General features: G+C 41.0%; 1 protein-coding gene across 1 annotated transcript; it reads left to right on the top strand.

Annotated features, from left to right (window-relative positions):
- The first annotated feature begins 1,553 nt into the window (after positions 1-1,553).
- On the top strand, positions 1,554-9,793 carry RWDD3 (RWD domain containing 3). Its single transcript, XM_074152305.1, has 4 exons — positions 1,554-1,664; positions 7,385-7,869; positions 8,578-8,693; positions 8,793-9,793. Exons 1-4 carry the CDS (start codon positions 1,580-1,582, stop codon positions 8,905-8,907), a joined length of 801 nt encoding a protein of 266 aa, XP_074008406.1. The 5' UTR covers positions 1,554-1,579; the 3' UTR covers positions 8,908-9,793.
- Positions 9,794-60,948: the final 51,155 nt, after the last annotated feature.

Raw genomic sequence — 60,948 nt, 5'->3', positions numbered from 1 at the left:
AAGCAAAGGATACTACTTTTGCAAATAACACTGGAAGATTAATCTTACCTACGTATGAAAGGTTGAGTTCTGTTTGCCTTGTCAGGCAAAGTGGAAAATACTGATATCATCAGCGGCATATCAATTTATGACAGGATGCTGGAGCTGAATTAATATAGGCTGACTCTAAAAAGCAAGTTTGTTTTTTTTTTTTAAATTTTTTAAACTTTATTTGCCACATGTTGATGAGAAAGCATCTATTTAAAGAAATGAATATGGCTAATGTTATTCTATCAAACACCGCAATATTTGAAGAAATAAAAAAAGAGGGAAAATAATATCTTGACTTCCAATTTAATAATAATGGAATATGAAGGCCAGATTGTAACTGTAGAAGTTCATTTCAAATTTAAATATTTAGCATTTTCACTAGTCTGTGAATACAAGAAAATTTATTACATTAAGATGGAATTTAGATCTTTGACACGAAGCTGATATTTTCATAGTGTGAAAAATATCAAGCTGACATTACACTGTCTCATTTGATGACTTCCAAATGTCAGAGTGCAGTAACTTATTCATAGGGACCTCAGTGTCTTGCGATAGTGTCAATTTAAAAGACATTTACATCGAGTTTTTTATTTAAACATGTAAAATGGAATATGCAAAGTGGATGAGGAGAAGGGGGAAAAACCAGGGGCAGGAAAGTTCTTAATAGTAGAATGAGGCACTTTTAAGGCTAATTCCCACCGAAGCCTTCTGGGCTGCACGGGCTGCTCCCTGGCAGGGCTTCCCACAGCCCCCCCTCTCCTGGCATCCCCTCATGTCCTTTGCCTCATTCCCAGCTCTGCACTTTCCCGTTTCTTGTTATTTCAACAGAATTTAGGGCATTAAAACTAGCATGGTATATACTTTCCTGAAAAAGATACTGAAGATGACTGTGCCATACCGTTGGCTGTAGAAGACCTCAGTCTCAGTCAGGCGGATTACAAAGCCACAACAGTTGAATAGAATCAAAGAATGGTTAGAGTTGGAAGACATCGAGTTCCAACCCCCCTGCTATGGGCAGGGACACCTCCACTAGAGTTGCTCAAAGCCCCATCCAGCCTGGCCTTAAGCACTTCCAGGGATGGGGCATCCACAACTTCCCTGGGCAACCTGTTCCAAAATACATGCAGCATAAATGCATATTCTACTAAAACTTTATGAGCCTGTGTAGCTGACTGTCAGCACCCCGAGGACGGTGAGGTTATTCCTGTCACACCTCGGAAGAGGGAGGCGGGCGGATCGGGTGGCGCCGGCCGCCGCGGGCGGCCATTTTGTTCGGCGCTGAGGGAAAACAGCCTCCCGCCTCCGGTGCTGCCCGTTGCCCCTCGCCGCCTCGGAGGCTGCCGGGCTACTCGTTTCCTGACGAGCCTGACTGAACCGAGGAGCAGCGCCGGGGGAGGTCGGGCTGGAAGGGCCCTGTCGCCGGCCGCACCCTCCCTGAGGGGCGGGTCGGGCTGGCGGCGGCGCCCCCTGCCGGCGGCGGGGCCGGCCCCGCCGCCGGCAGGGGGCGCCGCCGCCAGCCCGACCCCCGCCTTCAGCCGCCGCCGCCGCCATGTCGGAGCTGGCGCTGGAGGAGCTCTCGGCTCTCGCCGCCATCTACTGCGAGCCGGACGCCTGCGAGGTGCTGGGGGTCTCAGGTGAAGGCAGCCGGGATCCTCCGCCGAGAAGACCGCGGGTCGGCAGGGTCTCTCTTGGGCAGGGCGGCGAGATCCGGCGCGGCGGCGGCGCCTCGGCTGGGGATCCTCCCCTCATCAGCTCCGGCTGACGGGGGGGCTCTGCCCAGCGGGGCAGCACCGGCTTAATCTCTTTCTATTAGCGGTAGCGGCAAGGATGGGTGCGTTCTCGGCTGTCCCTGTCGTGCCGTGTATCTTTGCTGCTGGCCTGCTTGCAGGGGACAAAGCCTAGTGGGCCCTCATTTATATAAATAATTAGCGAGTTTCTTCATTCCTGCCGTTTGTTGTGCCTGTGGAAACTTGCAGTAGGTGAAGGGCAGCAGTGGGAATGGGCTGGCCGCTGTTCAGGTGAATAAGCATTTGCATCTCCCACCTGTAACAAGACCTGGCATTTATCCTGTAGTATTTAACAGGGGGCCAGCTGTTGCTGTGGATAAGAGGCCTTGGGTCATCTCTTTCTTTTTCTGGGCCTTAACGATGTGCCGTATGTTCTCTGGCTTCAGCAACAGGCATATGGCTGTAGGTTTTACAGGGTAGTAAGGATCATCTTTCATGTTTGCTGTAGGGAGGGTGAGAAGATTCGTAGTGCTTGCTCCCATCAGCTGCTGGATGCTGTAGGCTGGGAACATAGTAAGTGTAGACACCGTTACTCCATGTTTTCTGTGCCAGCCATGGTGGCTGTGGATCAGAGCATAATTTTAAGAGGCGACTTTTATCAGTCTTTGCCGTCATAGTGCTGTGAAGCTGCCCCTTCAGCAAGGCAGAATAAATCTCAGTGTAGAACAGCGGTTACTATCAGGCTTAAAGAAAGCGTCAGGTGGGATATGCAAGTGTTGTATGTCTGTTCGGATTCAGAGCCTAAGTACATTTTGCTTAGTGCTTACTACAGATACGACAACTCTCCTATGTATTTGTTGGGGATATATACACACACACACAGAGAATACACATATGTTCTGTGTCACTTACTGTCCCCTAGTGACCCGGGAGCTATTGCAGCATGCTACCCAGCTCCCCAGTGGAGTGATGGCCAGCAAGCAGATTCCTGCTGGTTGGACTGCGGTAGAGTCCTGGAGAATCCTGTTAAAAATGGATCCAGTGGCCTGCCGTCAGATTTTGTCAGTGTGTATTCAGGCCAAAAGAACTGGGATTGATAAGGAAACGCTCTTTCTACTGTGAGGGTGACCGAGCATTGGAACAGGTTGCCTAGAGAGGTTGTGGAGTCTCCATCCTTGGAGATACTCAGAAGCCATCTGGACGTTGCCCTGGGCAGCCTGCTCTACGTGGCCCTGCTTGAGCGGGGAAGTTGGACAAGATGACCTCCAGAGGTCCCCACCAACCTCAACCATTCTGTGATTCTGTGAAAATAACTTTGTGTTGCTTTGGTGTGAAATCATGTGTGGCTGCTCTTGAGGGACTCACTTTAACTAATAACTAACTAGGCAATTGAATAAACCTCAAACTTTTATTTAAAAGTAGTTGTTGAAATAGATTTGCACAGAACAGCAAGTGGTTATTTGAGAAGAGGACTTTGTGTGTAGACAGCCTCAGAGGGATGAAGACATTAGTGTCTGCATGGAGCACAACTAACTGGGGTAATCTAAAAGCAGATTTTTTTTTTTTCTAGATCTGCATGATGCACTTCTTGCTCTAGTGTGGGCAGGTAATTCTGCCATTTTATTTTTTTTGGTTGGTATTTAGAGTTGTATTTTTAAAATACGATTGATGAAATGTTTCAACTGAATTTTATATTCTTAAAGTAAAAAAGTTCAGGAATGTTATTTCAGGCATAGTTTGAAAATACAGTATCCAGGCTTAGCAGATGTTTATTTTAAAAAATGTGAACATATCTGAACATTGCATATGCACGTCTGTTCCTCCAAATCTGTTAGAGGAATATAAGCATATTCTTCTCTGTGCTTCATACACAGAAAAATGATTTTGTGTTTATAAGTTACCAGGATAAAAAAGGCTTAGAAATCTTCCTGGAATGTAAAGTGAAGTGCCACAAGTACACAACAGGAACAGGCTATTATATTTGTACTCATGTTTGTGACCTTGCAGGGCCTTTAGCCAGGCTGTGTACACAATATGCTAGGATCATGTGTATTGATTTCCATCGTTTTCTGCTGGAATGGAAAAGATTATGTACAATGATGATTATTGGTAGTTTTCTTAATTTGAGAATTTACTTTTATTTTGTGTTGGAGCTACCGGATCCTTTAGTTTGTATACAGAAGAGTTTTGCTGTATTCATTAGCTTACATTTGCTTTATCTCTTCAAACCATATAAATTATCATTGACAAATGGTCCACAGAAGTAACTTCCAGGAAAAATTTTATGTTATGCTATCTCTGATACATTAAGAGTAATTTGTGTGTAGATCCACAGGATCAAAAAGGAGGCCATTGGGGATTTATGGTTTTGAGAAATGTAAGAAAACGCTTTTGCAGGTCTCTTGGTATGCTAAAAACTTTGGCTTTCTGGAATTTAACAATGAAGTATTCAGAATTTAAAATACGTTTTTATCAAAACCGATGTGTTGATGAATTTAAATAAACTAATTACAATGTATCTTTTTTACCTTACATATCTATTTACAACAATTAGCGTTACAGATAGAAATCCATAATTTGCTTGTTAATCTGTTCTCTTCTGATTTGCTCACCAAGCTTGCTATAAAAATATATTTATATATTCTAAGCCTGTATGTTAGTAGGTGCCATTCTGAATTTAAAAATAGACTGCATGTGTTGCATAAAATGCCTTTGGGCAGGAGAGGAGGGGGATATCTGTCTGGTTGACATGGAACATAAGAAAAAATCTGAAGTATGCGAGAGCTAAATATACTGATAAGCATGCAGCTAGGGGGGAAAATGACTTAAAATGTATTGAGTTTAGTCTTATTAGCACATTAAATGCCAACAGAACGGTCAAACCCAACCTTTTATTTCAGAAATAATCACCATTTTGCTGTGAAGACAACTCAGAGCTTGTAGCGCGTGCAAACAAAGGAAATATTTCTTTAGAGGCTTGTTACGCAGGGCGACGGCGGTGCGCTCTTTGTTCTGCCAGCCGTCTGCAGCGCTGGTGCAGAAAATGGATGCTGGAATGTTTAAATAAACTTTAGACACTGTAGCCCCATAAGCGTTTTGAACCAATTCTCCTTTTTTAAAAGTAAGTCTGAAGCAGATGTAAATGAGCACGGCTGGGCTTTTCGCGATGGCTCAGGGTGATACACCTCGGGATGCGGGGCTGCGCTGCTTCCTTCGGATTAGTTCATCATCACAGGGAAAGGTGTGAGATTGTCGCAGGCTTAAGAATCTGATCACTGCAGCAGGAGGCCCTTGCTGAAGGGGCGAGGTTGGCCTGTCTGTTTATCCCTCAGTTACTTCTGAGTTGGTGAGATCTGGTATGACAAGCTAGTGAAAAAATCCTAGGAGGATTATCAGAAAGGTAACATGTTTTTCTGTCACTGTAATTAAGCTGGCAATAGAGTAGTATTCTTCAACTCATAGACTGTGCATTTTAAAATCTATTGGCAGCATAGTTTAAAATAAAGTGCTTCACAGGCAGGAATAGAATAACGTTAATACTGTTCAGCCAAATGCAGCTTGCTTTCAGCTGGCCATGTACCTGGTGTGGTTGCCCTGTGCAGGAGCTGGAAGGAGGTGGCTTGGCAGGCACTGTCTGTGTGAGGAGACCCTCCATGATGGCCACGAGAGTGCTGGGGGTACCAGGAGGTGCAGTGCAGGCTTTTCTTCTTGTGTGTGTGGTTATGTGTACTGAGCCTAGCCTAATGGCAGTTGCTGATGCCCAGTAAGAAATGTTTGTCAGGGCAGCAACAGACAGAGATTGGAGTGGGAAGGTCTTCATGCATAGCTACAGCCCGTGACGAGGGCTGCATGCTGCCCAATGGATGCTGTGGAGATCGGAGTCTCTTACAAGGCTTGTATGTTTCTGAGAAATAAACTTGTCTTAAAAATAGTCTGGAACCTTTCATGGGGTCTTAGAAGACTGGAGACCAACTCCCTTTGATAGGGAACGAGGCTTTGACATGTAGTGCCTGTAATTATGCACATGGTTGAGTGTAATTTCATGTAATTCACTGGATTTGTGTTCACTACTTTTGGTGCTGCATTTCATTCTGTTTAGGTAGCAATGGTTTGTAGATGTTTGGAGACTTTTTTACAGTAATGCTAGAGTTTGCAATTGTGTTTGGAGGGTTTGCTTATTTTATTTTGTGACTGCTCTGACCTACAGAGTTGTTCTTATGACCCAGGAATGAGGTTTGGAAACAAGCCCTTGGCTAAGCTCTCTAAAGTGCTTCTGTCTGTCCAAGCCACTTTTACGATCTTTCACTTATTTAGTAGGGTTCAAATATAAAATCATAGAGAGCACTGAGGTTGGTTAGCAGCATCAGCAATACTAATCAAACATAATTCAACTGACTGTCATGTAAAGGAAGGTAAGGTAAGGTAGGGGGAGAAGAAGGCAAGTCACTTCAAAAGAGCTCCTCTGAAACTCAGCTCTGCTCTCATCTGCCTTTCAAATCTGACTTCTCCTGCCCTCGTAGAATGAATCAACCTGACATTTTAGCAATTTTTTAAAGAAATGGGGTGAGGTGTTTAGAATGCATCAAAGGGGTGAAGCAGAGAACATCTGAAGAAGATCATCTTTTATCTGATACCCTCTTTCTTCATTGCAGAGGAGCAAAAGTAGGTTAGGTCTCTGTCCCTGCTTTTCACTTTATGAAGTTTTTTATTGTTTTTCTGTGAAATGTGTTTTAGTCAAGAAGGTTTAATTGCAGGAATTATTGTACATAACTTCCATATTCATTGTCTTTGATTATGTGATCTATCAGGAGGATGTGGTCTTTTGCCCTTCCTGCTATGTACTACGTGTTTTCTTTTCACTCTGAAAATAATTCTGTTCTGAAGTAGACCAACAAGAAGTTTTGACTAGATGATGTGGGTATATATATGCATATTTTTATTTAAGTGTGTGTATATATATATGTATGTGTGTGGTATCTAGGGTTACATGTACAACAGAGGTGTTTTAATTATGACAGTCCAACTGTTGTAGAGAAGTTGGCAGAGAAGAGTTAAGCATAGTTTCTCTGAAAGTTGTAGGGGACAAAGAATCTGACATTTTTCTTTCCAAATCTCTCTTTAGGGTAGAACTGCTTTTGAATGGTTTTCTTCAAAAATGCTTAGTACAAGTATATTTGCCTTGCGCTGATATTGATGGTAGATGTCCTACAGGTTTCTCTAGGAGCAGAGTTAGGGCAGTGTTGAGTCCATCCAGAAAAGTCTCTATTTTCAGTTGTCCTTGCTGCTGCTATTGAGCTGTAGAGGCTGACTTATGTGTTTCTGAGAGATAGTTCTTATTACTGACTTGTCTAGACTTTGAAAGAGCCAAAAGGTGTGAATGCTTTTTAGAATGTGTTAATAACTTTCCTTCTAGTATGGTATGGAAGTGTTTCATTTCAGGATCCCCTGCAAGTATAGCTTGAGCCATTGGTTACAACCCCCCACCTGCAAAAAAACCCACCCCCCTTATTTTATATGGAATGGCAGTCATTTGAGTTGAATTGTTAAAGAAAATACATATATATTATTAACTCATGTTATTTCAACTTCAAGCAAACTATTAATGTTTATTTTTTGATACTTTCCAGAGACGCATGGAATCACATTTAGAATTCAAATCAGTGTGAAAGAACTGCTGGATACTGATGTACTTTTAAAGCTGTTATTTCATTTACCGGTCAACTATCCATCAACTCTACCAGATATTTCTGTTAACTCAGACCAGCTTACAAGGGCCCAATGTATGGACGTGAAAGATAAATTACTTGAACAAGCAAAGAAGCATCTTTCTGAACCCATGGTACACGATCTGATTCTTTGGATACAGCAGCATCTTAAGTATGTCATTAAGAAATCAGCAACAGTTTGCAGTGAAAAACCTACTTTGTCAAAAGGAACAAGTACAGAGGATGGTATCTGGATGCTTCTTTTGCATTTAGATCACATGAGAGCAAAGGCAAAATACGTCAAAACTGTGGAAAAATGGACTTCAGATTTAAGGCTGACTGGAAGACTGATGTTCATGGGCAGGATAATATTGATTCTTCTTCAGGGTGACAGGAGCAGCATTAAGGTGCAGGAACAATGAATGTTGACTAGTTCTATCGATTTACCACTGAAACCTCTGTGTCTGAATATTTTCTGTGTGTTTTTCTAAGATTAACAATTTTGGAAACAGATTGATCATTAGGAGACCAGGAAGGCCCAACAACTTTATTCTGTATTAAAGAAAAAGAAGTTATTCTGTGACAAAGAAACCAGTGATACCTGTAAACCTGTGGCCTGTATTGCTTTGCTTCCCACTGTAATTATACCCCTGTATTCGCTGTATTTCCTGACTCATATGCCTTGGTTCAGGCTCCTGTATTTCCCAAACACCCCAGAAAACAGAAAATTTGTGATGAGAAATTAATAACACATATTTCTCACTCATTTCTGCCTCTTTCTTTGACTTAGGTCACATGGTGCTCCTACTGCACACCTGGGCTTTGAACTCCTTGTCTGTAGTTATGAACTCCCACTGCATTAGGCAGGTTTTTGTGGTAATATTGGAGAAGAATGTTTTGGGTTTTCAAACCCATGTTCTGTAGATCATTTAAAACTGTGCTTAACTTCAGGCTGATGAATAGAAACGGTCATACGCTTTTGGGGATTGGCACTTTCAAAGTTTGATTGCTATGTTCTGAAAAAAACCTGCATGTTGCGTTACAGATTTTTGTATTTTACTGGAATTCAAAGATACTAGCTGATATTTAATATTTTGTTCTCTTTTGTCATTTAGGAGTACTTGATTCTTCAGAAAACTTCTAAGGTAGATGTGGACTCAAGCGGAAAGAAATGCAAAGAGAAAATGAGTAGTGTACTGTGTGAGACAAAAGTACAGTCGCAGCATAAAAGGTATAATTTGGTACTGTTGTGGATAGAAAAGTAACAAGAGTTGATAATTACATTCTGACAAATCTAGGCATATTCATGAGTTTCCCTTTTACAATGTAGGTTTCAGACGTTTGAAGTCAAAGAATATTCAACGCTGGATGAGCTGCAAAAGGAATTTGAAACTGCAGGACTTACAGCTCTTTTCTCTGAGTTTGTGCCTCCTCTTTTAAAATGAAATTAAAAGAAAGCAGCAAACTCTTTGACCAAAGCAGCCGTTGACTGCAGATGCTGATGGAAGATCAAAGGATGAATTTGGCGAACAACGTTAAAGCTTTTCTGCAAAAGGTGCCAGAAATAGCCATCCTCTTGCAAGGCTGAGAAGGCAGTTCATACATTAAGAATTGGCAATGGTTTGACATTTATATATTGATAACTTTTTCCAAGGAATGTGGAGTTAATTGTGATGACTGCATGGCAAGCATGAGAGATTGGGAAGAAATCATGTTAAAATAATAGTCTTCTAGTTAGACTCTGTCTTGCAATCCCTGTTTTTCAATGTTTTGGTTTTTCTCTCTCATGGTAGTGTTTTTTTTATAATGGCCTGCTGGAAAGCAAGATTAATTTTTATTTGAAAGCTTATGTGAAGATATTTCTATAAAAAGCAAACACAGATTTGAATATGTGAGGACAGCATATACTTAATATCCCTTAGGCGTTCATCTGCTAACTTTCCCTTCTCCATTTATTTGACTGTAAATGCTAGACTGTTGATTTAAAGAAAAAGTTCATGTCACTTGGGGCCTGAAAAAACTTAGAAGTGTCTTTTGGAATGTTAGTTTTTATTCTAAAATGTATAAAAACACTCAAGTGGAGAATTTGAGTTGATTAAAAAGCTAAGGTAAAGCCAATTGTAGTATTTTCTTTGATAGTTTACAGATTCCATTTTGCACTTTATCTGGTTTTACTGTCTGTGCCTCTTTAAATACCTTGATTCAATTAAACTGTCAGAGCAATATATATACAGACTGCAGTCTTCTGTCACTCAAGACTTCTGTGAAGTCTTCTGTCATTTTAGAAGCTGGTAAGTTATAACTCCCTATTAAACTTTCCCTCCCTTTAGCATTTTTTTTTGATTGGTGAGTGTCCTTGACCAGCTTATACATTTTTTTTTTTGTCACGTCTGTCTTCAGTATAATGTTGCAAATTATGTACATAATTTTTACAAATGAAATTGTGCAAGTTCTGTTTGCCTAGGAAGAACTGGATACTTATTTCTTACAATTATTAATGTCCTTTGGTTTCTATTTTACCTGATACCATTCTCTAGCAAGACTAGGTAAGTTGTCCAGTAGTAAAAATTTTTAAGTCATGAGTTTCTCAGGAGCTAGTAACACCATTTAACTTGGTTTTAGCATGTAGCTAAACATGTGCTTTACTGCTCTCTAAAACTTACTCCCAGCAGCCAAATGTCTCAGGTATTCTTTGTTAACTGAATAGTTTTGATCAATTCAGTGTAAATTAAATTCTGTCCATTGTACTGGGGGAAGACTAGTACAATTTGGTTAGTTCCCACAGCGTGGTTTGGTGAATCATTATCTAAGATATGTTGATTTCCAGTTTCACACTCAGACCATGACCCCACACCTCTTTATGTATACTGGAAAAGCAACTAACGCAAACTATTAAGATCCTGGGGGTGTTGGTGGACAGCCGGCTTAACATGAGCCAGCAGTGTGCTCAGGTGGCCAAGAAGGCCAACGGCATCCTGGCCTGTATCAGGAACAGCATGGCCAGCAGGAGTAGGGAAGTGATGGTGCCTCTGTACTGGGCACTGGTGAGGCCTCACCTTGAGTACTGTGTTCAGTTCTGGGCCCTCACTACAAGAAGGACATTGAAGTGCTGGAGCGTGTCCAAAGGAGAGCCACCAAGCTGGTGAGGGGTCTAGAGAACAAGTCATAGGAGGAGAGGCTGAGTGAACTGGGCATGTTTAGTTTGGAGAAGAGGAGGCTGAGGGGGGACCTCATTGCCCTCTGCAACTACCTGAAAGGAGGTTGTAGAGAGGTGGGTGTTGGCCTCTTCTCCCAAAGGAATAATGACAGGACCAGAGGAAATGTTCTGAAGTTGCAGCAGGGGAGGTTTAGGTTAGATATTAGGAAGAATTACTTTACTGAGAGAGTGGTCAGGCACTGGAACAGCCTGCCCAGGGAGGTGGTGGAGTTGCCGTCCCTGGAGGTATTTAAGAAACGTGTAGACATGGCACTTCAGGGCATGCTCTAGTGCCCGAGATTGTTGGTTTGTGTCTGTTTGTGGTTGTTTGTGTTGGTGTTTTTGGTGTTGGTTTTTTTTTTTTTTTTTTTTTTTGTGATTGGACTTGATCTCAAAGGTCCCTTCCAACCATGAAGATTCTCTCATTCTTAGGTTTTACTATTTGAGATATCAAATGCATAAAGGGTATTAGACTATTTGAGAGTTTCTGAAGTTTTTAAGGAGTTAGGTAATTTTCCTAATATGGAGTGTCTCAAATATGTATGTTGGCCTGTTATTTTAAGCACTGAGGCTTATTTAATGAGACAGTAGCAGAAGCTCTTCTTAATGAGTCTTGTGTGTGTAGTACATATAGTACTTCAGGCACAGTAGAAAACAGACTGACTTAAACCGGTTTTACAAATCTGTTTTATATTATTTTGAAATTGCTTCCTGAGAGAAAGGAAGTCTAATTTTCTATTACTTTAAGCGTATGTGGTAAAGAATTTTTACTTTTATAAAAAAGAATAAAACACAAGTATCTTTAAAATGTTAAAACAACATGTATTTTAAATTGTAGTTTTCAGAATTGAGCTATTCCCAGTTAAAATATCTATGTTGAAAAATTGTGTTAGTGCAGTATAAAGTCTTGAAAAAATGCAGAGGTCCTTTCCTTATACTATGCAATAAATCTGACAAGTATGAAAAACAAGAAATGGCCTATGCTTGTACAGTGTAAGGAAACGTGATCAGTATTTCTCTGCAAATCTAAATGTTTTAAGCTTTTGCCAGATGGATTTTATGTCCTCAGCCAGATCTTTACTTTAAAATGCTCCACTTTGCTGCAAAAAGAATAGTAAGGTAATTCAGCACAACCTGTATCACAATCTTGGCTGCTGAAGCCTAGCTGGGGCCTTATCCAACATGTATGTAAATCAGTTGTATATTCTTTCTGTTGATTTCAGGAATTGGGTTTGAGTAGTGTACCTAATCGTGATCTCAGTCGCATGTGACTGCAAAAATAATAGAGGTATACAGTTGTTGTGGTCATCTTTCTGGCAAGATTTGATGCAGACTTTCCAACTTTTTCCTCCCTACTATAAAAGCTACAATAAGAAAGGGCATTTGTGGTGTCAGTGGTTGCCAGTAGCACTTGGATATAAACTTACATATTTTCTTGAATACTATTGCCTGCTGGCTTCTTGGCTAACTATTTGGTCAGAGCTAGTGGTCTGCAACAGCCAGTTTTAAAAATTAAAAAAACTTGAAGAACAAGTGACAGTTGGGTGAGTTGCAACTCTGTTCTGATCTGTGCCTGTCTCCTTTCCAAAGTTGTTGTAAGAAACTAGATGATTTCTGTATTTCAGGAGTTGTAAAAAGCAGTTTATAAAATGGATTTTTATCATAGTTGAATTTATTACTCACTAGCTTATATTGGACAAATCAGCAAGTCCAGCATAGGAAAGGACTGCATTTTTTTTGCTTGGTTTGACGTGCTTCAGAAGAATTACAAATCTGATCAGCTTGATACTGTTCAGACAGCAAGGAACATGAAAACTGATGTTAGTCTGATTCTGTCAAAGCAAATGCTTTTGCCTACCCATCAATCAGTCACTTATTTTGAAAGGTAGAAGGATATCTTGTGTTCAGACAAGTAAACAATATTTTTAAAGGTTGTTCTTTTGGAAGGATACTGGAGCTGTCTGTTAACTGATGGTTTGTTTGCATTTATTGTAGAAAGAGATGGGCTAGCCTGTGAGCCCCTGGGGCACAAAAGTCATCGAAATGCATACTGTGGTGCACGTTCCACCCTCCAAGGGAACTGAAGCAGACACAGAAGAACAAAACGCAGGGAAATGAAGTCAAAACTCCTGAGAATAGTTAGAGAATGCATATCAGTGTCTAAAAAGTTAGTGAAGTGCATATAGGTATCAGAATCAGACAATCAATTGCAAGAAAAAAGAAATCCACAAAGAAAAAATGGTTTAACAAATAAGAAGGTAGCTTTTGTGTGGATATTGTATTATACGTAGTTCTTTGAACGGCATGGTTAGTAAAACCTTGTTTCCTGTGGACTTGTTTGTCTGAACAATTGCACACATTTCTTGCAGAAGAAATATTCATGACAATGCTTTCCCAGGTGGGTTCTCCAATGCTTGATATTGATTGTGCTCTCTGCATAAATTGTAAAAGTATCAACAGCATTTTTCTTCCCTGTCTGCTACCTCTTTTCATCAAAGTTCTAGGAACTTGGTTTCTTTCAGGCTGTTAACCTCTTATTTTAATTGAAATGAGTTGAATTCAAAAGTTTTAGAGGAATTTTGTAGTATAAATATGTGATGTAGTATAAATACAGACAGCACAGCTGCATAACCGTAGTTTCTTTTGAAAATCAGGCTAAACTGAAAGCTCTTGGAATAGAGCTTACTTGAAGAATCAAGTTTTTAGGAAAAACGGAGATTTGATTGGTCTTTTTGAATCCCTTGGCATATTAAGTGTGAAGAAAAAAAATGGACTAAGAGAGAAAGAAAGAAACCTAGAAATAGGAGCAAAACCCCAAACCGAAGATCAGCCCTTATTGCAGAGTTGGTTTTGCACGAATACATTGCATCCAAAGCATCCATTCTGATCTGGGAGAGGCACGCTCGATCTGCAGAAGGGTGTGTGGAACTGCAGGGGAATGAATGCCTTGGCTGGGCACCCGCCAGTCTGGAGAAGAGGTGGCGCTGGCTGTGTCGGGCAGGTTTGTTGGCAGATGGTACGTGTTTGCTTTTTCTGCTCCTTTCATATGATTTCTGAGTGTCGTATGTCTGCATTTCCCGTGATAGGAGAAGGATAGCCCGGTCAGCTGTGCAGCTCTTCTCCTGCATTACCCGTTGTGTGGCAAGTCTAAACCTAAGTAACCAAAAGGGCAACGTGAGGTCCAGATAATTTTTACTATTACATGTAACATCGGGTCTTGCTACATATGTGTGCTACTACTGTGGCAGAGTAGTGATGTGTGTGGGAACAAGGACGTTAAGGTGCCAACAGATTAAAATACTCAATTCTGCAAGAAATCAATCTTGCAGTTTCGTTTTTTAGAATTGTTACTGACTGCCGTTGTGCCTAAGGTCTGTAGATCAAACCATCTCTGTCTTGGTAGAGGGAGGAGCTGGAATAAAACTCCCTTCCTTTCTGTATTAATCTTTTAAGGCATTATTCAGAGCATTAATATGTGCTATTTGTATTTAAAGCTCTTTGTTATCATCTCCTGGAAAGAAAGCTTTATGAGCAGCACATACTGTGAAGTAGCCTACCATTCGGGAGAATAGCATGACTTCAATGGAAGTATGCCAGTCCAGAGGAGGGAAATACTTCCGGTGGGGGATGTTGTCAGTATTGGGAATTAATCAACTTTTTTTATTTACTCAACCTCATTAAGATTATAATTCTATAATTATCGTTATTCACCCTGCCCCCTCTCCATTTGTTGTTTGCAGTTACAGGGAGGACAAGACACTGTTGGAACTTACAGATGAGAATCCTTGACATAATCACTGAATTTTCACTGAATTTTTAGTGTTGGAAGGGACCATAGAGATCATCTAGTCCAACTCCCCTGCTGAAGCAGGATTGCCCAGAGCATGTTAGAGCATGTTACTCAGGATTGCATCCAGGCGGGTCAATTAAATGAAACCTAATAATTTATATTATTAATAATTAATATTATTATATTAATAATAATATATAATCAAATAATAATTAATCAATTAAATGAAAATGAAAGTAGATTTGATTGTTTTGTGAGTAAGGCTAATTTTTGTGGTTTTGTAGTTCTAGGTCATTTTCCTATGATAAGACTATTTGTCTGTTGTTTCTGTGTGGATGACCCGCAAAACCCACAGAGATTAGTATGAAATATACACAGAAGTGCTGTAATGAGCCCAAAGAAACTTCATAGGAAGAAAATATTTTCTTTACATAATTTCTTTTTAAAAATAGTTTAATAAGCCCCACGTATGGATGATTTAAAACCTAGTATCCCTTGATTTGTTCAGCTTTATCTGTGAAAATACAAATGTAATCATGTTATAGTTCATTTGAAATAAGATGATGAAATGTCATACACACTGTATTTCTGCCAGAGTTTGAAACTGAAATTGCTTATATTGTGAAATAGTGCAATTGTTGGAATCAACTTTCATATATCTTATAGTTGTATTAAACATTATCATCCTGTCTCTTTGCGCGTAACACATGCAACACTGGCAGCACTCTGTTCTGGTTTTATATTTTATATGTATACTTAATATTATGTTATCTTATGCAAGAGTTATGATTGTTTATAGGCTTAATTATAGATATAAATGGAAATGTAAATGTTCTAATAGCATTTTGCAGTTACTGTTCTGTGCTATTTTCATATATTGACTTTTATATCAATATTAGTTTGTGTTGTCTAACCTCACAGCATTAACCTGCAGTGAAGAGAACTCTTCAGAGTGACAGAAAAATTTGCCTAAAAGACACATTAATTTAAGGAATTCTTTGGACTATAAAAATCAATCCTGTAATATTTTAGTTAATTATGCATTCAGGTGCTTTAATTTTATGTTAATAAGGTAATAGGCATTACACTTTTTATTTTCTTTGTGTTTCTTAATGTAATACAAGTAATCTGTTTGTATCCTGCATTAGAACAAAGCTGATCATGGAATTGGTTTCAATATTTTATTAGTATTTCCCATTATAAATATGTATGATTCATTATATGTATACAGTGTTATCTATTATAACTTGAATGCAAAGAGTCGTTTTAGGATGAAACTTGATGCATGAGATTAGGATGAAATTTCTCTGCATGAGAACAGTGGCACTACTCTGCGCTTCTTACTGTCACCTTCTACCTTTTTGAGAATAAGAAATAAAGACTGATTTCTATGGGAAATAGTCACATGATCACAGTTTTCTTGAGCTGAATTTAACTGGCCAACTCAGCTGTGTTAGAGCAGATCCTGATACCTGCTGCCTGGAGGTGAGGTGGCCTTTGTGGGGCCACACCTAACTGCTCCGCTAAAGCCATTACCTGGGTATTTCTCGAACTTTATGCAGAGAATTGAGGGAGCTGATTTCACCTACACAGAAAACGAATGGTTGGCTGCTGCCTGATCTGAGCTCTACATCAGGAGAGCGACCCCATGCTCCTTTTATGTTAGTGCCACAGGGGCTAATAACCGAAAGTTTACACTTGGGCTAGTCACAGAGAATGCCGCAGAGCAAAATCGGTGCCATGAGTTTAAGACCGAAGGTGCTAAAATCAATGTACCTTCACCGTTCTTGGGATGCACTTCGAAAAAAATCAATGCAAAATGATTTTGTTGGTCTCTGATCTATCACTGAACTGTTAGGAATATACAGAGGCAGGGTACATTTTTATGGCAGTTGATGCTATGAGTATCTTTCAGTCAAGATAATATAAAAAGCAGTTCTCTTTTAAAGTAAAATAACTGAGTTACTTGTGAGAACACTGTCCATGTGAGATGCTGAGCAGAAGCTGAGCTGTATGGATAGAGTTATGCCAGAGGCTGATTTTTATTTGGTAGAAGTGGAGGTGTTAGAAAGGAACAGACGGCAATAAAAACACAAGTGATGTGGCTCTCGGAGAAGCCAAAAGAAACTTTTGTTGGATTGATTACTCTCTGGAAAGAGGTTTGGGAATATGAGCAAAGAAATTGCTACTGTATCCAAGCTTCGAGTAGAAATGCCTGAAATAAATATGCAGCTTCATTGTCATTTTCTCTTTTTAGCAGAAACAGCGTGTAGAACTGAGAACAAGTAGTGGAACTTTTCATGGGTATGGAGATGACTCGCCTCACAAGAGCTGTAGGCTGTCCGCAAAGAAATTAGAGCAATTCTTAGAAATTTTCCTCAAATGACTCAGGGATGACAGAGGCTTTGTTGAGGCAACAACCTCCAAAAGTCTTGTAAGAGTGGGAAGCCAGGCTGTCATACCTCCAGGTGGTTGGAAAGATTGATGAAAGAGGTGACCAGCAGCTTCCAGGAGCAGATTGTGTGCAAAATATGGGCTTTGTGGAAAGCAAGGACTAAAAGGGTTGACAAATCACTCTAGGAAAAAGTTGTCCAGTTTGTGGAATCAGAGAAGACAGGTAAGTGTTTAATTTTTATGAGACTTTTTCTGCATTGATGTTACAGAGACCTGGTTTGGAGATATTAGATGGTCCTTACTCAAAACAGTGTGTCCTGTCTTGGGAGGCTGATGTATTTCAATTCCACATCAATTACAAAGAGAATTTTGGATGATAAAGGCGGTCAGTGGCATTACAAGATTTAAGATTAAGTGCTGCAAACCTATTCTGGGTCAAGGATTTACTATAGGATTAAGAGCCACCCTTTAAGAATGGGTTAGACAAGGCACTTCTAATAACAGCAAAAAAGGGAGGGAAAGAAAATGCTCCACTGAAATGGCTACAGGAGTTCCAGAAAATAGTTTCTGAGGTACCAGTGTGGCATAGGAGGACTTCAAGGTTACATTTGCATTGATGAGAAGCCAAATGCTAGAAACTTAGCTGGGCGTGAGGGTGTCAGCCAGAGTTTCTGGGCTGTACAGTACCTGGAGAATGCCTGGAGCTTGGCAAAGAGCACATGTCTTTCCTGCCAGCCATGCACCAGATTTCTTTCTTTTTTTTTGTGGGTTTTTTTTTGTGTGTGTGTGTGTGTGTTTTTATTATTATTATTTTTATTTTATGTAAAAGCAGCTGCAGAAAGGGAGCTAGAAGCTGCTTGCCTGGAATTCTATTATTTACTTCCTATAATGCTATTTATTAAAAGATGCTACAGGTTTCCTTCAGACTAATTTTTAAGAATCAGGGGAATGCTTTTTAAAACAAAGGAAGGAACAGTGATAGAACCTCAGAAGCAGCTGATCATTTACATATTGTTTGCTGTGAAAAAAATTATCATAAGAAGGAGGACAATCATAAAGCAGAGCGGGAATAAAGAAAGACATGTTCCCAAACCAGTCCAGAGTTGCCATCTCTCTGAGCTCCTGGCAGAAGCTGATGTTAGCGCTCAGCAGAGGAGAACAGGTCTCTCTACGCAGTAGTGCCTGTTGCTGGCACTAGGGAGCAATCTTGGGGTGTGTGTGGGAGGAAATTGGGGACAGCTAAAGGCAAAGCTTGGAAGTACAGGCTTCACACTGATGATTTTTAAGGTCTCAGCTTTTAAACTGAAGCTGGGCTACTCCATGTGTAACAGTGTTTGCAATGCCCTCAAGAGCAGTGGTACTGGCTCAGAAATATTTATTTGACTGATCAAATCTATTGGAAAAGGTAAATAAATTGAAATGATGTAATTGGTTCCAAAGGAAGAGGGTCATTGCAGAAGGTGAAGCTGTTCAGTACTGGTGAGCACTGGTTTTGAAAGCTGGACAGTTGGCGCGTTCTCCATAGCTGGCACAATGAAGAGCTAATCATAGGGATTTTTTGCATAGTTATTAGTCATAGCTATGTAAAAAAAAGGAAATAATTGATTCTTACTCACGTAGTTCATGGACTTTTTTCTATAAATTCATTGCTGAGTTGAAACAAATGAGTTGTGGATAATTGTTTAGCAGCAAAATAAAAACTATTCCTGCCTTTACATAGAATGTGAGATTGAATCCTAAGAGAAATTTTAGCTGTTAGGTTTCCTATGGATGTGAGGGGGTTACAGCTCACTGAAAATTTCTTTTAACAGAAAATTGTTAAAACTAGAGCAACATATGTTAAAGAATTTCAGCCGCTGTGGAATAAACTTCCACAAAGAAAGATTTAAGTGTGTGTAATTTTTGTTTCTCAGTATTTTGCAGGGACTGTTAGAGGTAACAGCAATGGGGTCTAAGATTTTTCTGGATAGAAATAAGGATTTTTTTTTTTTTTTTTTTTTTTTTCCGAGGCAGCAGCAAGAGATTCTATGTATGCCGTTTTCAAATAGCAGAAAGAAAAGGGATGTACTTCTGGAAGCATACTGTGAAGTGCTAACAGAACTTTTAGTGAATCTGTAGGTCTCATTCATAAGTTGAAAAAAACCCCACACTGCAAACCCCAAAACACACACACGTAGAAACATCAAAGTCTTTCTGAAGGATTCTGGTTCTTTATCCTGAACAGAAGATTTTTTTCACTTGTGTAACAGACTTCTTTTTGTAGTGGCCAGTAGCAAACAGGAGAGGAAGCAGAGGCCTGGGAAAAGATTACTTTCATGACAAAACATAGCTTGCGGCAATCTGAAGCGACAGCTCTTGGCTTGTGCATGGACGTATTTGAGAGACTACTGTCTGCACAGGTAAGGAGTGGGTTTTGTTTTGGTTTGTGTTTTTTTTCCTACTAATGCCAGAGGGGATGCTGGAACACGCTAAAACCTTTGAACAAGAACTAGTATGTGAACAAATAACCTGTGGTAAACCTCAGGTTGTCACTCAAAGTCAAACATGGTGTGAGTTGTTCCAAAAGGTAGTAATTTCCCTTCGGATACAGAGCAAAAGGGTGGATTTTCCGCTGATGAACAGAAAACTGAGGCTCTGCGGAAATAGGGGGCTTCAGCAGTTCTGGAAAATTACTGGACGGTGCTGTAAAAGTCAGAAATGTGCAGTGGTGAGCAGGCTGCTCTTCGTTTGGTCTGTTTTGTTTCACAGCGCCTGTTGTACTGAACGTAGATAGGAGAGCAATTTAAAGGGCTTGTGTAGTGATTGGCTTATGATGGCAGCACTCTGAGGTTTTCAGAGATAAAGTGTCTTTTCCCTGGAAAACCGTATCTGGCAGTGGTAAAGCTTTCCATGGAGGATGCTTGTGGTCAAGATAGGCTTGATGTCACTTCAGTTGCTCCATTTGCCACTACTGACCTGAGGAGAAGAGCAAGGGTTTGCTTGTTCAAGGAATGGGCTTGTGCTGAAAGCAGTGGTCTTCCTCGCTTTCACATGTGGTCTGTGTAAGTGCAGCTGCTGTCTGAAGGAGCCCCAAACGGGCCTGATCTCAGCCTGGCTGGTCCCAGAACTGAGAAAGCAGCTCTGGCAACAGGCTGGAAGAAAAGGGAATGCGCTGCACTTTCTGTCCAGGCAAAGGGGGCAGAGGCTGTCCCAGGCAGCAGCTGTCCCTGGCCAACCTTGTGACAGGCACAAGGGGTTAGGTGGGCATCCGAGCTGTTTTTAGGCTGCATGAGAACTGATCCTGACAGTTCTGGGAGACAGCCTCTGGGGACACCTGATGGTCACCTCCCCATACATTATATTACACATTATCCTATTAACTGTCCAAGTTGTTACTCAGGTTGTTTTTATATATATATGGGCAGTTCTGTCCCTGGCACTAGGGACCATCTTGCCATCGTGAGGATGGGAAGACCTTAATTCCAGAGCTCTGTGCTACAAAACACCATCCATTTGTGTTTTTACCGTGAAATGTCTTTCCATTTGTGAAGTGTAAGAACATGACCAAATAGTGAAAGTCAACTGCGCAGCAAAATACCAACAGTATGGGATACAGACTGTCAATCTGTGAAAATCCATCCACTGTTACTTATATAAATGGAACAATAATTGTTTGTTCCTCTTCAGAAATGTAGTTTATGCAGTCTAGATGAAGGCAAATTATTTAGTGCAGTGCGAGGAAAATTCTTTTTTTCCTATCTGAAAGCAATTTAATATTAACTGATGAAACCATTAGAAGATACTGAGCCCAATATGAATCCCTTCAGTGGAATACACGATGTGGAGGAGTGGCTTATCTCACAAAAAGCCTGCCTCCATTTTGGAGGTAATGGGTTTTTTATTTTTTCGTTTTCTTAATAATAGAGGAAGAGAGAGGGATAGATCTGCTAGAATACTCTCCTTATCGTCTTTCCAGCCTATGCTCTCATGGAGAGGAGTAGCTGAGAGTTGAAAGGGGAAAAATCCTGACTATTGTGCTTTCCCCGAGATAAGGAATATTTTAGAGTCCCTTGTCTCATGCATGAAACCTGGTAAAAGGGAGTTATATTAACATATGGAAGAGTTTGGGGGAAAAACAGATCTTAGCCTCAGGAGTCTGCTTTTGACTCTTGGTTTGTCTGGGTGTTTTATATGTCTTTGAAAATGAATGCTAAAAGGGAGACTGTGAGCCACATGGGCTGAGATTGCTGCAGTGACCTCAAGAGGTGAAAGCACAATTGAAAAGGTCTATTTTAAATGTTTAAGGAATTAATAATTGCTGAAAAGTGCAGATTACTAGAGGAACAAGCATCTTATATGCCGTGTTACAGACAGATCCAGCACTCATGGGAGGCATTTGTGACAACAGTCTTTCAGTGGGTGACATTTATGTACATGATGAAGAGACAAGACCTCTTTATGTAAAATTTACAATGAGCTTTCTAATGTCATCAGTTTTTTTAGGCTTAAAAAATTCCTTCACTCATAAAATTAACTCCTCATGTTCAGCATTCGGCTTTTGGGGGTTGTGGAGGACAGACCCATTGGTGAGTGTGGCAGCGGGTGCACCAGGAGGCTGCAGGGACCTGAGGGGGGACAGGGCAGGACGCGGCTGTCTGTGGGCACGTGGCAGCCGAGAGGGCTGTTTGCAATGGCAGCTGCTGTTGGACTGAGCACGGCAAAGGAGATGGAGGGGAAAATGTGTTGTTACCCTTTTTTTTCTGGAAGTGTATTTGGGAGCTGGAAGGAGCTTTTATATCACTTTTTAGCGATACAGGGCCAGTAAAGAATCACAAAGTGGAGAAGAAATAGAGTGGAAATACTGAACGAGGGAGAAAGAAAAAGATACTGGACGAGAAACTGCTGCTAAAACCAATGTGAGGGAACGGAGCAGAGTGCCAGGCAGAGCGCAACATGTGAAAGCAGAAAGCGTGGATGGGGACCGCTGGCTGCAGCGAGGCTTTGCGTGGGTGCCGAGCCCCCGGCTGCCCTCTGCCTGGGGGCTGCGGGTGTCACGCTTGCCTCCCACCTGCCCTGTGGGTAGCAGCCCCCACTTGCCAGCCAGCTGCTGGTGAGGTGGCCAGTCCTGGTGGCCACAGGGTGCACGGGGGCTCAGCGGCAGGCTGTTCCTCTGGCTCCCTGCCCCATGCCAGTGGGAGAAGCAGAGGATGAGGGTCACTGCTGTTCCCAGCCCGGCTCCTCGTGTTTCCAACCAGAGTCATCATCTGCACAGGGAGCTTCCCCCAGCGTTGCTCAGCTCTGCACACATCCTGACGTATTCCCGTGGCCTCCTCTCTAAACAATATTGCTTTGCCTGAACCTGCCACTTGGTCTCACAGCCTTTGTAAACCCCTGTTGTAGCCACTGGATACTTGTACCCCTTGTTGGAGCAGGTGGCTTCTACGTGATGGGCATGAAGAGGTAACAGTTTGTATTGACTTTAATTAAACTGGGAATTTCCACTCATGGGGAGAACCCTAGTTAGAGATTTATGGCATTATTCAGTCATAATACTTTCAGGTTTATAATGTAGGAATTGACAATAACTCTTATTAGAAGCCCATAAATACTGTGTCTCTTGAAAGCAGCAAGATTCTTCAGTCCCTCAAAACCTTTCAATAAACTAAACCCAGCAATAACTAGAGGCATCCGATCTGAATTAATTTTAGTAAGAGAAACTCTATATAGAATCATAGAATCATAGAATGGTTAGAGTTGGAAGGGACCTTAAAGATCATCTAGTTCCAATGCCCCTGCCATGGGCAGGGACACCTCCACTAGAGCAGGTTGCTCAAAGCCCCATCCAGCCTGGCCTTAAACGCTTCCAGGGATGGGGCTCCACAACCTCCCTGGGCAACCTGTTCCAGTGCTTCACCACCCTCACAGTAAAGAATTTCCTCCTAATATCTAATCTAAATCTCCCCTCTTCCAATTTAAAACCATTACCCCTTGTCCTGTCACTATATTTCCTGACAAAGAGTCCTCCGGCTCTCCTGTAGGCTCCCTTCAGATATTGGAAGGCTGCTATAAGGTCTCCCCGGAGCCTTCTCTTCTCCAGGAAGAGCTAGAGTTTTTGTTGGATGATATGTGGACAAGAGTTTGGATTCAATGATCACCTTACATTCTGACCTTTAAAAAGAAATATTTTGGTTTGGGATATTTTAAGTAGCTCCTGTGTGGGGGTTTGAAGGACAAATCCTGACACACTGTCTCTACAGCATTGTTTTTGTCCAGCCTTTCTATATGGAGAAGAGGATATGCACAGGGAAGCTACAATTTGCTGAGCAAAGCTGTGAAAAGACGACTTTGCACATGGGCTTGAGAAATCCGCAGAGGTGAGTGGGTGGCTCTGGAGAAGTGGTGGCCCCACGGGGTCTCTGATCACACGCTTCGGCTGGCCACGGTCCCTCTGGACCCCCTTTGTCCTATTTAATACAGCAGTAGTAGGTACAAGAGAAGCTTTATGGTGAGAATGTATATTCCCCCTGCTCTCCCAAAACATTGCCTACTTGCTGAGCCTGCTGTGTCCCTGATTTAATCCAGAATAAGCTGCATTTTGCTAAGAAGTGCACTAACCCATTCAGATACTGTCTTAGATCTGGCAGGCTGCAGCGCATCAGAGTATTTTGATAAGCATCATGTCTCCTTGGAAACTACTACTTAGCAGTAACTTGACGCTACATTTGGAGCGTTATGATTAATTTAAGCCTTGCTTCTGCAAAGACACATGGTATGGGCCTCCTCCTACAGAAGTGAGGAGTCTTGTTGAGCTTATCAGAACAGCTCGCGTGTTCAAAAGTGTCCCTGTGGGGTTTAGGAGTTCTCTGAATCTCTTCAGGCACTGCTTTAAGCTCGTTGGTTATAAATCTCACTTGTTATCCTTAGGTATATTTTTAGGACTCTGTTGTCTAATTCAATATTTTAAAAACATTTCTAAAAAGTCTACCTCTACAGTTATGAATAAATATAAAGCTCCTTCTGAGGCCATTAAATAGTATTTTAATTAGGCTGGCAAAATTGCTTTTGGCTTGTCTTTAAAGTCTTTAGTATCTTATTTCTATTAACAAAATGGTAATCAACGTTAAATTCTAAAATGTAACCAAAGTAGGTCATATTTTTATTAACTGGAGATAGATAATGAATGTGCCCTATATAAAGATTTGGATTAAATCTTCTGAGATGCTGAGGATAGTGTTTTAATTAAGGTAATCCTTATTTGCATCTAACAAACACTATTGCTGCTTAGAAATTTAAGACCTTAGTGATGCATATTAGTGTATTACCTCAACGAATCTAATAGAGATTTAATACTCATATTTGAAGTAGCAATCTGTCATAAATTAGGAGCATTTGCATAATAAATTTAAACCATGTTATTCTTTGCAGAGTTTTATATAATTAAAGAACACATTCAACATTAAAATTTTATAATTTTTATAGCACTAGGAAGGTGTACTTTGTTGTTGCTGTTAAACTAGTCCTTATTTTCATCTGATTGTAATATAGGGAAGTCCAGCTATTCCAGCAGTGTTCAATATGTGTGCTAAGTTTCTCCTGAACCCCCCAAGTATTTTGGGACACTTGGCATAAAGAATGGGACTGTGTATACCATCCCACTGAACTCTAAAGCGGGGTTTACAAATAATGCTTTAAAAACTTGATAGAAGAGCTACTAATTTGCATCGTAAGATGTTATGAGTCCAGTGGCTGAAGTAGAGATTTGCTGAGGATACCAGCAAAGGGACTGTACTTGATACAGTACATTACGGTCTATCAGTATAGAAGCGTAGACAAAGTACTCAGCTGATTTCAATGAGAATTAGCTTAGAAGTGTAGGTCATTTTTATGTATTTTAATACATGACCAGAGGCTTTTACGTTATATACATTCTGAACATCCTTTGTCCATGAAGACCTTATCATTCCTTTGATTTGTAGATTGTGTTGCCTAATTTTTGAGCTCTGCCACTGTACTAATTTGTGGGAGTAACAACTGCAAAGCGGAGCAGACAGGCACCTTCCTGTGCACTGCTTTGCTCCTGGTGTGTGCTGTGACACCAGGGTTAGCTGCAGTTTGAGTGAGAGTTCTCGTCATAGCGTTTCTCATAACTCAGTGAAAGGTAATTTTTGAACTCAGCAAAAACTTAGCCTGAGAAATACCATTTGGGTTGCACAGGGATGCTGCCTGCCTCAGCACTTGGTCCCTGAAAGCAGCTACGGGATGCTTGTGGACCAAGGGTAAGGCATGGGCAACATCTGCAGAGGGACTGTTCCCTGGTCGACAGCCTTGGGACTTTTGCTTGCACTGGCTTCTCCTCAGGAGACCATATGTCAAAATAGGTGATGTACAGGGACTTTCTGGCCATGCAGAGCCCCACTCCCCACAGGGAGGGAAGGATGTGGCAGCAAATGTGCTGTCTTATTCTATTAAAAGCTCTCTCTATGCTGGTGTTACTCCTGTTGTGCCAGATCTTTCCATTTTACATGGTGGGATGCACAGAACAGAGTCAAAGCAGCTTTGGGTACTTTGTCAAGTTCCTGTATGGGTAAGGATTTCCCTGCCTCTTTTAATTCTGCTCTTCTCCATGGAGGAAAAATGTTCTGATACTCAAACTTTAATTTTTGTTTGCGTAATTTAACCCTGCTCCTCCATTGGGAACCATACTACAAATTTTTGTCTCTTGGATATATATGGCCATCAGAAACAGTGTCTTTCTTGCTCACAAACAAAAAGCGAATCAATGGGAAGATCATACAGATTGTTAGCTTTCCTCACAACTATAAACCAACATCGTCCTGTAAATGAACATAAAAGAATGCTCATATTAGGAGTTTCATATTATATGCAGTCAAGCAATATTAAGTACTATATTTATGTCAAAGTCACTGATTAAAATCTATTCTTGCTATCTGTAGATGACAACTATTACAGTAGTCACAGATGAATCTCTCTTTTGGGATGGACAACTTTGCTATCCTATCTCACTTTGATATTCTGTTTTGCAGTTTGGTGAAGAATAGAAAGGGAAACCAGGACTATGTAGCACAACACACCAGTCTTGCTCAGGCTCTTCACTGGCTGTTAGTGTTCACTGCTAGTTATAAATGTTGTCCTTTAAATTGGTAATTGATATATAAAATTTACACTCATTTACACTGTTTGCTTTTGGCATCATTAGTTGGCAAATTACAGTCTTTCCTGTGTTTTTAATACTTTGGATGCTGGTTGCAGTGATTCTGCGTCTCTTCTCTCTCTATTTTAGCATTCTTTAGATTGATGCTGAAAATTACATGTTATTTTTTCTTCCTTCATAAACCCATGTCACAGCAGTAGAAAGACCTCAGCTATTGAGATCAAAGGTTGCTAAACTTTGCTGGATAGCATGGCAGAAAGTTCGGCAGTGATGAATGGTGCTAAGACTTGAAATAAGAGTAGCAAGTCTAAGAGCATGAGTCACAGCGCTAGGTCTTCATGTCTGCAGAAAATTTGTGTGAACTGCTGGCTGAAAACATTGACAATTTTCCATTAGTAATGAATTACAGTAGTAATTTCATTAATTTCTTCACCTCAGTCAGGATATGTTAGTGTAAGTTGCTTAACCAAGCATCAGAGGAGCCATTGCAGTTAACCTTTAGTCCTTTGCTGTGTAACCAGGACCAGTTAAGAAGTAAATTAGCGTAACATCCCTTTTAAAAAAAATTACTTTAGATAAGCAGCGGACATAATTTTTGCCTGTTTTTAATTTAATAGCAGGTTTATGGTTTTATGCAAAACCATTCACATTACATCTGACCCTCTGGGAGCTGGGTTTTTTCGTCTGTGTAATTTGGTGTCTTTAATAATCTGCTGTCTGTTAAATCCAGCACAGGCTTGATTAATGAATTGTGATGAACCAATGCATTAATTTACAGGTTTGGTCTAATACCCTAAAAGGCTACATCAGTGCTTCCAGTTATTAATGCTAATAAACTTGAGAGAAAAAGCAACGTGGGGAGGGGTAAGGGAAGGTAATATGTGACAAGTCTTTATTCATGCATTTATGTCTGTAGCTACTTTTCTTACAAGAGAACTGCAAAAGCCCTTGACAACACACAACATCAAATCAAGACCAGCTTAGTAGTGTTTAAAAATATTGTAACATTTCTGAAGCTGTCTGTCTGTGTTCCATAGTCAAATCCTTTTTCACTGCTGAAAGTCCTTATTCAGTATAGCTTTTCATGCTGTATTTTTAAATACTGCATAACATAGTTTTGAAGTCCTTTGCTGTTAAATCTGTGGCTGAAACACAATCTTGAATATGAATTTATCTGAAAAGTCACTCCAGAACCCTGGCAGGTGATAGGTAGGGTGTGCATATAAGGAGGCATATACATGGGAATGGCAGGTATTTGACACTGACAAAATTTGCTATGACGAGCGACTCATTCCTAAGATGATACTGTGGCTTTTAAGATGATCCTTTTGAAGACTTAAAATAAATCTACAAGCAAATTGCAAAATTTTATTTAATTTTTTTTAAAATCCTTCATGTGTCTATTGCATGTAATGATTCAGAAGAGCAGAGTGTATTCTGTTAATTCTCAAAAGAGCTGGTACATTGAGGAAAGGGAATAGTAATTGATTTATTTATTTTTTATTGAGAAAGTAGGGTTTGGGAATGGGATAGTAATATGGTGTGAAGATTTTAGGTTGGTGTAAAAAAAAGTGTGAAATTTTGTCTTTGATGCTGAGCCCTTAGATCTTGAAAATATCTTAAAACAGCATAGAAGTTCAAAGAAGGGGCTGGGTGTCCTCTCTCCTTGGGTATTAGCTCACAATATTGGAGCTCAGACCTTCAAATTACAATTCCATCCTTGCCTTGTTCTGATAAATATAATCTAAGAATTATTATTTCAGACATTGATGTATCCATCTTTCTGTCTATTAAAATATAGCATGACGTTTAAAGCCCATTTTAGCAATCATGCCTCAGGCATTTTCTTTCTAGCGGGGCACAGGAATTTTCACTTGTCCTTGAGATAAATGACACTGGTATAGAATTGGCATCTCTGAGTCTTGCTTCAGCATCTATGGCACCAAAGCATTTCTGGAAACCTTGGAATGAGACAGAGAAATTAACACTGTTTAGGCTGGGCAAAATAATTTTCCCCTATTTCTATTGCTTCTTTCACTTCCTTACTGTTCAGAAGAGAATAATCTCTGCTACATCTTGGCTATTTTAACAGGATTCAGAACGCACGATCATATTAGATACTGTACCTGAGGCAATCTGTGTTTAGACTGGTGATAATTACATGCAAAAGTCATTCAACAATGAGGCAATTAATGCTGATGAACTTTAATAAAGTCAGCTGTCAGCAATAGATATTGCTGGCAAGTTTCCTAATCCTATATTTATAATACTTTGAAATTCCCTTATGTTCTATTCTATAAAGCATTTCTATTTAATGGGTTAAAAAAAACCCCAAGAAGTTTACCACCAGAAAATATTGCCAGCAACATATTTATATATGACACAAATACGAACAAGGGAGTCAGAAGTCAGCCTACTTAGCAGATTTACTCCAGTGATTGGTGTTTACCAAAGATGATGATAGACAGAGCAAGGCAAATCCTCTAACTCTCTCAGCAGAGGAGAGGGAAAGCATTAGATTAAGGAACGCAGGGCTTACACTTCCCCTTATTGTTGATTAACAAAGATTAAATTATGCTTAGTGTCAGATGTAGGCAGGTCATTGTAATGTGGTGTCAGTGTAAATTAGAAGATCAAGCCAGTTAGTGTCTGGGATTTGCAAAATTCTGGAATCTGCGTGCTTTGCTGCGGAGACATACTTTTGTGAAGTTCTTAGTTATTCTAATTGCTTGTATGGCCAGATTAATTTTCTTGGTGGAAAATTCCATTACAAAGCCGTTATTCTTCAGAACAGAAAGCAGACAGTGACTCCCAAGATTTTTTGCCTTTCCACAGACAACTATGAAGTTGCAAGGGTTAGGCTGATGGGAGGGAATAAAGTGTCCTCGTCATTAAACTTTATTGAACGTTGCAAAGGCAATGCAGAGCTCCGCACCTTTTCCTGTGGCTCAGTTGCTGTGACTTGGTGGACTACAGGTCAGGAACCACTGCTCTGACACAAGGGAGATGGAAAATATGAGGGTACAGACGTGATAGCTAGCATCATGTGTATTATGTATCCTTCTGTGGAATAATATATAAAGTCTACTAAATGTGGGAATAGTTTTAAAATGGCAGAAATAATGTTTATCACTTTGCTAATCCAGTAAAATACATAGAAATTGTGTGTCATAGAGCTGTTACACGTTAGGTTTAGGGCAAGATACTGCTCTGGATCCCCTGGAAGAGCTATGCTGGCAGGAGCACTGTAAACCATCAGTCCAAAAGGAAGGACTCCTTTTGTCAGAAGCTTTCCCTCTTCTTTCAGGAATGTGATGGGAAACACGAGTGAGGTATTTTTCTTCTTTGCATGTTTTTTTGTTAAATAAAAAGGCATTATCTTTAAGACCAGAGATGGCCAGAGGGAATATCCCTGTAGGTGTACGTGTTCTCCTCCTTTTCCCTGTTGGCCATGGTTAGAGCCCTCGCCTGGGTGCACTGGTGGTCTAAGCCCATGTGACTCTTCTCGCATTCTTCTTTTACTTGCCTGTAGCAAAAGCAGCGTTGGCAGTCCCGCAGGGTGATGAGCCACCGTTAGATACAGGTTCAGTAGCTGAAACTACATGGTATTTTCTATTTTAGCTGTTGTACTATGTTAATCACTGAAAAACATGCACAGCTGAGGAAAATCTGGTTATGATAGTTGAAAGAGTGTTGTGGTGAGTGTTACGGTTACAAATGATGGTTCATGTGTACAAGCCTTTGGTTTCAGCTAGAGAAACTCTGGTATCTGGGATGAGGTTAAGTTTCTAGGGTGAGGTTGGAGACGAATCACAGCTGGATTTTGGCTTTTGGCTTTAACGTCTACTAATCTTTTTCCAGCAGCTGACAGAAAGATCATATTGAACTAGATGAGCTGTACAAAATTCCTGCTGTTTTAACCTGAAATCATATGATAGAAAGGTTGAGAGTTGGAAATGAAAAATGTAATGGAAAATGTTCCTCATGAAGTGTTGGAGGCAACCTGCAGCAGAGACCCAGCAGGAGACGGGCGAGAGTCAGGAAAGGCTCACCTGGGTCTCTCTGACCACAGAAAAAGTCTGTTTTTGCCTCTCTGGCTTTGGCTGCTTGTGTCCTTCAGAAGTGGAAGGAGAGGGGAGAGGGGAACTGAAATAGGGACCCTAGGGACAGTGGGGACGTGAGGGCCTTGACACAGGGAGACATAAAGGCGAAGGCAGTGGGGACTCAGGGGAGAGGCTGTGATGGAGAAGGAAGTTAACGCTGTGAAAGGAAAATGGGGGGGTCATCTCTTTCCCTGTCTGCACTGAAGCAGGTGACAGCAACTTGGTGTGGCTTTTACTTGCTAGTTTGATCTGTAAAGTATTTAAACATCTGTTACACTCTGTAATAGCTCCTTAAATTGCTGAGGCACTTATGCTATAAGGCAATGCTGCAAACTATGTAAACAGGCTTGTCTCTGAAGTCAAATGTAGGACACTCCCGTGATTTTCTTACTTCTCCACTCTTTCCTGGGAGAAATGGCTTTTTCCATAAGATCAGTGACAGGTTGCCTATTCTGCCTGTTGAGCAGATTTGTACACTGACATTCCTTTCTATGTTACATCAGTACGGGAGAAAAAGTGTTTAAAAAGAAGGATGCTAACAAGTGTCCAAATTAGGACATTAAGGCCTGGATGGAGGGATGACTAGGTGGATACCATCCCAGCTGGCTGATGGGTCTCAGAGGATTGCGGGTGGTGGGTTGCACTCTGCATGTCACAAGGAGGGTACCAGGGGTCTATCATAGGACCTGGCCTGTTTGACATCCCTGTCAGTGAGCTGGGGAGGTGGTGGAGTGCACTCTTATCAAGTTTGGAGGTGCCACCAAACTGGGGGAGGGACGCCAATCAACACAGTCAAGGGCTGGGCTACTCTTCAGAGACACCTAGCCAGGGTGGAGGAGAGGGCTGCCAGGGACATTTGGTAGGGACAAATGCAAAGTCCTGCGGTGCGGAAGGAAGAACATCTGGGGTACCCCTGGGATGGACTGGCTGGGTGCAGCTCTGTGGAGAAGTGCCTGGGGTGTGGCAGATGGCACGCTGAACGTGCCCCAGCAGTAGTGAAGGCCGACAGCATCCTGGGCTTTGTTAACAGGAACAAAGCCAGGGAGCTGAGGGTAGTGATTATCCTCTTCTTCTCAGGACTTGCTAGACCACATCTTGATACTGCATCAAGTGAAGCCCCTGATAAAGGAAAGATCCTTAAAGTGGAGTGAGTTCAGCGAAGGATCACCAAAACGGTCAGGGGCTGGAGCCTTGTGAGGAGAGGCTGAGGGAAAGGGGCCTTTCTCAGCCTGGTGTGGGGGGGGTGGCTTCAGGGACACCTACCAGCTACCTGCCAGTGCCCGCAAGAAGGTTATGGAGGAGACGGAGCCAGGCCCTTCATGCTGGTGTGTGGTGGAAGCGCAAGAGGCAGCGGTGGTAAACTGAGATGAGAGGGGATCAAGCTGATACAAGGAGGGACTTTCCCCATGAGGGTTGTCCAGCAGTGCAGTGGGGGCCCTGGGGGGTTGTGCAGTCTCCATCCTTGGAGGATTTCAAGACCGGACTGGGCAAAGCCCTGAGTAATATGGTCTGGCCTCAGGCTGACCGTGTCCTGAGCAGAGCTGGGACAGGATGGGCTCACACCGTCCCTTCCAACCTGAATTATCTGAGGGGCCTATGAAATGGCGGAGGGGAGGGGAAGAAGAATTGATCAAAATACATTGCTCAAAAATTCAATGGTGGACACCCGAACGCTGAGGCTCTTTAACATTTAAGTTTCAGATTTTCTGTGGACTCCCTAGAGCAGGAAGCTGTTTACTCAGTGCAGACTTTTGAGATCATATTTAACCATTTGTATTTGTTCTAGTTGGCTAATTCCTGAAAATAACACTGTGGACTACTTCAGGTGCTTTTACTCTGGAGGGCCCAGTCCTGCTCAGTTCTAGTGCTGGAATGACCCTGGAGAGATTTGTAACTTGAGATCGGGATTTCAAAGGTGAGTTTCTTTTTCTTTATTTATTTTGGGGCTTTATTTTTGTTCTTTTTTAAAAAAGATTGATTTTGCCCACTAATTATCAAAAAATTGTTAGTCTAAGCCAAGGTGCATCTTAAATAATAGGCAGCTACACCGAAACAGCAGACTTTCAAGAATACTCTGTAAAATACAGGGCCACACTTTTTTTAATAGGAAGAAGCAAACAAAGCTGGGAAGAAGGCTGTAAAATTCAGCTGCTGGTGCCGCCTGCGCTCTGTGAATGAGCAAAAGCAACTCCTTTCCTAGGTGCAAGAATGAGTCATGCCTTGTGCTCGGGTTCGTGATTTAGGCAGATGTGCTTTGCCTCACATTTTCGGCAGCTCCCCGCAGTCAGTTCCTGCGGCTCAGCGGCAGCGCACGAGCTGCTCGTGCTGTCCTAACCCCGCAATGTGTCTAAGCGCTGAGAAACAGCATCCGGCTCTGTCTGTAGGGAGGAGGCAGGATTAGAAGAGGGGGGTGGTGGTTTGATGTGTCCTCACAAGGAGGTTATTGCAAGATACATAGGTCCAAGGGGTCACTGTGGGGTGGCCTGATCTCCTGAGCTGCCCATCCAGCACTGAGCAACAGCTCCTATATTTTGTGCTTGGTGTGTCTGGATCTCTGTGTTTTGGGGATTAGAAGGATGTAGGAGAGAGCGTGTAGAGACACCACATGCAGGAGACTGATGACCCCCAGACTGGGGTTTAGCACGAGCCCTCTTGAATTTCTGTACAGCAGCCAAGTGTCTGCAAGGGCTCTGTCCCCCAGGGCTCTCCTGGTGCCTTTTGATATCAGGTAAGTAGCAATTATTAATCATTAGTTAGGGCTGAGTTTATTCACACTGTTTGCTTTCCTCACATTTATTCCTCCCTTTCTTGTTCAAATAAAGTGACATTTAGTAGAAACTTACAAAGAAGCTTTTTATCCCCCTTTCAGTGATTTATTTGATTTCACTGATCTCTCTAAATCATAATCAAACTGATTTTTGTAACCAGAAACTGTCTGATCTTACCACTTTCATTTTCCTGTGTACTGGAGGAACAGTTCAGGCTTGCAGAGCTCAACAGTCTTTTGTTAGGACTAAATTTGGGCCCTGGCTGTGGAGCAGCCGCAGCTTTCCTGTGTGGTGGGGGAGCGGGGCAGCCCCAAGGGGGCTGGCAGCATCTCTTCCCCAGCTGGGGACACCTAGCACACATCCCCCACCCCCCGGGAAGCTTGGCACTTCAGCGGTCCTCCTGGTGTCTTTGTTAAACAAGAGGTTCATTGCCTAAGAATTGCTGTACTGCACCCCAAATAGCATAGACGCCCTTTTAAACACAGCAAGGGGCATGATTTGAGGAAGTTTTTAAGAGGAAGTTTTTAATAGGATTCCCACTTCATGGGCAGCAGCTTGCCTATCAAATCTTTTTAAAGACGACGACATTTTAATGAGAAGAACTGGTGTTTTTTTAACACTGCCCATTTATTTTTCCCCTCTCTGAATGTCAGAAGGAGGAAAAATCAGGTAAGAGTACAAAGGGAAGCCAGTCAGGACTGGACTTCCAGGAGGGCTACACTGAACAACAGACTGCACGGAGCCAACAAGGGTAGTTTGCGGCTGCTGTGTGTACATACACATATACGTATATGTCCTTGTTGGAGTGGGTCCAGAGGAGGGCCACAAAAATGATCAGAGGGCTGGAGCATCTCTCCTGTGCAGACAGGCTGAGAGAGTTGGGGGTTTTCAGCCTGGAGAAGAGAAAGCTCCAGGCAGACCTTATAGCAGCCTTTCGGTACCTAAAGGGGGCCTCCAGGAAAGATGGGGAGAGGGACTTTTTATCAAGGAAGATAGGAAGAGGAGTAATGGTTTTAACTGAAAGAGGAGACATTTAGATTAGATATCAGGAAGAAATTCTTTACTGTGAGGGCAGTGAGATGCTGGAACAGGTTGCCCAGAGAAGTTGTGGATGCCCCATCCCTGGAAGTGTTGAAGGCCAGGCTGGACGGGGCTTTGAGCGACCTAGTCCAGTGGGAGGTGGGTTGTAACTAGATGATCTTCAAGGTCCCTTCCACCCCAAACCATTCTATGATTATATATATAAATACACACACACCTGTACCTAAAAATAACAAACCTGGAGAGGCCGTTGCCGTTGAGTGCCGACGAGCAGAGCACGATCTTTTTAAGCAGCATCTTCCCCGGGTTCCACTAGGGGCTGCTGGTGGACCGCGGCGGCGGTCGGGCTCCGGCTGCCGCTGCCTCCCCCCACGGGCCTCCCGGTCCCGCCCGGCCCCCGCCCCGCGGCGTGCGGGGCTCTGCCCCTGCCGACCCCCCGCATCTCCCCTCCCTTCCCCCGCCAGCAAGTGTCATGCGGGTTTTAATTAATTCCCCGTGCCGCTCGGGATATTTTTTTTTTTTTTTTTTTCTCTAAGGCATTAATACGGTGATTTAAACTTTCGGTCTGAACCCGTTTGTTTACTGGAAAGGCTCGACTGCCATTCAGCCTTAGCGATAATCTAAGGGTAACGTGTTTACAGGGGATAACCAACGTGTCTCCCTTTCTTAAGGCAGTATCAGTGAGATTTTTATCTTGACTATATACTAAAGACAGTGTTGCGGTGCCTGATTATTCCCCTTCCCATGCTCTAGGATTACTGATTTCTTTCTGCTAATTTCTTGTAAAATAATGCCTTGAAAATGTACTGGTTTAACAATGAAATTCCTCTAAAATGCTGTAGAAATGCCTTTTGCAATGCCACCATTCAAAGGGTTGATCCACGACAGAAACCAACATTAGCAGCCGGCTTTGATTCACTGCAGAAACGTGTAAGATAATATGGCATTGAGTGATGCCATTTTTGTTTTCACAAAGCTAATATCCCACTTGTAATGCTTAACGAGTTAACACCAGAGATATAGTAGATTGCAGTAAGGAAAAGGCAAGGCTATACAGATTTCGGTGGAATATATAGAGGATCTGGTGTCAAGCAAAAACTCCATTTCATGTTTTATGAAAGTGAAGTCACGGTAATTACAACATTTTGACAAAAGGTTTCACCTACATAATTGGTGTCATTGCAGGTTCCTTCTGTTGCTGGTGTTCTGCAAGTCTTTTTTTTTCCCCACAAACTTTTACTGCCATGGGAAAAACTCAGAGTTTTGGGGAAAAGGAGTTTGTCCTGATTTTATTTTGGTTTTGGGTAGGCTTCAGGAGGTTTGTTAGTAACCATGCTGACAGCATGTTTGTAACTGTGTAATAATTGTGTGCTCTGTTGTCAAAAACCTTAACAAACCTTTAAGTGAGTCTAATTAAAGCAGCCTTTGATAATGGCAATAATAAAGAATTACTTTAATTTACACTGTAATGAAAGGAGTGTGCCATTAAACATTACAGGAAATAGTAGAACTACTTTTCCAGAGTAGATAGAAATTGCATGCTGTGCTTTTATTATCTCAGTGAAGTCCAAGTGATCCTCTTTCACGCCATCAGCAAGACCTTCAGAAATGAGGTAGTTCCTCCCTCTTCTGAGAGAGAGACATGTGTAGTCCAGTTACCTTCTTTGGTGTTTCCAGCATGCGTTTCTTTGGTAAACCTTGCATGTGCACCCCAAAACCCGATTATTTTAGCGCAGATCGATCTTGACAGGTTTTGAGGTGTCTGAACACCAAGCTTTGGGCTGGAAACATAGGGTTTGTTTTTTTTTGTTGTTGTTTGGTTGTTTTTTTTCCTTTGGAGTTTCTTTTGCTGTACTTTGTTTCATGGTATCTTGCCTATTAAGAGCCAGGATCATTCCAGAGACATGAAATGACAGCTTCTTTTTCGGAGCACGATTCTAGATACCAATAGGATTGCCCTTCTCAAGTAAACAGGTTGCCAGCCTGTGAAGAATGGCGTGGTATGATAGACATGTCAGTAGGACATATGGCTTTACACTGCAGGTTAATCACCAGAGAGTCTCATGTCACTTCTCCACTTTTCTGCTGCAGGTTCTGGTTTCATTTTTATAGTTTACTGAATTTTGTATTTATTTTCATGGGATCCTGGATGAATCCCGAGTTTTATGTTTCTGAGAAGGGAACCCAAAAAAAGAAAAGTAAGCAATATACCCCACGTTATTTCCTAAGGTAAGTTAGAGCCCTGAAGTTAAGTTATATTTCATTTTCTAAACTTCCAGTGTTGCAGTGAATGAACATAGGAGGTGGCTGAAATATGACTAATTCACACATTGTAATACTCTTTAAATGGTAAGCTGTTAGAAGGACTAAAACCATTTATGTTTAAATATTGAGGAATAAGAGTAAGATGAGAATCAGCAACCTTTAAGCAAAATACAAAATGCTGCTGCCGCAGCTGGGACTCATGCTGATTCTGTGTATTGTAAAGAAAACACCATCATAACAATAATAATAAAAAAAAAAGGATAAGCAACTAACTGTGGATTCCAGGTTCATTTTTCAATTCTACCTAACTCTTCGTAACTTTACAATGAAAGATTCAGAAATTGGAGCCAATTACCATAATATGTGGTGGTTTGGTGGGAGCATGTTCTACATCAGACAGTTAAAAGGTTTTATTGCTATTAGGAGCTTGTTAATGCCCTTGATAATGTCTCTAGTTGCTTTGTAATGTCTCTTGTTGAAGTATAGAATTCTTTTATCTTCTTATTACATTATGCAGAAACTTGAATTGAAACGATATTTGCAGGAACATTTAAAGTAGTGCATCAATCAGTTTCAAAGAAGAGAAAATGTTCTCAGAATAGCTTATAAAAGGATAACTGTCAGTTTTATTTTGGATGAACAAAGAAACCGACGTAAAAAGCACTTTATTGTAAAAGCACACTGTGCAATTCAATAAATATTCCATATAAATATAAAGGAAAAGAAAGTTCATAATTATCTGATGACTTGAATGTAATTTAAGTAATACTTCCAGAATATAGCAAGCAGTGAAGTACCTCCTTCTTTCCTGTGTATTTCTACCCTCAGATCAAGTCCTTGGTAGGAGATAGCTTAAATCATCTTGTTAATGATTTGAATGGATAAAGTACGGTTATAATTTAACATTATCTTCCAGGAATGTAAAGCTCCTCACAAACCACCTCACTGCATTGGAAAAATAGCAGCAGCACCTTCCCTCACTCTCCTTTTTTTTTCTTTTTTTTTTTTTTTCTTCCCCAAACATGATTTCTTGTTATTTGTTTTCCCTCTAGCATTTCTTACCTGCTTTAGCACAAGGTTATTGAGTATTTATACATTTGGATTATAAGCCTTCTATATGACTTGGGTATAAAACACTTGCACGTGGTGTTATTATCCAGGAAAACAGTTGCAAATAGTATGCTCCCTGAACCAGTAGTATCTTGCTAGACCACACAAAATATGGCATGTTGCAAATTCTGTCTTGTAGCCTGTAAACCAGCAGCAGCTCTCCCCGCTTCTATATTTTCTAAAAAAAGAAAAAAAAAAAAAAGAATATGCCGAAGACTGCACATAGAGAGTTATAAATGCTCTGCTCATGTGGCAAATGCTTCCTAGGGAAATTTGAGTGTGTTTTGCCCTTTGGATTTGTTGTCTTTCGGAATCCAGTGTTCACCCCTCGACTTCAACAAAGCACATTTCTAGTTTAATAACTGTATGTTTATTTCTGGAGAGTTTACTAAGGCAAAGAAGTAATTGACTGTGAATGCACCGGTTTTTGGTTTTGTTCTGTTTTTTAATTTTATTTTGGTAACTAAATGCTACACACAAAGGATTTCTAACTTTTTTTTTTGTAATTCTGAAAAGCTATACAGTGTACACCTGCATTATTTAACTGTTTATTTTTCACTTATAAAACTTTGAAAAGACCATTTATTTTTATTTAATAATCATAGCAAAATATACCCACTTTGTTCATGCTCCATTCTCAATTCTCAGCTTCAATCTAGGTAAATTTTTAAACTTGCAGGTGGTTTTTGAAATTACATGCTATTAAAAAAAAACCCCAAACAACTGTGGGTTTTAAGGACTTACAATAGTGGCTCCAGTGAAACCTGCTAAAATTGGTCAATCAATTCACAATAATTCACATGGTATTTAAGCTGAAATTGTATTTCCATGATACATTTGTCTACATAGGACACCCCTCCTTTATCTGCTCCCCTTTATATCCGTGGTCATGCAGGAGCTCTGAAGGATGGGGCATCTAATGGCCATTGCTCTCCAGCACATCCCACCTCCTGCCCCTTCGCGTCCCCTGTTCTGTCAGGGCAGACACTTGCCTTTCTCAGCACAGGCGTAATTACAATACCCCCAAAAAGAGTTTATTTAATAACACTTCCAGCAACTTCTGGAAAGGAGCCTTCGTGAGTTACTGAACCCTTGAGAAAGCAATGATTTGCAATGAGCAGGTTGGTGGGTTGCACACATCTGTGTACTCTGCCTGGGAAAATAAAGGTGGTTCCCATGGCAACCGCCACATGGTATGTATGTAACATATGTTACTGGCCGGGCTGGGGCTTCGTGCAAGGCGAGCCCTCCTCTGGTCCCCCCGTGTCGCAGGATCCGTGCCTTCTGCTGCAGCCTGCGCAGGCTGGTGTGCATCTCTGTCCCTGCTTCCTATCTCCATCCCTGCCTTGCTCCCACGCTGCTCATCCTCTCTCTTAAAAAATGCAAAATTCATCCCTGTGTTAGAAACCCCAATGAACCAAGGTAAACAAAAATCACGGTTTAAAAATACTGCACAGAAATTGCAACCAAGCCCACAATAATCTTGGGATCTTCTTACCAGAAGGCACTGTTCTTCCAGACCATCAGCTCTTGCCTCGTTTGGGAAAGTGTATTTATTTGCCTCAAATTTATTTGTCTTTTAACCCCAGTTATTAATGGAGCAGACTTTGCTGGCCTGAGGGGAGTGTGAGGGGAGCGCGTGGTGCGTTCTCCAGGAGCATACGTCAGAAACCTGACTTGAGAAATATATTAAAACCACACAGCAGAAGCAGAGTATACTTAGCATGGTCTGCTCCAAAACATAGATTACTACGACAAGTGTGATGTTAGCTGCCTTTGTTTAGCGGGGGTACCTGGTAAGCGGACCTGATGCTGTTTTGAAGCAGGGCTTGGGTTCAGGGTGTCGCCGAGCTCGGCTTCCCACCTAGAGACGCAAGAGAGGTAAAATACAGACCAGGCTCGGGGAGGTCAGGGTCAGGGGTTTCTAATCCAGTCCAGTCTAAACAGCAGAGACCTGTTGCATATAAGGAATTATACAAACATATGTAAAATTGTTACAGCTGGTTGAACTGGAACGCCTCTTGTGACATGTAAGGCTTTAAATAACTCTGAAAAGAAGAAAGAAGGAGGAATCTGGCTTCACTAGACATGAGTATTTTCAGATAGACGCTGGGAGGAGTAAAAAGTTATGAATAGATGTGACAAAGGCAACAACAAGATAGACATTTGCATGATGCACAGAAAGTTGATGTATAGGAGGAAACACCGTGGCCTGGGTGCCAATACTGTGAACCACAAAGAACCTTAAAACCGAGGGGTGTTTCTTGTTTTACTATGATATGACAAAGAAAAAAAAAAATAAAAAAATGTGTGTAGCAGTAGCAGCCACAACACCCAGCCAAGAACGAGAGGCATCTTCCCCAGTGTACCAGTCTTTAAATCAAAATGGAGGGGAGGCTTGTGAAGGGAAACTATGAGACTGAGGAGCCTTGTCCGGTGTTTATGCTGGCTGCGAATCGTGCTCCTACAGGTGTGACCCCCACTTAAGGTACGAAACCTCTGGCCCAGGTATGGAGCATCACATTGCTGTGACAGAACAGCGCTTGGTTCGGATTGCAGCAGAGAAGTGATGTCTTAGCAGAAGAATTCAGTGGGAAGTGACAGCTCTCGCTGTAAAGAAAGTGGAGAGTGTCTAAAAGTTAAAATAGATTCTTCTCTGAAATGCCCATGTAGCTTCAATAGCTCCATGGGAGTTTTAGGATTACAAATGACAGCAAAATTTGTGCCATTCTGCATAATTGTATCCTCTACAAAGAAAGTTTCCTACATCTCCTAGCAAAGATGGTACTTTCATTAGAAGGAAAATAATTTCAAAATGACATCTCTTTGTGCCAAGAATTAAAAAGGTCTAACAAGGAGTTCTAAAAAAATAATGAAGCATTTACATTGAATCCTTTGGTTTTACAGGTAGAATAATGACATGAAAATAAAAGAAAATTTTAATTGGTGAAGGGAAGGGGAAACATCTTAGTTCCTGACTTGTCACTGTGTTCATCCTCTCTTGTAGCTCCCACTATTTTCACTGGCAATACACAGAACTATATTTGTCTTTACTGGGGTTCAGGTCTGTTAAAAACAATCCAGTTTTGTCTCTAGCTAATATAAGATTTCAGTTTTTCTTAATGTGGGTCTCATAGTCAAGAATGAACCCAGAATGTCTTGGTTTGGCATTGGTTCAATCCCTTGTAATTTTATTAATTTAAATTTAGTTGCAGGCAGCCCACTTAGGAAATGCCATCCCTTTTTGCTCCATCGCAGCCTAGAAATTCCCCGTGATCACTCAGTTGTCGTAGCTGGAGAGCACAAACCCTCTGTGCTCAGTGTACAGTTCCGACTGCCATGTATGGACATTTCTAATTACTTTGGAGGCGCTCCATTTTGTAGTGCATGCATAATTACTTAGTTATTTACATTTTATTTTAGCATCTTTTCTAGCTGGTGCACTAATGAAATCCCGGTGTGACATCAGAACCTTCCCATTGAAGTGGGTCTTCCCTTCAGGGATCAGCCACCCTTTTAAATTAATGAGCCTCTTTACAGAAACGGCTTCATAATTTTATGTGCAGTGTCTGCAAGGAAATTTATAAATGGCCTGACTCTTTTCTTAGGGTCTGATCCAAAATCTGTTGAAATTAAAAGAAAATCCCCCACTAGTATTGCATGCTTTGGGTCATCTCTTATGTGGATTTTTTATTTCACATGTTTACAATAACTCAGTAAAGGAAAAGGGTCCTTCAGCCTTCACACACATGAGCAGAATTATGGCTGGGAAGGGATGGGTTGTTCTAAGAAAGATGATGAGCCTCGGAGCCCCCAAAAGTATAAGATGGGCTGTAGGTAAGAATTAGTAACATCATATTATTAACAAACAAACTTGTTTTTCATTTGAAGACTGAGAAGAATATAGGAAAAACAATTAGTCTCCCACAGGAGTGGGCTTCTTCTCAGACGTTGTTTTGGTAAAAAACTTGAAAATTTTGAATCTTAACTTTTTTTTGTTAGACCATCTGTGATAGCATCAGTAAAACTTTAAGCAACATCTTCTCTCTCTGCTCACATCCAGCACATCCTGGATTTTTTAAGTGTAATTGAACCAAAAAAAAAAAAAAGCAAAAGAGAGAGAGAAAGTGTTGCTTAGCAACAGCCTCATTCAAATGATCAGAAATTGGTATACTTGCTGGAATTTGGGAGACATCTCAGGGAGCTTGCCAGGTACACAGGCTGAGGAGAGAAAGGAGCTGATGTCCAAAATGGAGAAGGAAACCTCTACTGCATTCAGTTTAAGTGTGTGTGTGCACTTGATTGCGCTTGGTCTGAAACGCAGTTCTGGTTGCCTAGGTTAAGCACATTTGGGCTTCCTTGTATGCCCTCGATTGTAGTTTCAGTAATGGAGGACTTGTTTTGAGGGAGGTAAACGTGGGTAGTTTCTTTGTGATATTTGTAAACTTACTTAGTTTCCTTCATTTTTAAGCATGCTTATCTTCTCTGCCCTCAGCCTGGTTTACTCAACAAGCAAGCTTGTCCTCTAGACAGCACTTTTCCTCTGGTAGAGCAGGAGGACCCACCAGGTGGTGGTTTTGCAGCACCAATGTCTGCCTAATGTTTTCTTGCCTGAATTCCCCTTTGAGAGTCCAACTCAGTGCAGGGAAAAAGAATGAACCCGTAAAATGTGTATACTGGTTTGTCTGGGTGGAGGAGTATGTGGAAAGGAGTGGGGGAGAGCAGGGCTTGAGTGTGATTATTCCCAAGTGGAATCCTGCACATGACATTGTCTCTTTCTCCTAGGAGAGGCAGCCTTTGTGCTGGAGACCTGGGAGAGCAACCTGGTTGCTGGGTGGGATGTCCACAAGGCACAGTGGAGGGCTGTCCCATGGCATTTTGGCCATGAGCTTCAGCCGTAGGTGTTTTTTTGTCTCCATGTAACACTCTCACTGCTTTGTGCAGTGGTAGGTTGATCACCTCACTATTGGGCTGCCATGAGGTTGTTGTTTTGTGACTTGAATTCTTTCTTTTTTTTAACCTTTGGAGGTTCCCTCCCTTTCTTTCCATAGTGTATGAGGAAAGAGAGAGAAGTGACTCTAACTGCTCTCCATATACACTTGATTTGCTCTTCAGCAGCCTGGGGAGAGATCTCCAGCTTGAGGTCAGGCAGGATGAAGAGAACATGTGGGACTGGTACTCCAGATACCCAGACTGCAGGAAGAGTACCCTTGAGGGTGTGCGTTATCCTGGTGTCATGGGCTAATTAAGCTTCTTCTGGTTTCCCCAGTATTAATAGGGATTTCTTTAATATCACTGCAAATAGTATTTGTAAGACTGGTTGTCCTTCTGTCTGGAACCTGATGGGTGGATTTCTGTGTGCTGCAAGAGCTGGAACAAGTTGCCTCTTTGTGGCAGCATCACCTTAAGTATATACACTCTCTGGTACGATACAGGGAAGGAACTGCAGAGGTCTGAATGAAACACCACCTCTATTTCAAAATGGACCATCACTTTGTTCCTGCCAGTCCTGTTGCTTTTTGGGAATGGCTGCCTTTCCCGCACAGCTCCGAGTAAGACGACATGCAAAGGAAAAGGTAGTAAATGTTCCATTGCACATCATGAAGAAGGAGCTCCGAGAGAGGAAAAGTGACAAGGGCTCACAGGCACTAAGAAGGAAACTAGTTAAAATTCTACAGCTTGTTCCCTTTGTAGGGGGAGAATCCCATCCCTGTGTGGATTGACTTGCCAATTCTTTTGCAGAAACAATTATAAAATGCAAATATTTATGAATCACTGTATATGTTGTAATCTTACTTCCAAAACAAACATTGCTTTGTACTGTGGCTCCTAAGTGCTGTGAGTCAAGAGATTTTCCAGCATTTATCCCATTTCCAGCAGTAAGCTGCAGGGAATAAATGCTGCTAGTCAGACCGAGGGGTAGTGCAGGGACTCCTGGAGCATCATGTGCTCCTGGCAAGTTGTTGTGTCTATTCAACAAGTGTTTGGAAAGTACTCAAATTAGAGTTTAAGTTGGATTTTTAAAATTTTTTTATTATTATTATTTATTTAATTTTTATTTAGGCAAATGTCATAGCCAAGCAGGTGGTAGCATTCTTGTTAAACGTGGCTTGTAAGCCCTGGCCGTGGTCTCTGCACGGGCTGCTCTCTGTCTCACAGGCAGGAGCCACCCTACCCATGGCCGCTGGTGTGACCTTTGTCCTGAGCTTGGGTGTGGACCTCAGGCTGTGGGAGACTCAAGGTGTCCCTGCTGTCTGCTGAGATAGATAGCTTGAGGTAGAAATAGCTGAGATGGGATGGGAAGAAGACTGAGGGGACCGTGGAGGTTTAGGATTTTGGCTCCTGTGTGCTGAGCCCCTGGGATGAGGAAGGAAATGCTTTGCATGCTCAGCGTTTTTAGGAAGGTGTGGATTTGCACTAAGGGTGGGCTGGATCCCTGCCAGATGGGTGTTTGTGCCTGTGTGGGATGGTGCTGGCGTGTGGTGGTGGTGACGGCAGGGCAAGCCTCCTCACCTCCACTGCTGCCCCTCGCAGCAAACCCCTCCCTAGCAAACCATCCCGCTGTGCAGCACCGAATGGGGGACTGTCCCCATGACTGGGGGTACTGGAAAGCCTTGTGAGGACAAAAATCAGTTGTAGTGATTTTGAGAGCAAGCAGCTTGTGATCCAATATATTGGCAACTGGCAGGAAATAAAGTTGCTGCCATAAAGTTTTATAATGAATATCACTTTGCTAGATGAATTCTGGTGCCTTGTCTTAATTATATTTCTCCCTATAAGAGAAAATATTGAGGCTTTTAAAAAGGGTAGCCTGGCTGCAAGGAGCTGCTTTATTTCTGCAGCAGTTGGTAATGGGGTTGTGTACAAATACTAATGGTTTGTGTGAAGCCTGAGTATTTCAGGAGCTGGGTTAGTTACGAAGATTAAGACCAGGCCTGATAGACAGGTACAATGTCCTTTATCAAAATACAACACAATAATAAGAGAGAGTAAATCAAAGTATACGGAGGAAGCGGATTCTTTCATTGTGGGAAATATCTCAAGCATTAATCACTAACTTCCTTTTGCTGGATGGATGCAAACATGACAAAGGAGGTTATTTCCTTCCAAATTACAGTGCACAGTGTTTTTTAAAAGGAAAATTCATCCCTGTGCAGAGGGCCACCACACTAGTATTGGCCTCTGAGCTGAAGATTATTGTGGACTTCTTAATTTGTCTCTATTTATAATTAAGCTCATCACATAGAGTTTGAATAAATCAGGGTATAAATGCATTATTAGAATGAAGTTATATAATATGTGTGTGCCTGTAATACTGATAGGTTATATATGTCTGCTCTATACAGCCACATGAGACAGTGTATTTATTAAAATCTAGCATTTGTATATTCCTATAATGGCAGATCTTTTCTCAACTGCTTGTGAGCCTGGGGGTATGCAACATCCGCTCATCATTGTACTCTGATGAAACACTGATAAAAATGAAAATGCTGAAAAGAAATGTGGACCTACAGTAATATGGGAAGCTACAATTTCAGGGGCTAATACACTTCTGTATCTAATAAATTGACTTATGCCTTTGCTTATTTTCAAAGAGCTCCTCTATAAAATAGCAAAGAATACGTAGTCTCTGTATGCACAGTAACGCAGAGATAACACTAAGAGCTAAAAAAAAGAAAAAAAAAGTAATACAAATTGAATGTGATATTATGTATTTAAGATGGAAGGAAATAATTTGAAGAAAAAAATCCCTTGTTTGATAATATACGTACTTGGCTTGTACCCAGTGCTTTGCAATATTCTTGAAAAATGGTGTTTACTTAATTATAAAATCATAGGAGTGAAAAACAGGAAAGTCTGGTAATGTCTGTGGCAGAAGAGGTTTAGATCTCTTCGCTCTGTAATCCTGAGGGTACTCACTTTGTGTTCAGTTTGAGCGCCTGGAGGCAGACCGACTCAAATCATACTATTGTGTGTCACCTCTTCACAAAATCACAGAACTGTAGGGGTTGGAAGGGACCTGTGGAGATCATCTAGTTCAACCCCCTGCCAAAGCAGGTTCACCTAGAGCAGATTGCACAGGAACTTGTCCAGGCGGGTTTTGAATGTCTCCAGAGAAGGAGACTCCACCACCTCTCTGGGCAGTCTGTTCCAGTACTCTGCCACCCTCAAAGTAAAGAAGTTTCTTCTCATGTTCAGATGGAACTTCCTGTGTTCCAATTTGTGTCCATTTCCTCTTGTCCTGTCACTGGGCACTACTGAAAAAAGTTTGGCCCCATCCACTTGACACCCACCCTTTAGATACTTACAAGCATTGATGATCCCCTCTCAGCCTTCTCTTCTCCAGGCTAAACAGACCCAAGTCCCTCAGCCTTTCCTCATAAGAGAGACGCTCCAGACCCTTTGTAGCCCTCCGCTGGACTCTCTCCAGTAGTTCCTTGTCTTTCCTGATCTGGGGAGCCCAGAACTGGACACAGTACTCCAGATGTGGCCTCACCAGGGCAGAGTAGAGGAGGAAGATGACCTCCCTTGACCTGCTGGCCACGATCTTTTCAATGCACCCCGGGAGACCATTGGCCATCTTGGCCACAAGGGCACATTGCTGGCTCAGAGCAGTGTTGTTGAAGGAGACTCTGCGTCTCTGCACGCAAAGTGCTTTTTGGGTGACTGGTCCTCCCGGGTGCTGTGTGCCCCGGCTGACGGTGGCACTCAGGGCTGAGCTGCGCTGGACCCTGCCTCGGTTAATGTCTTGCCTGGGAGGCTCTGGTGGCTTCTTGCTTTCCAGGCTGGTTTTGGCTGCTCTCATAAATTTTCCCAAGAAGTCAGACTGTTTAAGGAATAAATAAAAGTTTGGATTACAAAATCTAGCCATTGTCAGAAAAGATGGCGAGGGGCAATAAATTGTGGAAAGTCAGGCTTTTCAAACCTTTTTTGTTTTTGTGGAAAGCGATAAATACTTCTTTTTGATTTTGGAAAAAATGGTAAAAAATCTACTAAAAAATCGGGTTTTTTTACTGAAAGACCATGAAATGGACTGAAAAGACACCCTTTATTTTATTGGGTTATATTTCTGACAATTTAGATTTTGGGGAAAAAGACTAAAGACAATACAGTTGTTGCTGTTTTGAGCAGTCTTATAGCAAATAGGTAAACAGAAGAAAGCAACTGCCTTCCACATTGCAGTCATCATTGTATTTCTTGGAGCATAGGAAATGTAATGAGGAGAAAATTGATCATGAGTTATTGGAGGGAATAATCCACGCGCAAAACAGAACATGCATGCACTTTCTGAACATGATGGCTCTTAATGCTTGCTGAGAATGTGATTTATTGCCAAATACTGTAGTAGTATTCCTTTGCTTTTATCAGGTCTGACAACTTCACAGGTGTGGGTACAAAGACAGACCTAAGACCCGCCAGTTATGTAATACAGAAAATAGAACAATTTCTGTGAGACAGTCCAAAATGTTTTTCTTCAGCTATCGTGTGGTGTCTCTTTTCTTCTTTTTTTTTTTTCTTTTTTTTTTTCCTTAAGCCAGACTGCTGAATGATGAGGACTGCGTTTGTGCTTCATCATTTTCTCTCACAGGAGCAGGGAAGCACAATGCGTTTTATTTCATGTTATTAGCTGGGCTATCGCTGGGTTGCTTCGTGATTGCAGGTCTTTTCCTCTTGCCTCATTGTTTTCTGTCATAATGGAAAAAGCACAGTGGTGATGAAGGAAGCAACCAGCCATCAGGATGGGACGTAAAGGCAGTAAATTACAGTAGAGCGAGAGGATCTGTAAAGATCTCTTGCTCCCCTTTGCAGATATCTCTATTATTCTACTGGTCCTTGGAGGTGATACGTGAAGGGAGTAAAATTTTAAATAGAAAGGACTGTTGGCGATCGCAGTACATTATTGCACACACATGCATTTCGAGTTTCTTTCTCGAAAACTCCTCTCTTCACAGCAATATTCAGTGCCATATATCATCCTGTCTTGTGAGTGGTTACGTACCCATGCAGGAGTGCTGGAGTCCTGCAGCTGAACCTGCTGCAAGGAGCCAAGGTTTCCAAAAAGTGCTGTGGTGGTCCACATGCTGTCAAAGGGATAGCTCGGAGTAAGCTTTGTTTGAAAATGCACAGGCCTAGCAAAGAATCTAGAAAGTTTCAAATCAGGGGTGTAATAATGAATGAAATGGGTGATTCACGTACTTTGAATGTATGAGATGTGAGCACATTGCACAGCTGGAACCAGGAGCAGGTGAAGTCCTTCTATCAGTATTTGCCCTCATTAATCCACGGTTGGCAATGTTTTGTAATGACTACTGGGCTTGTATTCTGCACTTAAAAATGGAAAGGCAAAAATATAGATTTTCCAATCCTTCATAAGGCTGCTGATTTATGAAAACTGCCTGAGTGTTACTTACAAGCGCTTATTTTGAATTTGTCCATAATTGCTTTCCTGAACAGAGGTGCTTCCCTGAAATGTGCAGAATTGGTCACAGGGACAACTATACAACGGTTTGTCATTTTTTTTTTGTTGTTGTTTTGGTTTGGTTTTGGTTTTTTTTGTTTTGATTTGTTTTATTTTGTTTTTAACTTAAAAGTTTGAGCTGCATAAAGTATTTTCTGTTTCCTGGTTAAAACAACCAATGTGCATCTTTTCAGGACTTAGCCTTCCTAACCATGTCACTGTTTTAAAAGCTAATTTTTACATGCAGGATAGCAATAATAGACTCAAAATTATTGTGGTGTGTAGCTGCAATTAAGTAATAGTGCCTGGCCTGTGCTATTATCTGTCCAGAGGTAGGCATATTGGGGCAGGGTAGAAGAGAAATCCCAACTAAGAGTAGAGAAATACAAATATTCTGGTCCAGAGGAACATGTCCATAAACAAATATTTCCTAATAGAGTTCATAAAACAATTGATTCTGAACTGGTGAAGGGTAAAATTGAGCCTTTATGCTTAGTTTTCCTGGGAAGAGTTGTCACAGCAGCTATGAACTGAAATGAAGTATTGGTAACTACACGGTTTGTAAAACCCCTCACTGGGATAAAATACCTCTTGTTTGCATGGGAGTGTAATTATGCTGTATGTACCTGGACATATTGGCCTGTAGCACCATCAATAAGAGGTGATGCTCTGTTGACTTTTGAGAAGTTAGCAACCTTCAGGGACAAAATATAGGGATGGAAAAGTATGTAAAGAGAAAAGGCTCAGCATAGACTTCAGTGACAACTAGCTGACTCAAGGCAAGAGAGTGGAAGGTCAATCCCTCTGAGAGCGCTTCAAAAAAAATACTCAAAGACAATGCCAAAAAGTAGTACTGCTCTGCTGTGTTTAATGTGACAAATAAAAGATAAATTGTTTGAAGACTGAGCATCCAAGAAACATCAAATCAAGAAGGAAAAAATTGGTCCAGAAGAGCAAAATGATGAGCCATGGTACAAAAGAAACAAGAGCCAGTTTTAAATGAGCACCAAAAGCAAGAACTGCCATTCTAAAAACATATTATTGAAAGTGTTTGCTACAGCACAGCAAACAGTTTTCCAGCATTGTGTAAGCATTTAAAGAACAGCGCAGTACTCTGGATCATAGGCTAAACTAATTTTTTATTGTATCCTCTGGTGCTAACTTCTTTTGTGCTTAAATTTTAAAAGTCCTGCAAGTAGCTTCTCAAGTTAATCTTTTGTACTCTGAATTGACGAAGTGGACAAATATTCCATTATTTAATTATTCCATTTATTCCATTCCAGGTTTTCCATTAATTCCCTAAAGAACACCAGAAGAAACTTTCGTATTATCTCCATATTTCTCTGTACTCAGTAGACTTTATTAAAGAACTGGCTGTTGCAACCAATCCCCATGCTAATCACTCTGCATATGGATGGGCAACCTTTAGTTAGCTCTTTAATTTTTGGATTTTATACCTTTCCTGGACTGGCTAGAGCATCTTCTGGGGAAGGTTATGGATTTTCTCCTCATTAAAACAGTCCATAACCTTGCATATCTCCGCATATCCTAATTGTCATTAATATCCGAGCTGTGATCCTGTTCTAAAATGATACATTTTCTTTAATTTTCCTGCCTTCTTTTAAATAGCAATGGCTCTATTTGCACATAATGTGGAAACTTGGACTCAATTATTTAACAGGTTGGGATTGGACTGAAGAAGGAAGTAGGACACTCTGGTGTTTTAGGAGTGTCGAAAAGCCAAATGATTTGGACCTTGTGGTGGAAGCACCTTCTTATCTGTAAGGAGACCATGAGTCCTACAGAGGATGGAGTGGTATCCATCAGATTTGCAACAACAGATTTATGGTTAGGCTGTCAGAAGGGAAAAGAAGAAATGTGTCTGAAAAAATAGTGACTGAGCACGCCTTAAAAAATTAATCACTTACACTAAAGAGATAGAAGCCCCATTTAAGTATGGTTTTCTTCTGAAAAACAGGTGTCATCTTCTAACAGCTTTCTAACAGATGACCAGAACATAATAGCCATTCCATGTTATTATATACCATGCTCAGCTCCTCCATTTTTTAAATTTATTTTTATTTTCTGAATGATGCAAAACCTACCTGTCATCCACCAGCAGTCTATTTTGTCAGTGTTTTGGAGCAGTGTTGCTCCCCATGCTAGTGCACCACTAGTGCAATTTTCTTGCAAGCAATGCTTTTAGGAAGTGCCAAAGATTTGAGTCTTAATTTTGTAGATGCTATTTCCGTCACATTTGTGCTTTTTCTACTGTCATTCAGGAGCTCTTTTGTGCTAGTGTTTCATACACAAGGTTATAGACTGAAGGATTTTGATGCTTGAGCTCTATGTATTATTCTTTGTTTATGGAGAAAGGCAAATGCGTCCTTAGATTAAAAAAAGGAAGAAGAAAGGAGAGAGGCTGAGCCAGTGGGGAGCTGGGGAAACAGGAGACACAATGATCTTTGTAACTCTACAGCCTTTTCTGCTTCCAAATGGAAATCCATTTCCTAATGCAACGACCACTGTGGCTTTCCTGGTTTGGGGGAGCACCCCCTTGCTGTGTGCCTGGACTGTGATGGCTGTGGGTGGAGGGGGTGGCTCTGCCATATCGGCCCCCAGTAAGGAGATAGAGGGAAGCCCCCCTCACCTCCGCTCCCCAGGTCTTTACCTCAGCACCTGGCGTTTCCGCTGGTGCTTCTGCTTAAACATGCTCAGCCAGGCAATAAAACTGGCTGGGATAGTAAGTGGAGCATTTGTGATGGATACTGAATGCATGAAATATTTCCTGGTGGGATGGGAGCCTGGGTGTCTGCAAGAACAGCACTTTGAAGCAAAAAAAACTCAGACTGATATTTCTCTCTTAATATATTAGAAGTTGTGTCATAACTACAACTCAAAAGAAGTTTTTAATGGCCTTAGAAAAGGCAGACTAAGAAAGAAGACTAACAGAGATATAAATGTTGTAAGTTGTAGAAGTTGTAAATCTTATGGGGTTTCCTTTTTTTCTCTCAGATTTGCACTACTCGTACTGTAATGTCTGGCAGATCCAATATTTTAATTTAGCTGACCAATAGAAATATGTGTCACCATAAGCCATCTAGACTGAAATGAAAAAAAAATCCGCCACCCTTTTGAGTTAAAATCATTTTTCAAAGTACAATTTTGAGAATTATGTATAGCCTTAAGCAAGTCTCATTGCCTGATCAGACTTGGCGAAGAGTGGCTGGGGCAGTTTGCCTGGCCCGGAAATGGAAAATGATGCTGTGAGTGTCCAGAGTGTATGTCTCTGGCAAAAGGAGGACATAATTCTGAAGACATAGAATTTTTCTACCTCCATAAATACTTCCACTATTCCGAGGGTGAGAATTAAGAAAGCAGGTGTTATCTTCCCCCCCCCCCCCCATCCCAAAAGGATGAGGAGGCTGTTTGAAGAAGCAGAGGCTTTAGGTATGACAGTAGAGTCAGTTACGCTAGGAATACTGAGGATTGATTTTATAAAAGTTAATTCTTCTTCCTTTCAAGGACTGAAGGTTGTATACAAGGGCACGAGAATATATTGACTGGCTGGGAATGAATGCAGGGTTTAAGGAGTCTGAGGTGCTTTGTGACACATGTCATTTCTGGAAAAATGAGCCATCCAGAGAAACAGTTTGTCTGCCCTGATGTGCCAAGGAACTTTATGTATTGGCAACAGTGATGGAGTGAGAGTGCAGCAAAAGCTAAGCATTGTAAAAGACTTGAATTTTCATGAGGGACATAAGCAAAAGACAGTCAACATTGTCTGAAACACAGACCATCAAAGCTGTGCTAATTTAGTGGGTCTAAGCAGAATGCCGGGGTAGGTACTGTAACCCAGGGGTACCAATAACCAAGCCAAGAACTGTTACGACCCACTCAGTTACGTAAGCCAAAAAGGAAGCTCAGGAAGATACAGAAAATTGTTGTTCTCCTTTTTCTTTTTTTTTTTCTTTTTATTTTTTTGTAACTAGCAGTTTATTATCAAAAGATGTTTTCCTCTAGAAAGATGAGAATTTTAGCTGCCTGAGGTCCGATCTCTTTTGGGTTTTTTTGAAACTAATCTTTTTACCTCTGTTGTCCACAGGTTCGGCAACCATTTCCACCTGATGGTGACTTGGGTTGTCTCCTTCTTAAGGTTGCAAATCTTCCCTATCTCCTCAGCACTTTAAACATTTAAGGAGAGAGTGATTTTTGCTAGTCTCTACCTACTCTGCAAACAGTTATCTTTGATATGCTTAGGCTATCTTTGATCTCATGTCCTGGAATTGGTCTTTCCTGTTCAGGAGTAGAACAAATATACTTAAGCTCAGCCTCAAACTGAAAGATGGCTGATGGCTCTCCTTGTTTGGACAGCTTCTAAAATATCTGCTTACAAAGGTAATTCTGCTGATATTTCTTCTGATTTACAGACAGAAGTCTGCTATTCTTGCCTTCATTCTGGCAGGGTGGGGGCATGGAGGTGGGTGTAGCAGCAATGGATGTAATTTTTGCAGTTGTCTATTATTTTGTTGAGGGAAAGGTATGCATTCATTGAAGCAAAGAGAAGAACACAGAGAAAGAGAATACTGCAGGGGTTAAAGTAAAGCACAGGAAAAACATAAATGTAAAAAACGCCTCAACCCCCCAGATTCCTAGCATTAGAGAACCTCCAAGTTATGACTCTAGTTTTCAGCTAGTTTCATAGACCATTTCTTATCTGATGTTTTGTTCTAAGCTATCCAGTCCCTCTTCATATCCACATGGACTGACTGAATGCAGCGGTTACCATGATCTGCGGTTTGGGGGCTTTTAGTTGGACTCCCTTCCTTTGTGCCTCTGCTAGTGCAGTTTTCTGCATTTGATTTACACAACAGGGAATCTGATCTCGTGTTTTTTTGTTTGTTTGTTTGGGTTGGGTTGGTTTTGTTTTTTTTTTTTTTTTTCTTTTTCCCTGTTGAGCAAAGGCTTCTGTCTTCGAATCGTGCTTTAACATACAACCAGTTAAAAGAAAAAAAAAAAAACCAAAAAAAGATGGGTGGAAACATCTCTCCTGCTGTGATACATATGGACTAGCACTGGACATCATAGCAGGGTGCACGTCCCCTGCTATACTGGTACTGTAGGACTAGTGGGATATGGGAAATTTGGGAGCCACAACAGACAAAAACTTGATATTAGAGGTTAAATCTCTAAATGTTTATTCTCCATTCCCTACTATGCTATGAAAAATTTACCTCCACTCAGGAAGCAAAACATGCGCGCAAAGTTAGAGTTTCAAAGTTAATGGTTTTGGCATTATTTTCCTAATACAGGAGCCAATAGTCTTTTTATTAAATATGCACAGTGGCTACACTTTTTATTTTTTGAAGAACAACACATTACTTTTCTGAATACAGAGGTAATCAAAATTCAGTCAAGTGGGATGACTCTGTGAGTTCTGACATCAAAGGGCAATAGGTTTGATTGATATCAGTCAGATGGCAATATTGTTTGAAGAAATGTAGTCAGAAGACTGGCAATTTAAAGGCTGCAAAAAGTTAGGGGAGATGTGAGTGCAGTGTTCCATACTGATTTCCAGTGTACACGACTGTGTATTAGGGAATTGGCAGTAACATGGCAATCTTGCCTCTCAGACACACATCGTTTGAAAGGACGGAGAGGAAGAAAATCAAGCTTCTACTTTTCAGGCAAGACAGTGGGGCACTACAGACACAGTAGTAAATAATTATTTCGTCCTTGTTTTCCTTACTGCATGAGACTGTGGTTTGCATTTTGCTTGAAATATATAGAGCATGTAATATTACTGAGCATTAATAAGCAACAAAAAACTTTTTCTTCTTTGTCATAGGTTTATTTGTGGAATAGTATTGATTCCCCTGTCTGCATACAGAGAAAAACAACTCTGTTACGTCTTTCTGACAAATATCAAACATTAGCTGTACAGATATAGTTGGTTTTACTCTATTTCCCTGTCTTGTTTTTTTGTCTTTGTTTCTTAATATAAGTAATGGAACAATGTCCTTTTACTGTAAACGGTTCCTTTGCTGAATATGTCACCCAGTCACTACTTCCTGCAGGGTTGAAAACAATGGAGAAAGCTACCGACAGGATTAGAACATTGCCAGCAAAGCAGAGTGAAAAGAAATAATTACAAGTACTAGAAAACATTTTCTACCACTGGCAAAAGGTACCAAAATTGCATCAAAATGATTATCAAAAATAAAACATTATGATAAAAAGTTGTCATAGATAATAGCCATAGAATATTGCAAGAATTCAATGTTGACATAAAAAGACTAAAGGCTATCAAATAAAAGCTTGATATCATTTGATGTATAAATGCCAAACTAGTCATAAACATTAACTTGAAATATACCGGTCTGGGGGGAAGAAGCAAAGATATTACTGAAGAATTTCACATATCAAGGTAAGGTAGTTTTTAGAATAAAGTAATTATTACTGCTAGTAGAGATATGCCTAGAAATCCTGGCTTTCAACGTGGACATCACTACAGTGGGCGTTGCTCAAACATGAGTTAAAGGGGTGACCTAATTCCAAAGCAAAATTTAAAATATGAAAGATGGATGTAGTTGAGCCAGCATAGGTTCAGCATGGTCTCAGCATGGGTGGTTTCTTTCTTTTTTCTTTTTGAAGGAAGTAAATCAAAGCAGTTTTAAGGAAAGGTAGCTAGAGATATTTATGGGCTGCTGCCACTTGAGCATGAGGAACAGTTAGAAGGAAGCAGTATATCTTTGGAAATGTAACAAGTGGAAGACAGGGAGTCTTAAAAAATACCCCAGTTCCATATTTTTACTTATCAGCTTTCTTTATCAATATTTTTTTTGTATCATGAAAGCTGAGATTTGGCTCAGTGTCAAAATGACACTAATTTACAGAATCACCAAATCACAGAGAAATTGTGATGGGAAGGGATGTCTGGAGACCACCCAGTCCCAAACCTCTGCTAAGAGCAGGGTCAGCTACAGCAGGTTGCTCCAGGCTGTGGCCAGTTGGGTTTTGAAGATCTCCAGGGTTGGAGACTCCACAACCTCTCTGGTCAAGCTGTTCCTATGTTTGGACGTTCCCACCATAAAAATATTTATTTCTTATGTTTAAGTGAAGTTCCTTGTTTTTGAGCTTGTGCCTGTTGCCACTTATACTTCCGCTGTCCAGATCTGTCCAGAGAGACAGAAAAGTCCAGATCTGTTGTCTTTGCTCCCTCCCATCAGGTATTGATAGGCAATCTATGGGCCTGATCTTGTGAGAACTGAAGATTAAGGCAAATCATCTTTATTTTCAGAGAATTTAGTTAATGTTGAAAACTGTGAAAAACTCAAGAATGTTGTTCCCATTGCTATCTTCTTCCTCACTGGGGAAAGCTGCAAACTGAGGGTGGTTTCCGTTCCTCTTTCTGTGTTACTTTATTCCCGTTTCCTCACCTGAGGGCTGCAGAGGGGGGCTGTTATTTTGAATATCAATATTTGCCACTAAAGTGGCACTTCAGAAGCTCAGGCCTGATAGGCCTCGAGCCTGGACAGGAGAGAAGGGTCTGGGTACAGCCTGGATGCCACAGTATTTTTGGAGATGGCTGGAGGGGCTTGGCAGGTGACTGGTGCTGGGTTTCTTTTGGAGGTTGCTGCCACTTGGGGTGAGATTTGGTGGATCCTTCACAGAGTGGGAGCCAGCCAGGCTTGTGATCCTGGGCTGAGAGGCCGGCACTGATGTTTCCAGCACCCCTTTGTTGCTGGCTCACTCCAAACACAGAAAGGATGGGAATAACTCTCTGCAAGTCCCTGGTTCCCAGGCCATGCGCTAATCCACTCCCACTGAGCAATTCAGGCCTTTACACTGTAAGTTCGTGTCACTTTGTATAAAAGGCACACTGCACCAAAGCTGTCAGTGGGACAAAAATAACGATCATTCCCAATGAATAACTTCTGAGGCTGGCTAGGGGTCACGCAGTATTTTTTGCTGTTCAAGAGAAGGTAATCTTTCTTGGAGGTAACTTCGCTGTTTCTGGCTCTCAAATATTAAGCTGTGCAATTTCTCCACTTGTGTAATTTAGGGATATTTTCTTCATAAGTGAATGGAAATGCTAGCTTGGATTTTCAGTCAGGCAAAATGACTGGCATTGCTGTGAAAAGAGATTTGTTAGGATGTGAAAAACAGAAACGTATGAGGATGGTAACACTGTATACATGATTAGTGTTCTGTCTTTCGATTCCAATTTAGTGCTAGTAAACCTGTTAACCCAAAGTTTTTGTTTTCTCTGCCTTTCTTTTCTTTTTACACCCCCTCCCCCCCCAGCCAAAAACCAAAACCAACACAAAACCAAACCAGAAAAAAAAAAAAAAAAGAAAAAAAAAGAAAAAAAGAAAAAAAAAGAAAAAAAGAGTTTGGAAACTCCTTTGGATATCTCAGCATAGTTTTGTTGCCAACAAGCTGGGGGATGTAGGCTGACATGCATCCTGTTTCTAATAGCACACACACTGTTTCTTTATTTAGAGCCTCTTTACCAGTATCAATTAAACCCCAGTTAAATTTGACACATCTTAACCTTGCGTTGGATCCAATTCATTGCTACAGCAGAACCCATATGGCACTGAGACAGTTGCAGGCATCAATTCATTGCTTATGTAGAGTTACTGGCTAAATGCCAAGCAGTAATCACTGCTTTTTGTTAATAGACATGTTTGCTTTTGCAGTCGTTTCTATACACAGTGCTCTAGATTAATTAGAACAAAATCTGTCATCCATCTAAGAAACAACCAGAACTCTTGGGGTTTTTTGCCTCAGATTTAAAGAGAAATGAGTACTGGTAAGAAAAGGTGGTTGTGGGGGAGAGTTACTTTGTTTATTCTAGAATAAGCTATTTTGTTCATTGAGCACATGTATCTGCTATTTTACTTAAATAAGTAAAAGAGAATGGGGGGAAATTGCTGGTAACCTAAAATACATATACAACTCGAAGCAGTAATCGCAGAAAGACTAATTTTCATTTTGTTTTAAGCTGAATTTTTAGGAAGAGCAAGACAACTACTGTTAAGGAAGTCACATTTACACCTGTTTTCTGCAACTAAATAAACTTTTTACCTAAAGAGACATTCAAATTATGGAAGTCCATATGGAGATGGACTTGCAGAACCATGTAAATATCTCTGAGTTTTGGGTTATTGAGGCTTCCTTTTACTGCTGCCTGCTTAGTTTGAAACAACATCAGCTCGAGTAGGCAGATATGTATAAAAACGAATAAATTTATCATGTTACTGGTGTTGCATTTTAGAGATATTTTAACTTGTGGTTATACAGTTTTGTCCCCTCATCCCCTGGTTGATGCCTGAATAATTAACACAGTTGGGGGAACAAGTGGACACTGAAGTATTCTGGTTAAACCATTAGCATTTTAAGATCACATTACATCATTATATTATATCCAGATCTGTTGTTGGGGTGTATATGTACATGGCGACCTATGCTAAGCCTGGAATGCACTCAAGAGTATTTTACAGAGGTGAAACAGGAGAATGCTTTTAAGCTGTTGCATTATGCAATAGAAATTCCATAAACTTTGTTTCACTACAGATTCTTCTATTGATGCCTACCATCAGCAGTTTAAGAGATGATTCTGGGGCATGTTATTTAATCACTTGTGTAGTTTTATGATCTTTTATAATCAGTTGTGTCACTTTTTTATCTCCATAAAAACATTTTTGTGGTGTTTTCTTCAGGTTAACTATTTTTGTTTGCATGCATTCACAGAAAATTATTTTGGTTAAACTGATTTGGAAGTAAAGCTTTCTGGTCCCCAGTTCTTTCATTCATAAATGTGTCACATATGACCAGATAAAAAAATCCACTGGGGCTTTCCATTTGATTCATTAGTATATTTGGATAGTGTCCACTATCCTGATTAAAGACCTCAGACTACTGATTGTCAAACTACTGCTCTTTTAGCTGTTACTTACAAACACTTTGCAATGACCCAATGTTAAAAGGAAGAGACCTAAACATATTCAGTAGTCAATGATTAATGGTAATCTCCAGTTTTCATTTAAAGCAGCAACACTATTTATAAGTTTTGAGGTATTTCTGTTTACTTAAGTGATTTCATGCGATTTATACCTTAGCAGAGGATCCTGTTAACAGCCACCATTAGCTCTTCCTCAGTATTCCTCATTTATGCTCTGTATATGTTACATAAGAAAATGTGTGTATATACATATATATGTATATATACTATATAATTTCTCTTTGCACAAAAAGAAAGTCAAATACCTCTATTTTCTGGAAGTGATAATCTCTTTCAAAACTTTTTTCTTAATGTTGAGCTAATGTTTTAGTATTCCAGTGCTGTTGGTCCATTGTTCGGAAGTACAGCTTTATCAGCAGAATGTGTGGCAGATGGTTTACATTTGCATTAGCCTTCTGGAAAAGGAATCAGCTCCCACCAACATAAGCTTCAGCTTTTCTTTTCAAAATTTACAACAAATTCGTCAGAATGGCATTTTTAGAGGAAAAAAACCCCAATCTGACTGTCTTTCCATTCCCTTTTTGAAGAGGAAAAATGAGTCCTGTTCTAATGCCCTCATCTGCACATATATCTTCCATCCCCTCCCCCAGTGTTTGTTAAAATGATTTAAGTATTTCATTATGCAAAATGACTTTTATAAAAAGACCTTCCTTTTTGCCCCACAGTCATCCTTAATTTCGTTTGTCACTTGTTATAGAGTGGAGTTATGTGAAGCTAGGATATATTATTTGTTCTAGTCTGTATTGGATAATTTATTACATTAAGAAACCAATAATTTTCAAATATAATCAGATTTAAGTTTTTAATAAGATTCATCCTCCCATTCACACTTGCTTAATTTAAGGATATTAAATCTGCTCAGGAATGAGCTGCCTCTCAAAGCCTCATGTGCCTATTAAAGGATTTTATTCCTGATGTGTTAATAGGATTTAATTATATCAGCCCCATAGTCTGGAGACACACCACAATTGTTAAACTTGATAAAGCAGACAAATACATGTTAAAAGAGTGATGGCCAGCTCCTTAAAAAAATTAAATAAATTACAAGGTGTTACTATTTTAAGATCTCTGCTATGTAACTATAGGTTTGTATAATGCTGAAATTTTAAATCTTGAATGTTTAACAGACTGTAAATACTTTTTTCTCAAAAAAAAATCAAGGCTAATGAGGAAGCCAATAAGACTTTTTTAATGAGTGTATATCTGTTTCTTATTTCTGATTCCCAGAGATTAATTTAGATAAACTTTCAGTTTTTCTCTTTTCATGGCATCTTCTTGTTGTGTGCAGACAAAAGCTGCAGCAAGTCATTCTGGAAATTCAGCGTATTAAATACTGTCTTGATTTCTTTGTTTCCTGTGGCTAATTAGGTTAATGGCTTAGTGACAGAAACAAAAAAGCAGTGGCTTGGGACATTTCGCAGAGACGTGGTTAGGGAGAGGGAGAGAAAAGAAAGGCGCAAACTCCTGTAGTCTGTAAATCTCATCAAGATCAAGATCGGCAGCACTGGCATCGATCAGAAGTGCTGGCTCTTGTCAAGCTCACCCAAATGCTAAATGTACAGGAGTCAGCGCTTCTGATAGCTGCAGACATGGAGAGATGGAGGGAATGACAGGGTTTGCGGAGAATCACAGGAAAGGAGGAAAAATTAGCAATACGCCATCCGGTTGGACATTTTGCTTCCAAAATTAGATTGACGCGTGTTATGGCACATTTCCACTGGTAATCACAGGCACTCAACATGTATTTCAAGAAGATTTGGGCTCTGAGTTTTTCTCTCACTTGCACAGAGCTAGACTTTGGGCCTCTCAAAACATGGTGTAGGCTGCGTTTGTTTGGAGAAGCTAAACATGTAAAGTAGGCTTTCGCTTTAAAAAAAAGTAACTTTCTGGCACTTTTCCTTGCCACGATAGCCTTGGAAATGTAAACTGACATAAACTGTTTTTTGGGTTAGGAAGGAAGTAGAAGCAGAGTTGTGCTTTGCCCAGCGAGCGGTTGGTGAAAGCAGCTGTAAGGTGTCATTGCTGGCTTTCCACTGGTCGCCCAGCCTGCCAGAGCCACCTAGCTGAAGTCATGAGCTGGAGAGATGATGCTGTGCCCTGAGAGTGCGAAGGAGAGAAACAGACTTGCTCCGGGGTAGAGCTGCAGGAAGAAGCAGGAGAGAGCGAGCGTAGGGTCTGGACATAAGATAACCCTGTTCTCACTGGTCTTGTGGCTCTAAATAAATGAGCTTTTTGAAAATCTTATCATTCTGCAAATTCCAGCTTGTGATTGCAAATACCAAGGACTGGTCATCATGGGAGAGGGATGGGCTGAGCAGCAGCTGAGGTCAGCTCTTGTTAAGGCTTTGGGCTAGGCTGGCTTTGAACCACCTACTTCAGACTGTGGTGCCAGCCGAGGTAGGAACCAACCGTGAGGTCTGTGTCCAAACCTACAGTGAGGAACTGAGACAAGCTGTAACCCAAGGCTGCCAGACCTTCACTTCCTGCAGACAGTGCAGACACATAAGCATCTGTAACAGTTTATTTGGATAACAGGCAAATAATTGTGGTGGTCTTTTAATACCTAAGGTGGGTTCTGCTTTTTTGTACACTTGTAATGCCTTGGCTAGCCATGTCAATCCTAATTTATATTGGCTATGAATAGCTATTTAAGACAACATTGTGGCTTTCATGTTTATAATTTGATAAACTCCTGATAAAATTTCTCATTCAGGCTTGCTATCTACTGTTTGAGCAGAATTATTGATTGCTTTGTATGTCTGCATTGACATATATAAAACGCTGTGTATATTTATTAAAGAAAAATGTATCCGGCTCAAAGATGAGCAGCTGCAAACATGCAACTTGTCACCATTTATACATATATTCACTTTTTCCTTTGCCTGCAGTACTGTGTGAGAAGGTCTTTCCTAATTTAACTTGGAATTTATAGCTCCATAGTGCTTTTTTTCCAGGTAGGTGCCCATATTTCTTTTCACATGAATCTCCCAGGCATTTACAGGGGTGTTAGCTGCCTTGTGTTGCCAGTAGAATCAGAAGCTGAAACGGTAGCTGCCAGCAGGGATTAGCCGAGTGTGTTTTTGTTGTATCCGATACACGGAGCAGGAGCACAGCCGTCTGCCGGGTCTGGTGAGGTAATCACCCTGCTCTGCCTCCCCTGCACTCCCCGGGTTTCATTG

This window comes from Numenius arquata, chromosome 8, assembly GCF_964106895.1.
Source record: "Numenius arquata chromosome 8, bNumArq3.hap1.1, whole genome shotgun sequence".
In the NCBI taxonomy this organism is placed as follows: Eukaryota; Metazoa; Chordata; class Aves; order Charadriiformes; family Scolopacidae; genus Numenius; species Numenius arquata.
This window is presented reverse-complemented; position numbering and strand designations above follow the sequence as displayed.

Coding starts and splice junctions, on each gene's coding strand:
- RWDD3 (XM_074152305.1), top strand. CDS start 1,580: ATGTCGGAGCTGGCGCTGGAGGAGCTCTCGGCTCTCGCCGCCATCTAC. Junction 1,665..7,384: donor CGAGGTGCTGGGGGTCTCAG/GTGAAGGCAGCC, acceptor GATACTTTCCAG/AGACGCATGGAATCACATTT. Junction 8,694..8,792: donor GTACAGTCGCAGCATAAAAG/GTATAATTTGGT, acceptor TTTACAATGTAG/GTTTCAGACGTTTGAAGTCA.